The sequence below is a fragment of the Arachis hypogaea genome, chromosome 14 (genome assembly GCF_003086295.3).
Source record: "Arachis hypogaea cultivar Tifrunner chromosome 14, arahy.Tifrunner.gnm2.J5K5, whole genome shotgun sequence".
NCBI classification, from domain to species: Eukaryota; Viridiplantae; Streptophyta; class Magnoliopsida; order Fabales; family Fabaceae; genus Arachis; species Arachis hypogaea.
In genome coordinates this window covers 64,315,708-64,387,796 of record NC_092049.1, presented here as the reverse complement: position 1 = coordinate 64,387,796, position 72,089 = coordinate 64,315,708, and the positions used below count along the sequence as shown (strand labels likewise).

The 72,089-nt window shown below is 34.2% G+C and overlaps 1 protein-coding gene and 1 long non-coding RNA gene across 4 annotated transcripts; one reads left to right on the top strand and one right to left on the bottom strand.

The window, feature by feature from the left end:
- Positions 1-41,501: 41,501 nt before the first annotated feature.
- LOC140178848 (uncharacterized) lies at positions 41,502-43,246 on the bottom strand. Its single transcript, XR_011871802.1, has 3 exons — positions 43,209-43,246; positions 42,325-43,089; positions 41,502-42,180 (listed from the first exon to the last, which is right to left on the bottom strand). It is a non-coding gene; the product is annotated as an uncharacterized lncRNA (long non-coding RNA).
- Positions 43,247-56,921: 13,675 nt separating this feature from the next.
- On the top strand, positions 56,922-61,305 carry LOC112742075 (uncharacterized). Of its 3 annotated transcripts, none has more exons than XM_025791299.3 (8): positions 56,922-57,295; positions 59,311-59,391; positions 59,673-59,761; positions 59,847-59,921; positions 60,039-60,139; positions 60,230-60,373; positions 60,483-60,545; positions 60,834-61,305. In XM_025791299.3, the coding sequence occupies exons 1-8, from the start codon at positions 57,173-57,175 to the stop codon at positions 61,043-61,045; spliced, it is 888 nt and encodes a 295-aa protein (XP_025647084.1). In that variant the 5' UTR covers positions 56,922-57,172; the 3' UTR covers positions 61,046-61,305. The 3 variants fall into 3 exon arrangements, with proteins under 3 accessions (XP_025647084.1, XP_025647083.1, XP_025647085.1); XM_025791298.3 differs by having other exon boundaries at positions 60,831-61,305; XM_025791300.3 differs by having other exon boundaries at positions 56,957-57,569; positions 60,831-61,305.
- Positions 61,306-72,089: the final 10,784 nt, after the last annotated feature.

The following is a 72,089-nucleotide window of genomic DNA, read 5'->3' as shown; positions in this document are numbered from 1 at the left end:
CCAATTTCTGGTACGTCATGATCATACTAAAAACTGAGCACTACCAACTTGTCTACCTAATTATTATCTATTATTTATTATATGAGCCTGATTCGTTGTTAAAAGCGTAGTTATTTTACGAGGTACTTTTTTTTTAAAAACGTTTGGATTAACAAACAGTATCATTCATAATCAATTCACAACTGATAATATATAAAACAATTATAAACAACCACACATAAATACATCACAAGCAATTGACAATATTCGGTGATCCAACCTTTATTAGAGTATAGACTTTTAGTTAGAACACCACTAGACATAGCTAGATAATAACTATATACATATATATACATACAACATCCCAGGTCCTGACCTGTTCAAGAAGTCCCTAAGCTGGCGCCCAGGCTAGCCTAGACTCTATACTCACCTAGTCCCTCTAAACTACTAAAGCGAGGGAAAGTACGTTCTAGGTCTTCAAAACTCATGTCAGGTGGATCGTCATCAAAAGGTGGAAGGTCGTCTACTAATCCTCTGCACGTTCATATGTCATCAAAGAGCGTCTCTCAAGTACTTCATCGAGTGGCCACATAACAGCAACATCGTACGGAGGACTTAGGCTAAAGTTTGTAGATAAGCAAGGTGCAGACGTTGGCTAGCCTCACAGTATATACATATAAACAGGTGACGAAGTTCACTCTAGACTCAGAAGACTACCTAGAGCGGAATTCTCTTTGCAGAACAATCATTAGTAAACTTCGGAAGGGTACTCATGCTCCCATCTGAAGGGGGAAGGGAAAGAGAAGGGGTAAGAACTGGGGAGTTCTTAGTAGGGCCGGGGTTATTAGTTATGTTCACTAATTCTATATTGTTTCACAGACAAATAGCAGAATACAGTGATGTAGTAAACAAAAGATGCAGATAAATAGAGAAATTAGAGAAAACAGAAAGCAGAACACAAACAAAAGAATACAAGAAAATAAAACACAGACACAGATTATAGAATACAAACAAGAAAGCATACACTCATACAACAATCATAACAGAGGAAATGCACAACTAAGTATGATGCATGTCTAGCCCTACTGCAGGTAATGAGCTCATCTATCGGTTACTAACCCGCTCCCAACGTTATCCAGCAACCTCTGTCTGGATAAGGCTTTCCTGTTGGCAATATCCACTGCAAGCAACCTTTGTCTTGCAGGGTAACCACTGCAAGCAACCTTTGTCTTGCAAGGCGGCACTTATTAGCCGATATACGCCCAACACACTCACTGTAAGCAACCTTTGTCTTACAGGAGCAACAACACACTCACTGCAAGCAACCTCTGTCTTACAGGAGCACACTCATCTCGATACCTCTGTAAGCAACCTCTATCTTACAGTAAAGCATTATAGCAAGGTATCCCAGGAAAGCGTTCTCAGTGGTCGTACCACCATCTATCTAACAGCCTCTCTGTAGCAGATTCTTACATAATCATTCTCATTATCATCATTCATTAACATTCTCATTATTCATCATCACTTTCACATTCTTATGCAGTACCTCTTTCTTTCTCTGTTCAATCATGCTATACAAACTCTACAGCTTTTACTTTTACAACATCTTAACTCAAACCATTTCTCTTTATCATATTACTCTTTTCTCTTTGTCTTTTTACTTTGCTCTGATTACTCTTTTCTCTGTATCCCTTTATTGTTCTCTGGTTACTCGGTTCTCTGTGTTTCTTTACTCTGCTTTGATTTCTATGCTTAACATAAGTATTTAAAGCTTATGTAAATGTCGGTATGAATAGTTAGTCTGTTCCAAGTATAGGTTCATTAAGTCTATACTGAAACAGTTTAACTTTTCATATTATACCTAACCCTAGTCGAAACTTAAGAACTAAATATGTTGTCCTAGTTCGTTCACTAATCTCTGTCTGTTTTTCTGTCATTAAAACTTTACAGACTTTTTCTTCGACTTTTATCTTTTCTTCAACTTTTTATCTTTCTTTTATCTTTGCCTCACTAACATGTTATTACCACTCCCTAAGTGTTTTATGAAGGTAATTATGAGATTCTGCACTTAAAGTTGTCTTTCTAAAGCGTTTACAGAAAACTGCCTTTTCCGTATTATTTTATTATTTTTATTAAAATAATATTTTTAATTAAATATTATTATTTAATATTTTATTATTATTTATTATTTTATCATTAAATTTTTGAAAATTACCCCACTTTAACTTTTAACCTTTAAAATTCACTTTTTACCACTTGTAACTTTTAATATTTCTACTTTAACCACCCTAACTTTTAGAAATTACAAAATAACCACCCAAACACCAAATTAATTACTTCCTTGCCCTTTTATGAATAAAAAAGGTGTTCTTCATTGTTCTTCACAACACTCAAAGTGTTCTTCGTGTTCTTCATAAATTCTTCAGATTCTTTCTCTGTTTTTACCTGTTTTTCAGTCTTTTCAGCAACCGATTTTTACCATAATTCATAATAAATTAGCAGCCACTAAAACCCCATCTTTTCTACATAATTTTAACACAAATTGAACCCCAATTTAAGGGTTAGGGTTTCATTTTTCAGCAGCCACAAGAACACAAGTTCATAGCTTGAATTTCATCAAATATTATCAAATTTTCACCAAATTTTCAACAAGAATCACTCATATAAGCAATCAATTTCAAGCATAATCAAACCATATCATAATCACACATCTCAAACACAATCAATCAAGATTAAATTCGTCAAACCCTACCTAGTTTTGCTGCTCCTAATTCGGTTAGACTTTCAGGTGGTCCTTAAGCACTTTTTCCTCCTAAATCACATCAAGAACAACTTTAAATCCAAAAACCCTCAACTAATCAAATCTCACTCAGCATGTTAGGAAGTGATTTATAACCTTATACTTGCTGTAAATTGACATTTCTTGGCCCTCAAGTCAAGTTAAGCATGATTCCTAAGGAAAAACATCAAGAAAACACATGTTTTGCATGGTTTTCCTTGAAAACCAAATTGAAGAGGGAGGGAGACAGCCATCTCACCTTATTTCCAGCCTTGATATGTTATATGGTTATGTAGAGGAAGAAGAGAGGATCATTTTGGTGAAATCAGAATTTTGATTTGAGTTTTAGTTCAGAAGAAATTAAGCTTTGAAGATTAAGTGTTCATGAAAGTTTCTTTCTTTTCTCTCTTGTTATTGTCGGCCAAAATGAAGAAATGCGACAGCCTTGGAGTGTCTTGGGGGTGTAGGGTGAGTTTTGATTGGTTGGCTTGAAGGTGGATTAAAATAATATTAAAATATCTCAGGTGTATAACTACTAAAACTAGGTGTATCAGAACACACGTAAAAACACCTCTAAAAATTCTTTTCTGAGCTACTAGCATAAAAGACACTAGTAACATATTTAATATGATAATAAAACATGTATAATGAGGCCTTAGCATTGCTAAAGTCATCAAAGAGTGCCGGTGCTAAGCTGCACCAGTAAACTGTAAACCCGGTTAAACCGATTTCCTGTTTTTAACTAAAACAGACTAGGTAACCTTATAATATCATTCAAGAAGCTTCTAATACTAATATAATGATAATATTATCCTATTATCTCTCTTCTCTCATGACTCGAGTCCGGTTCATCAAACTGAGACTATTTACGAAAAACAGAATCAAAACTCTTAACCGATACGGTTCAAAAATTGGGTTTTTCGTGACTACGTTATCGAGTGTGCCTCAGAAAAGGTTCTATCTTAAAGATGACATAATGACAATGAGGATTGAGATACTTGATGATATATTAGAGGTTCTCCCCTTACTGATCTTCCGGAGGATTCCGTGCCTTCGAAAAAGATCTTGCATACTCGAAAATCAGGGTTGTTACAACCACCGGATACATAAATGCCACAGGCACATAACTGGGTGAACCTTTTTAGATTGTGACTCAGCTTTGCTAAAGTCCCCAATTAGAGGTGTCCAGGGTTCTTAAGCACACTCTTTTTTTTTTTTTTGCTTTGGACCTCGATTTTAACCGCTCAGTCTCAAGCTTTTCACTTGACACCTTCATGCCCCAAACACATGGTTAGGGACAGCTTGGTTTAGCCACTTAGGCCAGAATTTTTTTTCCTTTGGGCCCTCCTATCCACTGATGCTCAAAGCCTTGGATCCTTTTTACCCTTGTCTTTTGGTTTAAAGGATTATTGGCTTTTTTTGCTTGCTTTTTCTTTTTCTTTCTTTTTTTCTTTTATTTTTGCCATTTGTCTCTTTTTTTTTCGCAAGCTTTTGTTCTTTCACTACTTTTTCTTACTTCACGAATCAATTTTATGATTTTTCAGATCATCAATAACATTTCTCCTTTTTCATTATTCTTTCAAGAGCCAACAATTTTAACATTCATAAACAACAAATTCAAAAAAAAAATATACACTGTTCAATCATTCATTCAGAAAACAAAAAGTATTGTCACCATATCAAAATAATTAAACTAATTTCAAGGATGAATTCGAAATCATGTACTTCTTGTTCTTTTGTTTTTAGAACATTTTTCATTTAAGAGAGGTGATGGATTCATAGGACATTCATAGCTTTAAGGCATAGACACTTAGACACTAGTGATCATGTAATAAGACATAAACATAAATAAAGCATAAGGCATAAGAAACGAAAAACAGAAAAATAAGGAACAAGGAAATTAAGGAACGGGTCCACCTTAGTGATGGCAGCTAGTTCTTCCTCTTGAAGATCTTATGGAGTGCTTGAGCTCCTCAATGTCTCTTCCTTGCCTTTGTTGCTCCTCCCTCATGGCTCTTTGGTCTTCTCTGATTTCATGAAGGAGGATGGAATGCTCTTGGTGCTCCACCCTTAGTTGTCCCATGTTGGAACTCAATTCTCCTAGGGAGGTGTTGATTTTCTCCCAATAGTTTTGTGGAGGAAAATGCATCCCTTGAGGCATCTCAGAGATTTCATGATGAGGAATTTCCTCATGCTCTTGTTGAGGTCCATGAGTGGGCTCTCTTGTTTGCTCCATCCTCTTTTTAGTGATGGGCTTGTGAGATGAATCTCTCCATCTCCCATGACTCGGAGGTGGAAGCAATTGTCTTTCCTTTCCTCTTTCTAGAGGTTTCTCTGGCCTTTGGTGTCATTAGTGGTCATGAAAAAACAAAAAAGCAATGCTTTTTCCACACCAAACTTAAAAGGTTTGCTCGTCCTCGAGCAAAGAAGAAAGAAAGTAGTAGAAGAAGAAGAAAATGGAGGAGATTGAGGGAGATATGTGGTTCAACCAAGGGGTAGAAGTAGTGGTTGTAATGTGTGAAAAGGAAGGAGTGATGAGGGGCTGATATAGGAGTGGAGTGGAGAGAGAATTCTTGTAATATGGGTTGGGTTTTGGGAGGGAGATGGATGTGATTGGTGGAGGTTATTTTGAGGAAGAGTGTTATGAAAATGTGTGAAGAGGGGAGAAGAAGAGGTGGGGTAGGTGGGGATCCTGTGGGGTCCACAAATCTTGAGGGGTCAAGGACTTATCATCCCTACTCCATTTATGCATGTAAATGCCCTTAGAGTGTAATCCTGGCGTTTAACGCCAGACTGCTACTTGTTTCTGGCGTTAAACGCCAGCTTTTCTCCCTTTCTTGGCATTTAACGCCAACTTGGTGCCTGTTTCTGGCGTTAAACGCCAGCTTGATGCTTCTTTCTGGCGTTAAACGCCAGTCTGATGCTTCTTACTGGCGTTTAAATACCAGTAAGCTTATCCTCCAGGGTGTGCTATTTTTAATGCTATTTTTCATTCTTTTTTTGATTTTTTAATTGTTTTTGTGACTTCACATGATCATCAACCTAAAAAAAACATAAAATAGCAATGGAAAATAAATAGATATGATTAAATAACATTGGCTTGCCTCCCAATAAGCATTTCTTTGATGTCAATAGCTTGACAGTGAGCTCTCATGGAGCCTCACAGATAATCAGAGCAGGGTTGGAGCCTCTCAACACCAAACTTAGAGTTTGGTTGTGGCTTCCGATGAGAGAACTTTTGCGTGGGCTAGAAATTTGCGGATAAATCCTCGTTGCAAGTATAGTTTCTAAACCTTCAAAAGTCCTTTCATACAAACGTTTTGGTTGTCACAAGTAACAAATCCCTTTAAAATTGATAACTGAGTATTTAAACCTCAAGTCGTCTTCTCAAGGAATTGCAGGGAGGTATGTTCTTATTATTGGTTATGAGTCTTGTAAATTAGGGGTTTTAGAAAGTAAGGAAGCAGTATGTTGAATGATAAGAAAAATAAAATAAATAAATAACTATAAAATAGACTCTTGGCAAGGTATTAGAAGTGGAAGTCCTATCCTGGTTATCCTTATCAATTATAATGAGAATTGGATTTTTCTCCCACTTTGTTAACCTCTAACTATGAAGGTAAGTCAAGTGGATGAATTAATTCTGATTCCTCAGGTCCTAGTCTTTCCTTGGGAAAGGCTAGAGTTATTGGAACTTGAATTAATGAAATGAAGAAATTCAATTTTCAATCAACAATGAGTTTGATAACTCAAGTGTCTCCAATGAGTCAACCAAAGCCAAAAGGGAAGAAAGTCTATTTGAATGAAAATAATTTGGATAAACAAAGAGCATTAATAAATTAAAGAGAGCAATCATAAGTCTGAAATACCTCAAATTATATTAATAAAAGCAATCCACTCTAACATGAAAGATTTATGAATCAAATGGGCAACATAAGTAATTAACAAAAAAAAGTATTAGAGTATCTAAAAGTAGAAGAGAAATATAAATTGAAGAACATTGAACCTGGGATTGAAAGTCACTCCTAAAACTAAGAGAAATCCTAAATCCTAATCCTAAGAGAGAGGAGAGAACCTCTCTCTCTAAAAACTACATCTAAAACTATGAAAAGTGAATTATGAAAGCTTATTATTATGAATGGATGCATTCCCCTACTTTATAGCCTCTAATCTGTGTGTTCTGGGCTAAAAACTGGGTCAAAAACAGCCCAGAAATCGCTGGAGAAGAAATCTGCACGCTGGTTTTTCGCCACTGCGATACATCCGCGTGGATCACGCGACTGCGTTGCCTAGCATCAGAGCAACTATGGCATATTATATATCAAATCGAAGCCCCGGACGTTAGCTTTCCAACGCAACTAAAACCGCGTCGTTTGGACTTCTGTAGCTAAAGTTATAGCTGTTTGAGTTCGAAGAGGTCAGGCTGGACAGCTTAGCAATTTCTCCAACTTCTTGTATTCCTTCCACTTTTGCATGCTTTCTTTCCATCCTCTGAGCCATTCCTGCCCTGTAATCTCTAAAATCACTTAACACACATATCAAGTCATCTAATGGTAATAAGAGAGGTTTTAAACATAGGGAAGTTAAGGCCAAAGAAGCATGTTTTCAATCAAAGCACATAATTAGGAAGGCAAATGTAAAACCATGCAAATAGTATGAATAAGTGGGTAAAGAGTTGATAAAATTCACTCAATTGAGCACAAGATAAACCATAAAATAGTGGTTTATCAACCTCCCCACACTTAAACATTAGCATGTCCTCATGCTAAGCTCAAGATAAACTATAAAGGTGAAGAGGAGTAGTAGAATGTATGAAATGCAACCTATGTATATGAATGCAACTACATGCAAAATGATTCTACCTGCTTAGTTAAAAGTAAATAAGTTCTCCAAGACAAATATGAATTAAATTCCACTAATTCAAATTTATACAATTAAAGACAAGTAAACTTGTAAGAAGATAGCTCATGAAAGCAGGGAACATAGAATTAAGCACTGAACCCTTACTAGTAGTGTATATCACTCTAATCTCTCAAGTCTAGGGTTAATCACTCTACTCTTCTCTTGTCATGCTTTTTAAACTTTGTTCTTCATCTAACCAATCAACAAATATTTAATGTACCAATGCAAACATCATGAGGTCTTTTTAAGGTTGTAATGGGGCTGAGGTAAAGGTAAGGATATATGTATGGCCAAGTGAGCTTTATAAAGTGAATCCTTGATTAGTCTAAGATCTCACCTAACATATACATACTTTATAATTCAAAGGTTTCTTTACCTATTTACCCAATTTTTCCCACTTTTTATGTTACATGCTCATGCCTTAATTTTAATTTTTATCCCATGTGCATTGCTTTTTTTTTCCTTTTTTTTTTTTTGCATTTGGGGAATTATTTTGTATCCCTTTATTTGATTACTTTATAATTTTTTTTCAATTCACATGGTAATTTAATTGCTTTGATTTCACATGAGCATGCTTCCCAAAATTTTATTTTGAAACATTTTTATTCTTTTTTAACTTTCTATCTTTGTTTCTATCATCCATGTTCCCATAAGGTTCCCTACACTTAAACAATTACACAATTTCTATCTTAAACTAACCAAGGATTTAACTTGGGATTTTTATTTTGTTTTTCTGCTTGAGGCTAGTAATGTGGTTTATAGAACATGAGGGGTTTTAAAAGCTCAAAGGGGGCTAACAAGGGTGATGTAAAAGGTAGGCTAATTTGGGATAAGTGAGCTAGAATCAAATAATGGCCTCAATCATATGCAAGCATGTAAATACACTAAATAATGGACATATAGAATGGAACAAAGCAAAGATTGTAATTATAGAGAAGAAAACACACAAGAATAAAAATTTATGGTTAAATAATGTAACCATATAAATAAGCTCAAAATCTCACAGGTTGTGTGTTCTTAGCTCAAAAACCATGTTCCAAATACAATTTCAAACAAGTTTTAACATAAAAAAAAAATTTCAATTTAAATTAGTGAAATACTATAAAATTTCTTGAAAAAGAAAATATTACTTCAACCAAGTAGTAACTAAATGCATAAAATCAAACAAACATGCAAATGCAACAACTAACTACAAAGAAAATTTAAACATTGGTGTTGAGACAAGAAAGTACTAACCCATGGAGATCGGTATCGACCTCCCCACACTTAAAGATTGCACCGTCCTCGGTGCATGCTAAGATGTGCAAGTAGACGGGTTGCTTCAACTGACGCTTTTCTCATCAAGGAATGTGCAGATGAACTTGTCTGTCTCCCTTTTTAGAAGTTTCTCCCTTTTTTCGTCTTTGGTGGCCAGCCTGAAAGAAGAGAAAAAGAACTGCAGTAACCCAGAGGTAAAGATAAGAAAAATAAATGAAGTATGGGTGGGTTAATGCCAACTGATAAGGGTCTCATTTACATGGAAGCTTCAACATGTACGTGAGAAAATAATAGAAGCCATGGCATACCAGTGGTGCAAAATTTGCAACAATGGGGAAGAGAGTGGGTAATGAAAGACAATGTAAGTTCATGTCAATGTAAAAGGAATATCAGCAATATAAAAATTAGCATTGATTTAAATAATATTACCCAATCAGAATAAAACAAGTCATGAAGCACCAAAATAATACCAGAAAAGATATAACAGTTGAATAAGAACATTTGAACACCAATGGTAAAATAATAAATTTAGAAAAGAAAAATAAAAATATGCAATGAATGAAAGTATGCAAATAAATTAAAGAAAATAAAATAAAATGAAAGAAAAGAAGAATGAGAAGGGAAAGAAAGAAAGAAGAAGTAAGTAAGAAAGGAGGGAGGAGAAATTAGGATTGGGGAAGAAAAGATAAGATAAGTGGCAAATCAGGAAAGCTGTGCGGTGCAATCGACGCGGTCGCGTAGGGCACGCGGTCGCGCGACTTGCGTTTAAACTGATTGACGCGGTCGCGTCGGTCACACAGTCGCGTGACCCGTTTTATGCCACTGGCGCGAGGGCAGCCTCGCACTCGCACAACTCTCTGTTCAAAATCATTAATTGCCAAATATTGGGTGACGCGATCGCGTGGGGCATGCGATCGCGTGAGTGGCCATTATAAGCATATGACGCGGACGCGTGAGCCATGCGTCCGCGTGAGAAGGATTGTGCGTTCAGCACCAATCCAACACCACTCTATCACAACTTTCGGTCGTGCACCTTTTTCACGTCGAATTCCGAGGCACGCGGCCGCGTGAGTGACGCGGTCGCGTGGGAGTCCAGTATTCCCACTCGACGCAGACGCGTCGGCGACGTGGTCGCGTGGGGCGATTTGTGCCAAAGGCACGCCTCTAGCCACGCTCTCGCATGACTTTCTGTTCGCTTTCTTTTCTTCCCAATGCACTGGTGACGCGGACGCGTCAACGACGCTACCGCGTCGCGTGCGTGATTTTTTTTTTTGTAATGCAGTATGTAGAATGCAATGCTAATATGAATGTTATGCAAAACTACAGGTTCAATACAATAAAATAAAACAAAACTCGAAAACAAATAAAACTAAATAAAAAATGAAAAAGGAACGATCATACCATGGTGGGTTGTCTCCCACCTAGCACTTTTAGTTAAAGTCCTTAAGTTGGACATTTGATGAGCTTCCTGTTATGGTGGCTTGTGCTTGAACTCATCCAGGAATCTCCACCAATGTTTGTGATTCCAATATCCTCCGGGATCCCAAACTAGGCCTGTAAAGCCCTTGAGCAGTTTTAAACAGGTTCTCAGGCTTCCAGTATGTTGAATGTCAGAACAGACTCCAGGATCCCAAACTTTGCTTTTACACCCGTCTTTGTGTTGATCATCATGATTCCATCCAGGTGGCAAGCAATCTGAATTCTCACTAAAGCGGCCAACCAACTTTCTAGACCCATTCAGTTGAGCTTTACACCAACCTTTGCATTTAAACTTTGAGTATGCAACCATATTGAACCTTGCTTGACAACTCCAACTACTAACCATCTTCCTCTTACTCTTAATACCACAAAGAGCTCTAAGTTGACCATCCGTCTCCAGTAGCCCATATTCAAGTGGAATTAGAAAGCTAAGGGATATGAATTTTACCCACTTGAATGTTGTGAAGGATGATGGTGACTTAGGTGGAGGTATTTCTAACGAATTTGCAGGCTCCACTTCCTTGTGCTCTTCTCTGACAACTTCCACCTCTTTGCAAGTTTCTTCAATATCAACCTCTTTCTCTTGGTAGCTTTTTTCCAGTTCAATCTCTTCTTCATTGCTCACCAAGGGCATGGGAGGTTGTGCTTTTTTTTCTTGAATCTCCATCTCTTGATCGACCTCTTCCAAGTCCTTAACCATGACATGCCTTGGAGGTTGTATACCCTCCTCAACATCAAATGCAACCGTCTTGGAAGGAGGCTCTATGTCTTGAGTTTCCCATAGAGGTACAGCATCTCTTAAGTCTGCAACCACTTCTTCCTTTTTAATAATTGCTGCTTTGTCCAGTTGTTTAAGTATAAAATCGTACTCATCCTCGATGATTTTCTTTCCATGACAACTCCTTTCAACTACTCTTTCATCTTTAAGGGTCTCTCCTACCTTTACCCGTAGGGCCTCCTCTAGCTCTTTATGAAGTATGGATTCACGAAGATGATTCCTTCTTTCCTGTTCAATATCAATAGCATAATTGGGATCATCTTGCTCTTGGATTGATGGATGTGGATGCTCTTCCATGGGGGGTGGTGATGGGATGAAAAGATCATTATGTGGTTGAAAAGGAAGTGCACTAGAGTTTGAGGGTTGAATATTGGAGGTAGAGGGTTGGTTCATGCGGGATATAAGATTTTGGAGTGTAGAGGTGAGACCAATGATGTTAGAGATGAGTGTATTGTTGTCCAATGGAGGTTGGGGTGGATCTATGTATGGCTCATTTGGTTCATAGGGTGGTTGGTATGGTGGATGTGGGTTAGGGTCATATGGAGGTGAATAGGGAAAAGGGGCTTGTGAGTATGGTGGTCCAAAGTCATGTTGGAGAGAGGGTTTATAGGCATATGGTGGTGGTTGTTGATAGTCCATTGGAGGTGGTTGTTGCCATAAGGGTTTATCAAATCTTTGTGACTCCTCCCATCTTTGATTGTTCCAACCTTGATGCCTGTTCTCATTGTAATTTCCTCTTCCTGCAATATAACTGTAACCAGACTCATAGCCAAAGGGGTGAGAGTTCATAGTAGCAAATAAAAATTAAAAATAAAAATAAATTTAAATTAAAAGGTTATTTAAATTTTGAAATTGAAAATTAAATTTTTGAAATTTGAAATTTGAAATTTGAAATTTTTTAAATTGAATTTTGAAAATTTTTAATTTTGAATTTTGAAATTTGATATTTTTTGAAATAAGATAAGATAACTAAATTTTTGAAAAATTTTTGGAAAAAAAAATTTTTTTTAATAACCAAATAAAAACCAATAACCTCTTAATTTATGAAAAAAAAGTAAAAATAAAAATAAAAATAAAAACAAATAAACAAGTAAAAAGTAAATATTTACAATAACCAATAATAAGGCACACGTTTGCAATTTCCCGGCAACGGCGCCATTTTGATGAGAGAACTTTTACGTGGTCTAGAAATTTGCGGATAAATTCTCATTGCAAGTATAGTTTCTAAACCTTCAAAAGTCCTTTTATACAAACGTTTTGGTTGTCACAAGTAACAAACCCCTTTAAAATTGATAACCGAGTATTTAAACCTCGGGTCGTCTTCTCAAGGAATTGCAGGGAGGTATGTTCTTATTATTGGTTATGAGTCTTGTAAATTAGGGGTTTTAGAAAGTAAGGAAGCAGTATGTTGAATGATAAGAAAAATAAAATAAATAAATAACTATAAAATAGACTCTTGGCAAGGTATTAGAAGTGGAAGTCCTATCCTGGTTATCCTTATCAATTGTAATGAGAATTGGATTTTTCTCCCACTTTGTTAACCTCTAACTATGAAGGTAAGTCAAGTGGATGAATTAATTCTGATTCCTCAGGTCCTAGTCTTTCCTTGGGAAAGGCTAGAGTTATTGGAACTTGAATTAATGAAATGAAGAAATTCAATTTTCAATCAACAATGAGTTTGATAACTCAAGTGTCTCCAATGAGTCAACCAAAGCCAAAAGGGAAGAAAGTCTATTTGAATGAAAATAATTTGGATAAACAAAGAGCATTAATAAATTAAAGAGAGCAATCATAAGTCTGAAATACCTCAAATTATATTAATAAAAGCAATCCACTCTAACATGAAAGATTTATGAATCAAATGGGCAACATAAGTAATTAACAAATAAAAGTTTTAGAGTATCTAAAAGTAGAAGAGAAATATAAATTGAAGAACATTGAACCTGGGATTGAAAGTCACTCCTAAAACTAAGAGAAATCCTAAATCCTAATCCTAAGAGAGAGGAGAGAACCTCTCTCTCTAAAAACTACATCTAAAACTATGAAAAGTGAATTATGAAAGCTTATTATTATGAATGGATGCATTCTCCTACTTTATAGCCTCTAATCTGTGTGTTCTGGGCTGAAAACTGGGTCAAAAACAGCCCAGAAATCGCTGGAGAAGAAATCTGTCACGCTGGTTTTTCGCCACTGCGATACATCCGCGTGGATCATGCGACCGCATTGCCTAGAGTCAGAGCAACAATGGCATATTATATATCAAATCGAAGCCCCAGACGTTAGCTTTCCAACGCAACTGAAACCGCGTCGTTTGGACTTCTGTAGCTAAAGTTATAGATGTTTGAGTTCGAAGAGGTCAGGCTGGACAGCTTAGCAATTTCTCCAACTTCTTGTATTCCTTCCACTTTTGCATGCTTCCTTTCCATCCTCTAAGCCATTCCTGCCCTGTAATCTCTGAAATCACTTAACACACATATCAAGTCATCTAATGGTAATAAGAGAGGATTTAAACATAGGGAAGTTAAGGCCAAAGAAGCATGTTTTCAATCAAAGCACATAATTAGGAAGGCAAATGTAAAACCATGCAAATAGTATGAATAAGTGGGTAAAGAGTTGATAAAATTCACTCAATTGAGCACAAGATAAACCATAAAATAGTGGTTTATCAACTTCCCCACACTTAAATATTAGCATGTCCTCATGCTAAGCTCGAGAGAAACTATAAAGGTGAAGAGGAGTAGTAGAATGTATGAAATGCAACCTATCTATATGAATGCAACTACATGAAAAATGATTCTACCTGCTTAGTTAAAAGTAAATAAGTTCTCCAAGACAAATATGAATTAAATTCCACTAATTCAAATTTATACAATGAAAGACAAGTAAACTTGTAAGAAGATAGCTCATGAAAGCAGGGAACATAAAATTAAGCACTGAACCCTTACTAGTAGTGTATATCACTCTAATCTCTCAAGTGTCTAGGGTTAATCACTCTACTCTTCTCTTGTCATGCTTTTTAAACTTTGTTCTTCATCTAACCAATCAACAAATATTTAATGTACCAATGCAAACATCATGAGGTCTTTTTAAGGTTGTAATGGGGCTGAGGTAAAGGTAAGGATATATGTATGGCCAAGTGAGCTTTATAAAGTGAATCCTTGATTAGTCTAAGATCTCACCTAACATATACATACTTTATAATTCAAAGGTTTCTTTACCTATTTACCCAATTTTTCCCACTTTTTATGTTACATGCTCATGCCTTAATTTTAATTTTTATCCCATGTGCATTGCTTTTTTTTTCTTTTTTTTTTTTTTTTTTGCATTTGGGGAATTATTTTGTATCCCTTTATTTGATTACTTTATATTTTTTTTTTCAATTCACATGGTAATTTAATTGCTTTGATTTCACATGAGCATGCTTCCCAAAATTTTATTTTGAAACATTTTTATTCTTTTTTAACTTTCTACCTTTGTTTCTATCATCCATGTTCCCATAAGGTTCCCCACACTTAAACAATTACACAATTTCTATCTTAAGCTAACCAAGGATTTAACTTGGGATTTTTATTTTGCTTTTCTGCTTAAGGCTAGTAATGTGGTTTATAGAACATAAGGGGTTTTAAAAGCTCAAGGGGGGCTAACAATGGTGATGTAAAAGGTAGGCTAATTTAGGATAAGTGAGCTAGAATCAAATAATGACCTCAATCATATGCAAGCATGTAAATACACTAAATAATGGACATATAGAATGGAACAAAGCAAAGATTGTAATTATAGAGAAGAAAACACACAAGAATAAAAATTTATGGTTAAATAATGTAACCATATAAATAAGCTCAAAATCTCACAGGTTGTGTGTTCTTAGCTCAAAAACCATGTTCCAAATACAATTTCAAACAAGTTTTAACATAAAAAAAAAATTTTCAATTTAAATTAGTGAAATACTATAAAATTTCTTGAAAAAGAAAATATTACTTCAACCAAGTAGTAACTAAATGCATAAAATCAAACAAACATGCAAATGCAACAACTAACTACAAAGAAAATTTAAACATTGGTGTTGAGACAAGAAAGTACTAACCCATGGAGATCGGTATCGACCTCCTCACACTTAAAGATTGCACCATCCTCGGTGCATGCTAAGATGTGCAAGTGGACGGGTTGCTTCAACTGACGCTTTTCTCATCAAGGAATGTGCAGATGAACTTCTCTGTCTCCCTTTTTAGAAGTTTCTCCCTTTTTCCGTCTTTGGTGGCCAGCCTGAAAGAAGAGAAAAAGAATAGCAGTAACCCAGAGGTAAAGATAAGAAAAATAAATGAAGTATGGGTGGGTTAATGCCAACTGATAAGGGTCTCATTTACATGGAAGCTTCAACATGTACGTGAGAAAACAATAGAAGCCATGGCATACCAGTGGTGCAAAATTTGCAACAATAGGGAAGAGAGTGGGTAATGAAAGACAATGTAAGTTCATGTCAATGCAAAAGGAATATCAGTAATATAAAAATTAGCATTGTTTTAAATAATATTACCCAATCAGAAAAAAACAAGTCATGAAGCACCAAAATAATACCAGAAATGATATAACAGTTGAATAAGAACATTTGAACACCAATGGTAAAATAATAAATTTAGAAAAGAAAAATAAAAATATGCAATGAATGAAAGTATGCAAATAAATTAAAGAAAATAAAATAAAATGAAAGATAAGAAGAATGAGAAGGGAAAGAAAGAAAGAAGAAGTAAGTAAGAAAGGAGGAAGGAGAAATTAGGATTGGGGAAGAAAAGATAAGATAAGTGGCAAATCAGGAAAGCTGTGCGGTGCAATCGACGCGGTCGCGTAGGGCACGCAGTCGCGCGACTTGCGCTTATACTGATTGACGCGGTCGCGTCGGTCACACGGTCGCGTGACCCGTTTTATGCCACTGGCGCAAGGGCAGCCTCGCACTCGCACAACTCTCTGTTCAAAATCATTAATTGCCAAATATTGGGTGACGCGATCGCGTGGGGCATGCGATCGCGTCAGTGGCCATTACAAGCATATGACGCGGACGCGTGAGCCATGCATCCGTGTGGGAAAGATTGTGCGTTCAGCACCAATCCAACACCACTCTATCACAACTTTCGGTCGTGCACCTTTTTCACGTCGAATTCCGAGGCACGCGGCCGCGTGAGTGACGCGGTCGCGTGGGAGTTCAGTATTCCCACTCGACGCGGACGCGTCGGCGACGTGGTCGCGTGGGGCGATTTGTGCCAAAGGCACGCCTCCAGCCACGCTCTCGTGTGACTTTCTTTTCGCTTTCTTTTCTTCTCAATGCACTGGTGACGCGGACACATCAACGACGCTACCGCCTCACGTGCGTGTTTTTTTTTTGTAATGCAGTATGCATAATGCAATGCTAATATGAATGTTATGCAAAACTACAGGTTCAATACAATAAAATAAAATAAAACTTGAAAACAAATAAAACTAAATAAAAAATAAAAAAGGAACGATCATACCATGGTGGGTTGTCTCCCACCTAGCACTTTTAGTTAAAGTCCTTAAGTTGGACATTTGATGAGCTTCCTGTTATGGTGGCTTGTGCTTGAACTCATCCAGAAATCTCCACCAATGTTTGTGATTCCAATATCCTCCGGGATCCCAAACTAGGCATGTAAAGCCCTTGAGCAGTTTTAAACAGGTTCTCAGGCTTCCAGTATGTTGAATGTCAGAACAGACTCCAGGATCCCAAACTTTGCTTTTACACCCGTCTTTGTGTTGATCATCATGATTCCATCCAGGTGGCAAGCAATCTGAATTCTCACTAAAGCGGCCAACCAACTTTCTAGACCCATTCAATTGAGCTTTACACCAACCTTTGCATTTAAACTTTGAGTATGCAACCATATTGAACCTTGCTTGACAACTCCAACTACTAACCATCTTCCTCTTACTCTTAATGCCACAAAGAGCTCTAAGTTGACCATCCGTCTCCAGTAGCCCATATTCAAGTGGAATTAGAAAGCTAAGGGATATGAATTTTACCCACTTGAATGTTGTGAAGGATGATGGTGACTTAGGTGGAGGTATTTCTAACGAATTTGCAGGCTCCACTTCCTTGTGCTCTTCTCTGACAACTTCCACCTCTTTGCAAGTTTCTTCAATATCAACCTCTTTCTCTTGGTAGCTTTTTTCCAGTTCAATCTCTTCTTCATTGCTCACCAAGGGCATGGGAGGTTGTGCTTTTTTTTCTTGAATCTCCATCTCTTGATTGACCTCTTCCAAGTCCTTAACCATGACATGCCTTGGAGGTTGTACACCCTCCTCAACATCAAATGCAACCGTCTTGGAAGGAGGCTCTATGTCTTGACTTTCCCATAGAGGTACAGCATCTCTTAAGTCTGCAACCATTTCTTCCTTTTTAATAATTGCTGCTTTGTCCAGTTGTTTAAGTATAAAATCGTACTCATCCTCGATGATTTTCTTTCCATGACAACTCCTTTCAACTACTCTTTCATCTTTAAGGGTCTCTCCTACCTTTACCCATAGGGCCTCCTCTAGCTCTTTATGAAGTATGGATTCACGAAGATGATTCCTTCTTTCCTGTTCAATATCAATAGCATAATTGGGATCATCTTGCTCTTGGATTGATGGATGTGGATGCTCTTCCATGGGGGGTGGTGATGGGATGAAAAGATCATTATGTGGTTGAAAAGGAAGTGCACTAGAGCTTGAGGGTTGAATATTGGAGGTAGAGGGTTGGTTCATGCGGGATATAAGATTTTGGAGTGTAGAGGTGAGACCAATGATGTTAGAGATGAGTGTATTGTTGTCCAATGGATGTTGGGGTGGATCTATGTATGGCTCATTTGGTTCAAAGGGTGGTTGGTATGGTGGATGTGGGTTAGGGTCATATGGAGGTGAATGGTGAAAAGGGGCTTGTGAGTATGGTGGTCCAAAGTCATGTTGGGGAGAGGGTTTATAGGCATATGGTGGTGGTTGTTGATAGTCCATTGGAGGTGGTTGTTCCCATAAGGGTTGATCAAATCTTTGTGGCTCCTCCCATCTTTGATTGTTCCAACCTTGATGCCTGTTCTCATTGTAATTTCCTCTTCCTGCAATATAATTATACCCAGACTCATAGCCAAAGGGGTGAGAGTTCATAGTAGCAAATAAAAATTAAAAATAAAAAAAAATTTAAATTAAAAGGTTATTTAAATTTTGAAATTTGAATTCTGAAATTTGAATTTTAAATTTTTTTGAAATTTGAAATTTGAAATTTGAAATTTTTTAAATTGAATTTTGAAAATTTTTAATTTTGAATTTTGAAATTTGATTTTTTTTTAAATAAGATAAGATAACTAAATTTTTGAAAAATTTTTGGAAAAAAAAAATTTTTAATAACCAAATGAAAACCAATAACCTCTTAATTTATAAAAAAAAAAGCAAAAATAAAAATAAAAATAAAAACAAATAAACAAGTAAAAAGTAAATATTTACAATAACCAATAATAAGGCACACATTTGTAATTTCCCGGCAACGGCGCCATTTTGATGAGAGAACTTTTACGTGGTCTAGAAATTTGCGGATAAATTCTCATTGCAAGTATAGTTTCTAAACCTTCAAAAGTCCTTTTATACAAATGTTTTGGTTGTCACAAGTAACAAACCCCTTTAAAATTGATAACCGAGTATTTAAACCTCGGGTCGTCTTCTCAAGGAATTGCAAGGAGGTATGTTCTTATTATTGGTTATGAGTCTTGTAAATTAGGGGTTTTAGAAAGTAAGGAAGCAGTATGTTGAATGATAAGAAAAATAAAATAGATAAATAACTATAAAATAGACTCTTGGCAAGGTATTAGAAGTGGAAGTCCTATCCTAGTTATCCTTATCAATTGTAATGAGAATTGGATTTTTCTCCCACTTTGTTAACCTCTAACTATGAAGGTAAGTCAAGTGGATGAATTAATTCTGATTCCTCAGGTCCTAGTCTTTCTTTGGGAAAGGCTAGAGTTATTGGAACTTGAATTAATGAAATGAAGAAATTCAATTTTCAATCAACAATGAGTTTGATAACTCAAGTGTCTCCAATGAGTCAACCAAAGCCAAGAGAGAAGAAAGTCTATTTGAATGAAAATAATTTGGATAAACAAAGAGCATTAATAAATTAAACAGAGCAATCATAAGTCTGAAATACCTCAAATTATATTAATAAAAGCAATCCACTCTAACATGAAAGATTTATGAATCAAATGGGCAACATAAGTAATTAACAAATAAAAGTATTAGAGTATCTAAAAGTAGAAGAGAAATATAAATTGAAGAACATTGAACCTGGGATTGAAAGTCACTCCTAAAACTAAGAGAAATCCTAAATCCTAATCCTAAGAGAGAGGAGAGAACCTCTCTCTCTAAAAACTACATCTAAAACTATGAAAAGTGAATTATGAAAGCTTCTTATTATGAATGGATACATTCTCCCACTTTATAGCCTCTAATCTGTGTGTTTTGGGCTGAAAACTGGGTCAAAAACAGCCCAGAAATCGCTGGAGAAGAAATCTGCCATGCTGGTTTTTTGCCACTGCGACGCATCCGCGTGGATCATGCGACCGCGTTGCCTAGCTTCAGGGCAACTATAGCATATTATATATCAAATCGAAGCGCCAGACATTAGCTTTCTAACGCAACTGGAACCGCGTCGTTTGGACCTCTGTAGCTAAAGTTATAGCCGTTTGAGTGCGAAGAGGTCAGGCTAGACAACTTAGCAATTTCTCCAACTTCTTGTATTCCTTCCACTTTTGCATGCTTCCTTTCCATCCTCTGAGCCATTCCTGCCCTGTAATCTCTGAAATCACTTAACACACATATCAAGTCATCTAATGGTAATAAGAGAGGATTTAAACATAGGGAAGTTAAGGCCAAAGAAGCATGTTTTCAATCAAAGCACATAATTAGGAAGGCAAATGTAAAACCATGCAAATAGTATGAATAAGTGGGTAAAGAGTTGATAAAATCCACTCAATTGAGTACAAGATAAACCATAAAATAGTAGTTTATCAGCTTCTCAACACCAAACTTAGAGTTTGGTTGTACCCTCCCAACACCAAACTTAGAGTTTGAATGTGGGGGTTTTATTTGACTCTGTATTGAGAGAAGCTTTTCGTGCTTCCTCTCCATGGTTACAGAAGGAGAACCTTGAGTCTTGAATACAAGGTAGTCTTCATTCAACTTGAGGACCAACTCTCCTCTGTCAACATCAATCACAGCTTTTGTTGTGGCTAGGAAGGGTCTGCCAAAGATGATGGATTCATCCTCATCCTTCCCAGTGTCTAGGATTATGAAATTAGCAGGGATGCAAAGGCCTTCAACCTTCACTATCACGTCCTCTACTAGTCCATAAGCCTGTTTCATTGATTTGTCTGCCATCTCTAGTGAGATTCTTGCAGCTTGTACCTCAAAGATTTCCAGTTTCTCCATTACAGAGAGTGGCATGAGGTTTATCCCTGACCCCAGGTCACACAAAGCCTTCTCAAAGGTCATGGTGCCTATGGTACAAGGTATGAAGAATTTTCCGGGATTCGGTTTCTTCTGAGGTAATGTCTGCCTCATTAATGCACTCAGTTCATTGGTGAACAAGGGGGTTCATCCTCTTAAGTCTCATTACCAAATAACTTGGCATTCATCTTCGTGATTGCTCCTAGATACTTAGCAACTTGCTCTTCAGTGATGTCTTCATCCTCTTCAGAGAAAGAATATTCATCAGAGCTCATGAATGGCAGAAGGAAGTTCAATGGAATCTCTATGGTCTCTGTATGAGCCTCAGATTCCTTTGGTTCCTCAAAGGGAAACTCCTTTCTGTCCAGAGGACGTCCCATGAGGCTTTTCTCACTGGGACTCACGTCCTCCTCACTCTCTCCAGGTTCGGCCATATTGGTCATGGTTATGGCCTTGCACTCTCTCTTGGGATTTTCTTCTGTATTGCTTGGGAGAGTACTGGGAGGAGTTTCAGTAATCTTCTTACTCAGCTGACCCACCTGTGCCTCCAAATTTCTAATGGAGGACCTTGTTTCATTCATGAAACTTAGTACGGTCTTGGATAGATCAGAGACTATGGTTTCCAGGCCAGAATGGTTCTGTTCAGAATTCTCTATCTGTTGCTGAGAAGATGATGGAAAAGGCTTGCTATTACTAAACCTATTTCTTCCACCATTATTATTGAAGCCTTGTTGAGGCTTCTATTGGTCATTCCATGAGAAATTTGGATGATTTCTCCATGAAGGATTATAGGTATTTCCATAGAATTCTCCCATGTAATTCACCTCTGCCATTGCAGGGTTCTCAGGATGAATGGATTGCAAGCTGCATCCAACAGTACTAAAGAAGCATCTTCTGAAGAAGAAGCTTCTTTAGTACTGTTGGATGCAGCTTGCAATCCATTCAGACTCTGAGAGATCATATTGACTTGCTGAGTCAATAATTAGTTATGAGCCAATATGGCATTCAGAGTATCAATTTCAAGAACTCCCTTCTTCTGAGGCGTCCCATTGTTCACAGGACTCCTCTCAGAGGTGTACATGAACTGGTTATTTGCAACCATTTCAATGAGTTCTTGAGCTTCTGCAGGGGTTTTTAGATGCAGAGATCCTCCTGCAGAATGGTCCAATGACATTTTTGACAACTCAGACAGACCATCATAGAATATACATATGATACTCCATTCTGGAAGCATGTCAGTAGGACACCTTTTGATCAGTTGCTTATATCTTTTCCAAGCTTCATAGAGGGATTCTCCTTCCTTCTGTCTGAAGGTTTGGATTTCCACTCTAAGCTTGCTCATCTTTTGAGGTGGAAAGAATTTGGCCAGGAAAGCACTGACCAGCTTATCCCAAGAGTTCAGAATTTCCTTAGGTTGTGAATCCAACCATGTTCTAGCTCTATCTCTTACAGCAAAAGGAAAAAGCATAAGCCTGTAGACCTCGGGATCAACTTCATTGGTCTTGAAAGTGTCACAGATTTGCAAGAATTCAGCTAAAAACTGATGAGGATCTTCCATTGGAAGTCCATGAAACTTGCAATTCTGTTGCATTAGAGAAACTAATTGAGGCTTAAGCTCAAAGTTGTTTGCTCCAATTGCAGGAATTGAGATGCTTCTTCCATAGAAGTTAGAAGAGGGTGCAATAAAGTCATCAAGCATCTTCCTTGCATCTCCACCATTGTTATTAGGTTCGGCCATGTCTTCCTCTTTTTCGAAAATTTTTGTCAGGTTCTCTCCAGAGAGTTGTGCTTTAGCTTTCCTTAGCTTCCTCTTTAGAGTCCTTTTAGGTTCAGGATCAGCTTCATCAAGAATATTCTTATCCTTATTCCTGCTCATATGAAAAAGAAGAGAATAGAAAAGAAAATATGGAATCCTCTATGTCACAGTATAGAGATTCCTTATGTGAGTATAAGAAGAGAAAAATAGAAGAAGGAGAAGAGAAAAATTCGAACACAGAGAAGAAGATGGGGTTCGAATTTTGGGTGGGAGAGAAGTGTTAGTCGATAAATAAATAGAAGGAGATGTTAGAGGAGGAGAGAATTCGAATTTAATTTAAAATAAAAGGAAAATATTTTTGTTTTTATTTCAAATATTAGTTAGAATTCGAAAATTAAAAAGAGAAATAAAATTAAAATTAAAATTTGAAACAATTAGTTAATTAAAAAGAATTTTGAAAAAAGGGTGAGGAGTTTTCGAAAATTGGAGAGAGAAAATTAGTTAGGTAGTTCTGAAAAAGATAAGAATCAAATAAAAAGATGAGATTAATTGAAAAATATTTGAAAATCAATTTTGAAAAGATAAGAAGTTAGAAAAGATTTTGAAGTTGATTTTGAAAAAGATGTGATTTGAAATTTATTTTGAAAAAAAGATTTGAAAAGGAAATTAAAAAGATTTGATTTTTGAAAAATTAAAGTTGATTACTTGACTAACAAGAAACTAAAAGATATGATTCTAAAATTTAAAGATTGAACCTTTCTTAATAGGCAAGTAACAAACTTTAAAATTTTTGAATCAATCACATTAATTGTTATTAAAGAATTTGAAATTATGAAATGAAATTAAGAAAAAGATTTTGAAAATCATTTTTTTAAAAAAATTTCGAAAATATTAATAAAAAAAAGATGAGAAAGATTTGATTTTTGAAAAGGTTTTGAAAAGATAAGATTTTTAAATTGAAAATTTGACTTGACTCATAAGAAACAACTAAATTTTAAAATTTTTTTACTAAGTCAACTCAATTTTTCGAAATTTATGAGTGAAAAAAGGGAAAGATATTTTTTTATTTTTGAATTTTTAATAAGGAGAGAGAAAAACATAAAAATGATGCAAAACATGAAAATTTAAGATCGAAATAAAAAATGCATGCAAGAACACTTTGAATGTCAAGATGAACACCAAGAACACCTTGAATGTCAAGATGAACACCAAGAACTTATTTTTAAAAATTTTTAAGAGAAGAAAGACATGCAAGACACCAAACTTAGAAATTTTCAATGTTTACACACTAACAAATTGAAAATGCATATGAAAAACAAGGAAAGACACAAAACATGAAAATGCAAAGATCTAATAAAGACAATCATCAAGAACAACTTGAAGATCATGAAGAACATCATGCATGGGTTTTCGAAAATTTAAAGAAAAGTTACAAAGATGCAATTAACACCAAACTTACAATTTGACACTAGACTCAAACAATAAACATAAAATTTTTTTTTTTGGTTTTTATGATTTTATTAAATTTTTTTTTTGGATTTTTCGAAAATTATTTGGAAAAAGAAAAATAAGGATTTCAAAATTTTTAATGAGAATTCCAGGAATCATGCAATGTTAGTCTAAAGCTCCAGTCCAGGAATTAGACATGGCTTACTAGCCAGCCAAGCTTTCAGTGAAAGCTCCGGTCCGAAATACTAGACATGGCCAATGGCCAGCCAAGCTTTAGCAGATCATTATATACGACAGCCAATTTGCTGAGAAAGACAAAGAAGCTCTTCTATGGATAGTTGAAACCTCAGTCCAAAAGATTAGACATGGCTTAACAGCCAGCCATGATTCAACATATCTCATGAAACTCTAGAATTCATTTTAAAAATTTTGAAGGACATAGAATAATTTATTTTTTTTATTGAAAAAATTTTTTTTTCAAAAATAAGAATAATAAAAACAAAAAGCTTAAAATTAAAATAAAATTACCTAATCTGAGCAACAAGATGAACCGTCAGTTGTCCAAACTCGAACAATCCCCAGCAATGGTGCCAAAAACTTGGTACACAAAATTGTGATCTCAACTGCGCCAACAACTTGGTACGCACGATTGTAATCTAAAATTATTCTTCACAACTCCGCACAACTAACCAGCAAGTGCACTGGGTCGTCCAAGTAATAAATCTTACGTGAGTAAGGGTCGATCCCACGGAGATTGTCAGCTCGAAGCAAGCTATGGTCATCTTGTAAATCTCAGTCAGGCAGATTCAAATGGTTATGAGGTTTTGATAATTAAAAGATAACTAAAATATATAAAATAAGATAGAGAGACATATGTAATTCATTGGTGAGAATTTCAGATAAGCGTATGGAGATGCTTTGCTCCTTCTGAATCTCTGCTTTCCTACTGCCTTCATTCAATCATTCATACTCCTTTGCATGGCAAGCTTTATGTTGGGGATCACCGTTGTCAATGGCTACCGTCCGTCCTCTCAGTGAAAATGGTCCAAAATGCGCTGTCACCGCACGGCTAATCATCTGTCAGTTCTCGATCATGTTGGAATAGGATCCATTGATCCTTTTGCGTCTGTCACTACGCCCAACACTCGCGAGTTTGAAGCTCGTCAAAGTCATCCCATCCCAGATCCTACTCGGAATACCACAGACAAGATTTAGACTTTTCGGATCTCAAGAATGGCCGCCAAATATTCTAGCCTATACAAGAAAGACTCTGATCGTGAATCAGGAGGCTAAGAGATATGCATTCAAGCTTGTTTTCATGTAGAACGGAAGTGGTTGTCAGGCACGCGTTCATAAGTGAGAATGGTGATGAGTGTCACATAATCATCACATTCATCATGTTCTTGGGTGCGAATGAATATCTTAGAATAAGAAGAAGCTTGAATTGAATAGAAAAATAATAGTATTTTGCATTAATTCATGAGGAACAGCAGAGCTCCACACCTTAATCTATGGGGTGTAGAAACTCCACCGTTGAAAAATACATAAGTGATGAAGGTCCAGGCATGGCCGAATGGCCAGCCCCCTAAATGTGATCAATGATCAAAAGTGATACAAAGATAGTCTCAAAAATGATCCAAAGATGTGAAATAAATCACTAAAAGAAGTTTTTATACTAGACTAGTAACTAGGGTTACAGAAAATAAGTAAATGATGCAGAAATCCACTTCCGGGCCCACTTGGTGTGTGCTTGGGCTGAACATTGAGCTTTCATGTGTAGAGACTCTTTTCGGAGTTAAACGCCAGGTTGTAGCCTGTTTCTAGCGTTTAACTCTTATTTGCAACCTGTTTCTAGTATTTAACTCCAGAATAGGGCAGGAAGTTGGCGTTTGAAAGCCAGTTTGCGTTGTCAAAACTCGGGTAAAGTATGTACTATTATATATTGCTGGAGAGCCCTGGATGTCTATTTTCCAACGCAATTGAGAGCGCGCCAATTGGGTTTCTGTAGCTCCAGAAAAAATCCATTTCGAGTGCAGGGAGGTCAGAATCCAATAGCATCTACAGTCCTTTTTCAGCCTCTGAATCAGATTTTTGCTCAGGTCCTTCAATTTCAGCCAGAAAATACCTAAAATCACAGAAAAACACATAAACTCATAGTAAAGTCCAGAAATGTGATTTTTGAATAAAAACTAATAAAAATATACTAAAAACTAACTAAATTATGCTAAAAACTACTTAAAAACAATGCCAAAAAGCGTATAAATTATCCACTCATCAGCTATTCAGGTTACAACCAAATTACAGTAGATCCTCAGGACTAAGAGAAAATAGCATTCACATGTCCTTCTGGAGTATTTGCCTACAGAAGAATACCATTTGGTCTGTGCAATGCACCTGCAACCTTTCAGAGGTGCATGCTCTCTATCTTCTCTTATATGGTAGAGAAATTTCTGGAAGTCTCCATGGATGACTTCTCAGTATTTGGAGACTCATTCAGCTCCTGTCTTGACCATCTAGCACTTGTTCTGAAGAGGTGGATCAAGCAAAAATAGAGGTAATTGAAAAATTACCACTACCTGCCAATGTTAAGCCAATTAGAAGCTTTCTGGGGCATGCAGAATTCTATAGGAGGTTTATAAAGGATTTTTCAAAAATTACAAAACCTCTGAGCAATCTGCTAGCTGCTGACATGCCATTTATCTTTGACACAGTGTCTACAGGCGTTTGAGACTCTGAAAGCCAAGCTGGTCACAGCACCAGTCATTTCTGCACCAGACTGGACATTACCATTCGAACTAATGTGTGATGCCAGTGACCACGCCATTGGTACAGTATTTGGACAGAGACATAACAAGCTTCTACATGTCATTTATTATGCTAGCCGTGTTTTAAATGACGCGCAGAAGAATTACACAACCACAGAAAAGGAGTTGCTTGCAGTGGTTTATGCCGTTGACAAGTTCAGATCTTATTTAGTAGGATCAAAAGTAATTGTGTATACTGACCATGCTGCTCTAAAATATCTCCTTACAAAGTAGGATTCAAAACCCAGACTCATAAGATGGGTGTTGCTTCTGCAAGAGTTTGATATAGAAATAAGAGACAGAAAAGGGACAGAGAATCAAGTAGCAGATCACCTGTCCCGGATAGAACCAGTAGCAGGAGCGTCCCTTCCTCCTACTGAGATCTCTGAAACCTTTTCGGATGAGCAACTCTTTGCCATTCAGGAAGTACCATGGTTTGCAGACATTGCAAACTATAAAGCTGTGAGATTCATACCCAAAGAGTACAGTAAGCAACAAATTAAAAAATGATTTCTGATGCAAAGTACTACTTGTAGGATGAACCATATCTCTTTAAGAGGTGTGCATACTGAGTAATCCGCAGATTCGTGCCTAGAGAAGAGGCACAGAAGATCCTATGGCATTGCCATAGATCACAATATGGAGGACACTTTGGAGGTGAGCGAACAGCCACAAAGGTTCTCCAATGTGGTTTCTACTGGCCTACTCTCTATAGAGACTCCCGAGAGTTTGTACGTAACTGTGACAGTTGCCAGAGAGCTGGTAATCTGCCTCACGGCTATGCCATGCCTCAGCAAGGGATCCTAGAGATTGAGTTGTTTGATGTATGGGGTATTGACTTCATGGGGCCTTTCCTACCATCATATTCAAACACTTATATTCTGGTGGAAGTAGACTATGTATCTAAATGGGTAGAGACAATTGCAACACCCACTAATGATACTAAGACAATGATGAAATTCCTCCAGAAGTATATCTTCAGTAGGTTCGATGTTCCTAGGATACTGATCAGTGATGGAGGCACTCATTTCTGTAATAAATAGCTTGACTCTGCTCTGGTCCGATATGGAATTAACCATAAAGTGACAACTCTATATCATCCACAAACAAATGGGCAGGCTGAAGTCTCGAATAGAGAACTAAAACGAATCCTGGAACGGACCGTAAGTACCCGTAGATGGGATTGGGCAAGAAGTCTGGATGATGCTCTGTGGGCATACAGAATAGCATTCAAGACTCCTATAGGGACCTCTCGATACCAGCTTGTGTATGGAAAAGCCTGTCATCTGCCAGTGGAACTGGAACACAAGGCCTACTGGGCAACCAGGTTCCTAAACCTTGATACAAAGTTAGCTGGAGAAAAGAGATTACTCCAATTGAATGAGCTGGAAGAGTTCAGACTCAATGCTTTTGAAAATGCTAAAATTTACAAGGAGAAAGTAAAAAGGTGGCATGACAGAAAGCTGTCATCTAGAGTCTTTGAGACAAGACAAAAGGTTCTGCTATTTAACTCTAGGCTTAGATTGTTCCCTGGAAAATTAAAATCCCGGTGGAAGGGACCATATGTGATTACAAGCGTATTACCATATGGATATGTAGAGCTTCAGGATATGGACTCTGACAAAAGGTTCATTGTCAATGGACAGAGAGTCAAACATTATCTTGAAGGCAATGTTGAGCAAGATTGCTCAAAACTGAGACTAAATTAGAAGCTCAGCAAAAGTCCAGCTAAAGACAGTAAAGAAGCGCTTGCTAGGAGGCAACCCAGCCATTATAAAAAATTAGATGTTTATAACAATTATATAAGTCTATTTAATTTTGTTGCTCATGATTAGTTAATACATTTCAGTGAATAAATCAAGAAAATGGAGGTTCAGAACATAAAGCAGAAGAATCACAGAGAAAAAGAGCTCACAGACATTAAAACGCTAGTAAAGAGGCAATTTGGGCGTTAAACGCCAGAATGGCTACCATTCTAGGCGTTTAACACCAGTAAAGGTATCATTCTGGGCATTAAACGCTAGAATGGGCAGCATTCTGGGAGTTTAACGCCAGAAAGGGCAGCATTCTGGGCATTCAGAAAAATGCTCAGTAAAGAAGGATTTCTGGCGTTTAACGCCAGCCAGGGTACCTGGCTGGGTGTTTAACGCCAGAACAGCAAAGGGGGAGGTAATTTCGTTTCCAATTCAAATTTTTTCAAATTTTCATATTTTAATTCATAATTTTCTGCATAAAAATGTTACAAATATTCATCTTTCAATTTCCAATTTAAAAAATTAATAATCTTATAAACTCTTTTCAATCCTTTTTTTAAATATTCTTAAAAGGAAAAAAAAACTCATTTACCTTTCCAATTTCTTTCCAAATCTTTTTAATTCATCCATCTTATCTTTTTTTTTCTTAGGTGCATTCACAAAAATTCAGATTTAACTCCCTCATATCTTTTTTAAATCTCTCATATTTTACAAATTGTATCTTTTATCAATCATATCTTTCTATCTTACATTTTTTAAAAATAATTTGAAACCCATTCCCTCCCTCCCTTTTAAATACACATTCGGCTAGCCCTTCTTTATCCATCATTCGAATCCTTCTCTCCATGTATTCATCTTCTTTCTTTTTATTTTGCTTGAAGGCAAGCAAATCTCTAAGTTTGGTGTGATTTCTGTGATCTCTGAGCTAAAACAAACTAATCTCATGGCACCCAAAGGAAGACAAACCGCTTTAAGAGACAAGAAAGAAAGTAATCCAAAACCACGTTGGATGCATGAAAATTTCTGCACCAAAGAACATGCAGACCATTATTTTAAAATTGTGTGCAGAAGATCAGTGATCCCGGAAGTTAGGTTCAATCTGAAAGAAGATGAATATCCGGAGATCTAAGAGCTGATTCAAAACAGGGCTGGGAAGTCCTGGCTAATCCTGAGATATATGTTGGAAGAAACATGGTCCAGGAAGTTTATGCAAATCTGTGGATGACAGAAAAGCAAAGATTAGAGGGAACTGCTTTCTACTCCTTTCGGACTATGGTCAGAGGGAAGATTATTTACTTCCATTTTGACAAAGTGAGAGAAGTTCTCAAACTTTCTCAACTACAAAATGATCCAGAGTCCTTTAATAGGAGAATGGCCAAGGATAAAAGGCTAGATCAAGTTCTAGAGGACATATGCCTCCCTGGAACCAAGTGGATTACTAATTCGAAAGGTGTCCCAAACCAGCTAAAGAGAGGAGATCTCAAACCAGTTGCTAGAAGTTGGCTGGATTTCATTGGGCATTCTATACTCCCAACCATCAACCGATCTGAAGTCACTATCAAGAGGACAGTGATGATTTACTGTATTATGCTGGGGAAGGAGGTAGAGATTCATCAGCTGATCCCTGTTGAAATTTACATGTTTGCAAACAAGGAATCCACTGAGGTCAAACTGGCCTACCCAAGCTTGATTAGTCTGTTATGTAAAGATGCGGGGGTACAGATGGGTGTGGATGAATATATCCCAGTTGAACGCCCAATCACCAAAAAAGTGATGGATGGACCTCAAATTCAAGATAACCTCATCAAAAGGGGGGGCGCATGAGCTCCTTCCAGAAATTTCTCAATTTGACTATTGAGCTCGCTTAGAAGCATCTGTCACCAAGCTGCAAGAAGCTGTGAATCAACTCAAAAAAAGAGCAGCAGAATCAAAATAGCATGCTCTGCAAACTGCTCATAGAACAAGAGAAACAAGGGCGCGAGATACAGGAGCTAAAGCGCCAGAAGCTGTCCCTTGAAGAGCCAGACGTCCCACAAATTGAAGGAGCACTTACCTCTCAAAATAAAGGTTCTTGAGTCCTAACTCTGTGATAACTTTTATTATTATAAACCTATTTTAAGAGTTACATAAGCATTAGTATTAGAGTCATTTATTTTTATGTCTTTAATTTCCTTTCTTTTATTATTTGTCTGCTTTTATGTTTATTTTATGCCTTATTTTTATTACATGATCATTAAAGTTTAGAGTCTATGTCTTAAAGCTATGAATGATTCCATGAATCCCTCACCTTTCTTAAATGAAAAATGTTTTTAATTGAAAAAGAACAAGAAGTGCATAGTTTCGAAATTTATCTTGAAATTAGCTTAATTATTTTGATGTGGTGGCAATACTTTTTGTTTTCTGAATGAATGCTTGAACAGTGCATATTTTTTATAGTGAAGTTTATGAATGTTAAAATTGTTGGCTCTTGAAAGAATAATGAAAAAGAGAAATGTTATTGATAATTTGAAAAATCATAAAATTGATTCTTGAAGCAAGAAAAAGCAGTGAAAAACACAAAGCTTACGAAAAAAATGGCAAAAAATAAAGGAAAAAAGAAAAAACAAGAAGAAAAAGCCAATAACCCTTTAAACCAAAAGGCAAGGGTAAAAAGGATCCAAGGATTTGAGCATTAATGGATAGGAGGGCCCAAAAGAATGAAATCCTGGCCTAAGCGGCTAAATCAAGTTATCCCTAACCATGTGCTTGTGGCGTGAAGGTGTCAAGTGAAAAGCTTGAGACTGAGTGGTTAAAGTCGTGGTCCAAAGCAAAAAGAGTGTGCTTAAGAGCTCTGGACACCTCTAACTGGGGACTCTAGCAAAGCTGAGTCACAATCTGAAAAGGTTCACCAATTATGTGTCTGTGGCATTTATGTATCCGGTGGTAATACTGAAAAACAAAATGCTTAGGGTCATGGCCAAGACTCATAAAGTAGCTGTATTCAAGAATCAACATACTAAACTAGAAGAATCAATAACACTATCTGAATTCTGAGTTCCTATGGATGCCAATCATTCTGAACTTCAAAAGATAAAGGGAGATGCCAAAACTGTTCAGAAGCAAAAAGCTACTAGTCTCGCTCATCTAATTGAAACTAATTTTCATTGATATTTTTGAAATTTATTGTATATTCTCTTCTTTTTATCCTATTTTGTTTTTAGTTGCTTGGGGACAAGCAACAATTTAAGTTTGGTGTTGTGATGAGTGGATAATTTATACCCTTTTTGGCATTGTTTTTACATAGTTTTTAGTATGTTTTATTTACTTTTTATTATATTTTGATTAGTTTTCATGCAAAAATCACATTTCTGGACTTTACTATGAGTTTGTGTATTTTTCTGTAATTTCAAATATTTTCTGGCTGAAATTGAGGGACCTGAGCAAAAATCTGATTCAGAGGCTGAGAAAGGACTGCAGATGCTGTTGGATTCTGACCCTCCTGCACTCAAAGTGAATTTTCTGGAGCTACCGAAGCCCAATTCGTGATCTCTCAATTGCGTTGGAAAGTAGACATCTTGGGCTTTCCAGAAATATATAATAGTCCATTCTTTTTTCGAGATTTGATGGCCCAAACTGGCGTTAAACGCCAGCCAGAGACCCTTTTTTGAAGTAAAACGCCAGAACTGGCACATTTCTTGGCGTTAAACGCCCATTTTGACACCCAGGGTGGCGTTTAACTCCAACTTGAGGCATATGCACGTGAAAGCTTGAAAGCTCAGCCCAAACACTCACCAAGTGGGTCCCAGAAGTGGATTTTCTGCACTGTTTGCACTTAGTTACTCATTTTCTGTAAACCTAAGTTACTAGTCTAGTATAAAAACTACTTTTACAGATTTATTTTGCAACTCATGACATTTTACACTTCATATTGCATCTTCTACGGCATGAGTCTCTAAACCCCATAGGTGGGGGTGAGGAGCTCTGCTGTGTTTCAATGGATTAATGCAATTACTACTGTTTTCTATTCAATCACGCTTGATTTTATTCTAAGATACTCACTCGTACTTCAATATAAGGAATGTGATGATCCGTGACCATCATCATTATTCTCAATTCTATGAACGCGTGCCTGACAACCACTCCCGTTCTATCTGAGCTCAACGTAATCATTGGGCGACAGCTTGAGTGCGTATCTCTTGGGTTTCTGATCCACGGACCAAGTCCGTGAGATCAAAACCTTCGTGGTAGAGGCTAGAACTAATTGGTAGCATTCCTGGGATCCGAAAAGTCTAAACATTGTCTGTAGTATTCCGAGTAGGATCTGGGAAGGAATGACTGTGATGAACTTCAAACTCACGAATGTTGGGCGCAGTGACAGTGTGCAAAAGGATAGAGAGATCCTATTCCGACGCTAGTGAGAACCGACAGATGATTAGCCGTACGGTAGCTGTACCTGGTATTTTTCATCCGAGACAAGAAATCCGACAGTTAATTAGCCGTGTAGAAACCGTACCTGGTATTTTTCATCCGAGAGGACATACAGCTTGCCATTGAAGGAAGCCATGCGTGTTTGGAGAAGAAGACAGTAGGAAAGCAGAGATTCAGATGACAGAGCATCTCCGGAACCCCAACCTGTTCTTCAGTACTGAATCACAAGTACCATTTATTTCATGTTATTTACTTTTCATAAACAAAAATCATTTTTATCATTAATCTCCTGACTAAGAATTACAAGATAACCATAGCTTGCTTCAAGCCGATAATCTCCGTGGGATCGACCCTTACTCACGTAAGGTATTACTTGGACGATCCAGTGCACTTGCTGGTTAGTTGTGCAGAGTTATGAAAAGTGTAATCACAATTTCGTGCACCAGCTTCCTCTGGGTGTGAGAGAAATTGGAGTCTTTTTTATAGATTCATACAAAAGGAAGAAATAAATTGGAGCATGATAGACTAAATGATATTGTTTATGTTACTTATAATTTGTGTCTCAAATTCAGGTAATATATGTTTCATGTAATATCATATTATTTCATATGTAATCTTTATGATAATAAATTAATAAATTATTAATTTTTCATATGTTGTTTTTAATTTTTTAGGAAGGAAAAAGAAATAAGAAACTAAATGATACAATATGATTCAATTGATTATGAAAGCATCATTTTAGTTGACTTTTGAGTGATGGAAGAGGTTGTAGAGAAAGAGTCTGATCTTCCTAGTAATGTGGATGACTTATTGCATGAGTATTATAGTTTATTTTCTGATGGTTTATTAGAATGTTATTAGTTCTTAATGATAACATGTGTATTTTATTAGGTGATATTGATGCTAATATATACCAAAGTGGCGGTAGTAGTAATGGTCTTTTATGCTGCATCTCTTGATTCTTCTGCTCAAGAAGGTGAAAATGAAGGTGAAGATGATCCCACCGAAGCAAATTTGTAACAAATTCATGCGAATTTTGATGATTGATGACAAATTTTCATGTTAGCATTTAATATTTAGATATTTCCTTTTATTATTTAACTTTTGAGTTTGTATTTTGATAAGATCATATGAATTTGGTTGATAATATTTCATGTAATGTTTTAAATTTGAAAGATATTTTAAGATTTATATTATATTATAATTATATTTTAGGATATTTATTTATAATTTATTTATTATTTTATTCTAAAATGATTTTTTTTGGTTGAACCTTGGTTAGACCGGTTAGACCAATAAACCAGTGACTGATAACCGGTTTGGTTCTCAGAACCTTATTTTGAATATAAGCACTTTTGAATATTTTGTGCAACTATAGCACTTGGTTGGTTGCTGGTGTGGTGTTAAAGGGTATATAACCCCCTGCAAGAAGTCACATGACACGTAAAATATAATACCAGTTAAATTTAATTCCAACTAGCAGGAGGACCCGTGCAAACTACATGGGATTACAATTTTACGAACACACATGAAAAATAAACTATTCAATAATTATCTCCCCAAATCAAAATCATATGCAAGTTAAAACAGTATTAAAAGACTCAGAATCAAAAGACAAACACAGTCATATTTAAAGAGAAAAACTATTAATTAAATAACTTCTTCTGTTCAATTAGATATCCAATCAATCAAACATAGCCATATTCAAAGGTGACAATGTTCTAAAGAGAAATAGAATAGATGATCAAGCTAAATAAAATTAGTTTAAAAAAGTTAATGATCATACCAGAATTAAATAGTTAGAAAAGTTTAGAACAATGCAAAATGTCAACCAATCAAGCACTTTTTATTAGGAGAAAAGTTGAAGAGAACATCAACTTTTAATATTATTAAACAAAAATTACATCTAAACATAGCAACCTGCCAGATATAATATCATTATATCAATACTAATTAGGATCTAACACATTCATAATAATGATATAAAAAAAGAAACATCTGATTGCAAGAAGTATAAAATTAACTGGGAGAGTGAGATAACCAAATAGCATATTAATTTGATTGTTTACATCTCATATCAAAAAGTACTTAGGTTAACCAAGAAGTTCATATCCCATACATATTTTGAATTTTAGATGATGAAAAATCAAGGGTACAAAATAGAATAAATATCCCAAAACTAACAAAAGAAAGTCTCGAAGAAGCTGAAAAATTAGTTTCTAACTTCAGAAACCTGAATCAAATGATTTTCTTTCGAAACACTGCTAAATACATATAAATATCCAGGCCTAAGTTTATGCATCCTGACAAAATCTTTCCATTTAGGTCCTATTTTGTACTCTCGATTCCTGCCCTTACTTTTCAAGACATGCATTGCAAAGGTTTTAGCAATCTTTGAGTCTTTAACAGTAAATTTCCAATCTTCCAATCCTCCACTCTTAAGTAGTAACCTAGCAAACTCGCAGGGAATATACTGTTTAAAAAAAAAGTTAGAAATACCTCATAAAAAATAAATTCACCAATAAGTATGAAACAATAGTTACACAAACTTACAAATCGATCAGCCTTCATATCATACTTAGTCAACCTCTTGCTGTGATGTCCAGCAACACATCTATATATTTCAATTTTAATTTATAGGAAAAATATAAGGAAACTAAACATGATAACAATGAAAGATATAAGATAAGCCTATACAAAATATTGTGAAATGGAAATTGATTCTTGAAATCAATACACGTTGAATGTAACAAACTTATCAACCAATCAGATTATATCAAGAGTAACAAAATCAGCAACACATGTAACACCAATGTAATATTAAACCAGAAAAAATTAACATACCTTCTTTTTTTGTTATTGACATCTTCTTGACAGTAGTTTCATTGGAAATGTTCTTCCGATTCCTTTGCACATCAGAACTTCAAGTGTAATTAACAAAAAAAATAAATTAAAAAATAATGAAAAAACAAATAGACAATAGAAGAAGCAAATAATAACATTATATCACACAATGGATTATAGATATATATATTGAAATAAATATGTTTATAAATACAGTAATTAAAATATAAGATGTATAAAACTAAGAATAATTAAGAATTAAAAAAAAAGAAAAACTATAAACTCTAACCTTTTCATATTTCCATGCATCCTATTATCTTTTATACCATATGCAACATCATCCAATCCATCAAAGTAGTTCAAACCCAACTCATCTTGAATTACTTTTAACAAAGATATATCAATAATATCTTTAACATAATGAAATGCATAAAAATCCATATAAATTGGATTATTTCGCCTATCCACAGGAGCCACAAAAAATATGCCACTTGTGACATACATTAAACTGATCTTGACCATGCTCTTGAACTTATAGAAAGCAAATAACTTATCTATTTCATCGGAAGGTATCCAGATTTTATTTCCCTGGTTTTTTAATTTAAGCTTGATACAATTGTCATAAAGATCAATCAGGACATTTCATGTTTTAGCTCGACCCCATATCTAGCAACTATTATCTCTGGAACCAAAACATCATCCTAAAAAGAAGAGACTTATCACATACATTTAATTTTTTATCATTAATTTTATTAATTCAGATATATATGATTTATGCGTTGATCACGTGGCCATAAAAAAACAGAAATTATATATTAATCTAAATATGTACCCGTCTTCTGTATGCACGAAATATAATTCTTTCTTCTTTATCATTTCGTCAATGCTCTCTTGTGCCAAAGAAACGCCTAAATTAACTCAACTCAGTATCTTTACAGCATACATAACAAGAAATTCTTAATAGAAAAGAAAAAGACTATAATCTCGACCTTTTGCGATCATTTCTACGTGCGACAAGACTCATCGTAGGAAAATAATGCGCAAAAAACCTGTTTCAACTATTTGAAAAGAGACAGACAAAAAAAAAAGAATAAAAGTATTGCATGAAAATATATAATCCTCCAGACTGGGAAAAACCAGAACAGGGAAAAAAAATAACGATGCATGGTAACAAAAAGAGTAACCAAGTATAAATATTAAGATATTTCATAATCCTTAGTTACAAAGTTTTGAATAATAAGGTGCCTAATAGTTTCAAATTAGCAACTTTCTCCTATCTTTAGGATGATTTTTTTTTAGTGTTAAAAATGTATTAAATTATTTGTTCAATATTTTTTCTTATTGGATACAACATAGTAATACCAAATTAGTGAATTTGACACAGCCAATACAACCTTAATGAAACAGAATCAAATAACTGGTAAAAAAAATTAATAAAAAAAAGTTTTCTGTTATTATCATTTGAACTTCTCTCATGTTATTATGTAATATTTTAGTATGTTACCTTAAATATGGCTTAATAAACAGGATGATCACCAAAATTAGCTCCTATCCAGATCTCAAAACCTGGTAACAAAAAGCATAAAAAAAAAGAAGTTAATAAGAATAAGATGTTGCATTCAACCAAGTATGAAACATGCCTTGTTTTGAAATCAAATATTTATTTTTTTTTCTTTTTAAAGTGAGAACCAAGGTTTCCTTGAATAATACATGCATATCCAAATATATGATAATATCTTATATTGGTTCATATTAATATCCAGTAACATGTCAGACAAACAAAAATGTTACTTTTAGGAAGAAAATAATCATAAAGGATATTTGAACTCAGCACATTCACATAAACGTATTAACTCGATATTTTTAGAAGCAAAAACTTTAGTTGATTAAATTACAGAAAGGCAAGCTACCAAAATATGAGAAGAAGAGCAAAAGAAAAAATAGTGAACAGAAGAACGTGTTGAGAGTGAATGCAAACATACTATTGTACGATCTGATATTTTTTTTAAAATGCAAAGACTTATTATCACGACCATCTATGAGGTTACACAATAATTCTGGAGGCCTTTGCAAATAGGATAATTGAACTTTTCCTTTCGAGCAACAAAGTGTAAATACTGGTTGATTTACTGTTGAATATTTTTCAACACGCTCTAACAACCAAAAGTTTGCCTCACAAAATGAACAAGTGTAATCGACATCACCAATATCAAGACAGCCTATACAAATTTCAAACAAAAAAGAAAAGATCAATGCAATCACCTTACACCACAAACACATTGAAAACGAATCACAACTATCTATAAAAATTTTGCTTACAGAAACACAATGAACCAAAATGATGTAAAAAAATCATTCAAAGATTATCATATTTAACACCAAAATTTTTATTATCTATCATCACCTATATTTGAATTTCCTTTGTATTTATAAATTTATATTTATATATAGATAAATGCATTTAATATGCATCACACCTTCACATTTATAATCGAAAAAATCAAACAGATAATAATAAATATGCGAGAAAAATTAGTATCAATAAATTAAATGAATTAATGCATACAAATTAAATCGAACGATAAAAAGAAATATTATCATTGAACAAAACCAAAATTTATAAAAAAAAAATACCTTGGAGCTCACTTTGCAAGAAAAGAGGATGATCAATCAGAGAACCAAATGGATTACACGAATTTATGGAAGGATCATATATAACTGATTCATCTGTTTTTTTGGGGAAAAAATGATCATGGAGTAAGAATAATTAATATTTGATATTTTAAACACATATTACACACATATCATTTACAATACAAAATAAAAAAGAACTCCCCAGAAGATAAAAATAAAATTAACCATAGGATACTAAACAAAAAAAAAAATAAAAGAAACTAATATTCAAGATATATTAAATTAAACATCACTACAATCACCACGACTACTACTGTTGTTGTTGTTATTATTATTATTATTATTGTTGTTGTTGTTGTTGTTGTTGTTGTTGGTATGAAATTAAATCTTATAAAACGTACATAAATACACGAAATATAAGACTATGTTATACATAATTAAAATAGAACTCAAACATACAATAATACATGAAGCTAATAAATTTTGTGTTAGACCGCTAGCATCTCGATCAACACCTACATCGTCCAATATTTAAAATAAATCAAAAGAACATTCAAATAAACAAAGAAACAAGATAATAGTAAAAAAAATTATAAAAAACAAGAAAACTAAAAAAGAAAGCCCATATATAAAAAAATTCATAGTAACAACAACAAATATAATAGGTGAAAAGGAATGAAAATCTACAATATTTAACCATTAGCTAAAAAAGAAAAAGAACCTATAATATTTGTGGACGTAATGCTACGTAATGCGCCAACAATATTTCCTACAAAATATCACAAACAACAATGAGCACACCAAAATATACACCATATCTAACATTTAGTTGAGAAATATGTCAAAAAATTTACCCGAAGCATGTGAGTGTTGAGATCTTTGACTTCGTTTTCTTTTTAAAAATTCTTTTATATATAATCTTGCAGAAGCATATAACTGAGACATTTAAACTTGACTTCTCCCACAAAAAATAATAGAAGATAAATACACCACCATGGATTAAGGAATCTTCAAGATGGCACTTGAGTCATTTTTTTGTATGAAAGGATACTAACAAATCACTTCAACAAACAAAACTATACACATATATATAAACACACACATATATACATATCTATAAATTAAAGCTACAATAGGAATGAGAGGAACAATCTAAAACCTAAATGTCTAATATTAATGTGATCCTAATCTAACAAAAACATATAGAAAAAGGTGAGTCACAATCCATAGCATCTCAGCTATAGCTAACAACACATTATACCTAGTACATAGCTATCTAAAAGAATAACATATAACTCACAATTCCTTGTTTGACAGTGGCAGTAATGGTACACGTTTATCTTGTAAAATTATTATTATTATTATTATTATTATTATTATTATTATTATTATTATTATTATTATTATTATTATTATTATTATCTTCGAGCTGCAACACTTTGAAATTTGAAAAGAAAACTATCTTGGTAGGATACTGTGAACAACTACAAAAAAACGTTTAACGAAATTAAAAGTATACAATATATGCTAATATATACTAATAAATACAAATGCTGCTGGATTTCATTTAGTGTTGTACCTAGAAAGTACATACATATATATAAATAAACTGCATAGGTGCAAATTTTAAAATAACCTAGAATCCAAAACCTGCCCATATCACATCATTTACATAGGACACTGTGTACAATCCCTAGCAAAGTACAAAAAAACAAAACGATACTACGAAACCATGCTAGTCTTTGGACACAGCTCAAAAAAATGGATGGGACACAGACAGCATCTTCACATCTGATTGAAACATTGGATTCAGTGCATATAAGTTAACTACTTCTTAGATTAATAAACTATTTTACAACAACACCGGCAGCTCTATTAACATCTCAAACATCATGGTTCTTGAGAACCTTGGAAGTTGGGCCAAGTTCCTCACCGGCAACATCATCAAAAGATTTTTTCAGATTTCTCTTAACTTTTCTACCCCTGGGAGGATTGGAAGCAGTCTCTTTCTTGATCACATGAACAGGGGATCCATCAAGAACAGCAGAAAGTACACCCTACAATGCAAAAGAATAGAATGGCTGAATAAATGTAAACAGCAGAGAACACAAAACCATATAGATTGACAAATCATGTTAGTTTTCCAGCCAAATTAAATTAATTATTCTCCATAATTCATGGAAAAGAATAGGTAATTTAACCAAGCAACACATTCTTATTTAATTCAATTCCAATAAACAAATTACCGTAGTTTTCACGGGAGGAGAATTCAAAAAGCCCTCAATTTCCAGACTGCACTCCCTATCAACAAGTACACCATCATCAACATTTTTCCCTGCCTCTTTTACAATATCAATTTCAGTACTTATATCATCCAATCCAGGAACTTCAGCACCCTTTTCACCAAGAAAATCAATCAAAGGCCAGCAGTTTGTCTTCATATTTGAACAATTTCCATCAGCAATGATACCCTCATCCAGCACCTCACAGGGCTCTCTCTTGTCAACAATATGTTCATCCTCACTTGAAGGGATCTTTCCCAACTTACCATCCTAAACACAATTTATTAAAAAAAAGAATAAATAAATAAAAGAAAATCAATTGGAAAAAAACAATAAGAAACAATAAAAAATACTAAAGAAAATAAAAAACACGAGTTTGTAGATGCAACCTTCAATGGAGTACGCTCATCATCCGCATCATAGTTAGGCAACTAAAACATGGAAATAATAGCAGCATCATCACAAACTCTTCTCACACGGAAAGTTCCAAAATACTTGTCTGCACCAACACTCTTGGTATCTATCTTAAGGAGCAATTTTTTCCCCAACAATTGCTGGAACATCACAGGATAACTATCTCCACAAACAACCTATGAAATAATTTGAAAAACATGGTTCTTAGAAGAATCAAGGACGAAATACACACTCAAACACACTCAACAAACAATTATACATGGCAGAAACAGATCTCAGTCACTATTAAACTCAACAACAGATCAGCACATGATTTTTCCATTATCATCCTCAACAGCTATTTTGATCCTATATCTGACCATCAAAGAATTACCCAATAAAAAATTTAATAAAACAAAAACAAAAAACAACAAAAAAAACTGTAATTAGGAAAATGAAACAAGGAGAATAAACAACAGCAGGAAAAAGAAAGAAAAAAGAAAAGAATATTACACATAAAGGAATAAACACAACGTACCTAGGAGTCACATTGGTAACATAGTGCTGACAAAAATCACAATAATATGCACCATCTTGAGGCTGAATTGACTTCCCACAAACACAAGCTGAATACCACCAAGGTCCCTCATCCACAATAGATCTCACAAAACCAAAAATCACAAAAGGATAATATAAAAAATAAATATTGAGATATGAATGGAAAACATAAACTTCGTATAAATTTTTCATGAAAGGACATCTAAGTCAAAATTGACCAAAGACATGGAAAAAACCCAATAAACCTCGTTGTTATCATGAAGTTCGTCAATAGTGCATCTTCTAGTAAGTCGCATAAAATCATCTTTCAATGAAACACCCTTGCCCTCATTAGCAATAAACAATGGCTATGTTCCATTGATACCTTGGCCAATCATACTAATCATCATAGAAGAATTAAAGGAAAAAAGGAAAAATCAATTTAAAAAAAAGAAACAGTATCAACAAAACTTAAAACACAAATAAAGAGAATAAACTGAAATTACATTAACCAAGTTAAAACTATAAACAAAAACATCAATCAACTAAACAATTCATCTAATAAGATACTATCCAATAACCTGTTTTTGAAATCAACTACTTCAGACAAATCTGGATTAAAGAACAGCCGAGTAGCATGCATAACATTTTGAAGATCAACTTGTCCTACAAAACACCCAGCTAAATAAATAATAGATAAATAAATAAAGAAATAAATAAATAAATAAGTAGTTAAAAATAGGAAACTAAACATAAAGCAAAGAAATTTCAGAAGAAATTGGAAAGCCTAAACATTATAATATTGACTACCCCTAAAGAATTTAACTTTGGCAAGTTAGATCACAACAACTGGTTGCTCCATATAGCTAGAACATAAGAAATGATGCACTTCATCCACGTACTCCCCAAACAAAGCACAGCGTATTGTCAACCTGAAAAAAAATATTTATTAAAAAACTTAGATCCATTAACAATTCAACATAAAACACCAATAAAAACTAAAAGACCAGTGCTTAACATAAATAATAGTTAATCAATACAAAATACAATCAACATCAGGCAGAAAAAAAAATAACTCTTTTGAAGATAACTCAAGAATGATCATCTTCATCACTTTTGCATCTTTCACATACTCTTTCTCTTCACCAACAGAAGTTAGCAAACCAATAACATGTATCCAAAAAAATAAACATCAATAAAATCACAGTTCAAAAGTGCACACTCCCATAAAAAATCAGCTAAGAAAAAAGGCAATAAACTGAAACAAAAAAAAATGAAGGGCATAAAGAAGATTTAAAATCACCTACCAACTAAGTAAACATAATCTTCCGTCATTTTCAAGAGCTCATCAAACGGACAGAAACTGAAACATGTCTTTGGGATATCATCGACAGGTACAGGAATAATAGTTGTACGGTTAAGAAAAACCAACTTAAACTCATGTTCTGCTGCTCTATAATTGCCTTGGTTTGGAACAACACTAAAATATGACATTCGGTATGTTTGACCCTCAATAATACTCTCTTTAAACCTATTTATGAGCTGCTTCTTAACAGTTGCTTGTATTTTATTAGACTGCACAAGAAAACAACAACAAATTTAAAAAACAAAAAACAGTTACAACGAAAACAACAAAAGATGAAAGAAAACCGTAGATAAAATCAACCTAAGACCAACATTGAACAGCCACTCACATCTCCATCAACAAGAACAATTTTCATTGAATTTGCAACATCATGATTTCCAAAAGAAGGAACAATCCAAGTTCTTAGTACCCTAACTTTGAGTCTCCATGCCTCCCTTGGAGGGTGGATCTTAGAGATAGAATCAAATGGAGGAGGCATTGGCTCAACCACCAAACAAAATAGAGAAAACTAAAAAGATAAATAGAAACCAAAAACAAGGGATTTCAGAGAAGGAATGAGGTGCATTGAACTATATAACCAAGGAGTCTTTTTTATAGACAAGCTAACAAATTACCAAAATATTTGAATTTAAATTTGAATACCTCAAAGAAAGGGTGGGAAAACATGTATCACATAGCATACATCATCTATTACCTATCACACACATATCCAGCTACCACAATCAAGAACACTTATGCTATCCTCCCTGCGCAACAATTAAATAAGAAAGGACACATTCCAACAAATCTCATTGAATCATAATAATTATAAAGTAATAGAATAGTATACCCTAAAACCCACTAACATCTAATCTATTTGAACATATGTGCATATGCATATGAGGCACACCCAAAAACACCTACAATGTAGTCATTGGGAACAAACTAAATAGGAAAAGACATCTATTAGCATATCTCACCTGACTAAATCCCAGAATTTCAGATGCATGGAAAGAAAAAATTAAAAAAAAAATAAACAAAACATAAATATATCAATCAACAAATCAATTAGAGTAATCAATCACAAATAGAATGGAAATAAAAAGAGCAGCAATATCAAAAGAACATTAAAATATTCTCAAATAAATCAATTAAACATTCAACCTAAATATATAACAATCAATAGAAAATAGTTAGAATATCATTGTTAACTTATAAATCAAATCCAATATAATTTCTTAGATAATGTAGTTCTAGTATAGATAGTAACAGTATATCTATATATATATATTATATTAATTTAATATTAATATATCAAGTAAATTATAGTTCATTGGCTTAGTGATTAGATAGATGCAATCTATACATAGAATCTAAAAAAATCCAAAACAAGAGAAAATCACAATCTGCCCCCAACTTCTTAGACCAAAAAAGTTGATTTGACATATATAGCACCTAGTAATAACACATAAAAAACAAATTTTACTTGGAAATAACAACTGCCCTCTCAATCACGTCAGTCATCACATCAACCATCACAACAAACAACCAAGACATATGAAAAGCAATCAACACATGATCCATGATGTAGGGTGAGAAAAACCTAACATAAATAAGTTATCCCATTTTTTAACTAATATTTTATTTAACAAAAAGTATTTCTTAAAATTAAATAACAAGAGAGAGGTATTTTAAAATTTCAAATAGAATAAACTTAAAAATTTTAACAGCTCTATCAAATAAAGCACAAAGTTCTCATTTTGATATTATTGTGACATTCTCCACTAATTTTCAAGTCATGAATGAATGAAGAGAACAGAGTTACATGGACTCCAACTCAATTTTTTTCATTTTTTTTTATTTTCTCCACTAAACCATACAGTAAGAAATTTTGTTTTCCACTCATTCTGTCTTGTTACACTTTTTTCTACCTCATATTCCTCCAAAACAAACAATGTGCATAAACAATGAGTAGAATAAATTAAAAAAATAATAACTATATTAAATTAAATTCATATTGAGAGAGAAAACACATTGAATCACCATTTAGTCCTACCTCAATTGAAAAAAGCGACGATTCAACAAATTTAATACTAATATAGAGTGATAAATCTAAAAGAACACAAAAGAATGAAAAGTCACAAGTTGCCCCCAACTTCCTACACCAAAAAAATTGACTTGACATATATAGCACCTAGTAATAACACATAAAAAGCAAATTATACTTGGAAATAACAACTGCCATCTCAATCACGTCAGTCATCACATCAACCATCACAACAAACAACCAAAACCTATAGAAAGCAGTCAACACACGTGAATTATGTAGGGTGAGAAAAACCTAAAATAAATAAGTTACTCCATTTTTTAACTAATATTTTATCTAACAAAGTATTTCTTAAAATTAAATAACAAGAGAGATGTATTTTAAAATTTCAAATAGAATAAACTTAAAAATTTTAACAGCTCTGTCAAATAAAGCACAAAGTTCTCATCTTGATATTGTTGTGACATTTTTTACCTATTTTCAAGTCATGAATGAATGAAGATAAAAGAGTTACATGGACTCCAACTCATTTTGTTTTCCTTTTTTTTATTTCCTCCCCTAAACCAAACAATAAGAAATTTTATTTTCCACCCATTCTGTCTTGTTACACTTTCTTCTACCTCATATTCCTCCAAAGCAAACAATGTGCAAAAACAATAAGTAGAATAAATTAAATAAATAATAAAAATATTAAATTAAATTCATATTGAGAGAGAAAACATATTGAGTCACCATTTAGTCCTACCTCAATTGAAAAAAGAGACATTTCAACAAATCTCATACTAATATACAGTGATAAATTACCCTACAGCCCACCCATAGCAAACTGAATCCTTTTACCTCATAATAGACCTCCCACATATAGACTATTAACTTCTACCAAATCCATATAACAAGAGTACACAAGTCAATATAGGTATATAGAGTTATTGCATACCAAACAGCACACTCAACTGAACCTAAGAATTAGATTCTAGAATTATTTAAAATATAAATTTACATATATAAGAGTTAGAAAACAAAAAGAAGAGAGATCACTTATAAAAAATAAACAAAGACATCACTTAGCATGAAAAATAAAATAAAAAAAAATAAAACAGACAAAACAAAATAAGTATACTGTTATACTTTGGGAAAATCATTTTCTTGAAAAAATTGGAAGACATTATAAACAAACCAAATCTCATAAAGCAGTAAACCATAATCACATGAGCATATCAAAAAGAAGAAAATAAAGAATTATACAAAATATACAAAGAGACAAGAAAAATCCTCTGATCTTAAAGTAACTAAATAAACTTTTCATTCATGTATTAGACCAAAGAGTAATATTAGACCCACTAACCACAAGAAACAAAAAAAAAAGAAAAAAAACATAGTATTAGTAATACAAAGCAACAGTTCAAATAATTAGAAAAAAAAAACTAAAATCAACATACAATTAATCATACTGATTGTGGAAAAAAAAGTAACATGAACATTCGAAATTGTATACCACTCAAATCAAGAACACATAAAATTGGAACTAAAAGAAAACTCAATTCTTCACATATTCATTTGAATCAAGAGCATATATAAAATTAGCACAGTTACACAGTAGCAGATTTACAATAAAATTCAACCAAAATGAAACATAGTCAATTTTTTCCAACTACGCAAAATAGTGGAGAACAGAAAAAGAAAAAAAAACAACCACAAGAAAAAAAAACATCACAATCAAAAAATTTTTAAAGTAGAAAAAAGGCATGAACTTCATACTAATAATAACACCAAAAACACAAATAAGAAAATCAATTGAAACTAAAATACAAACAAAGTCTGGAAACTCCAACAATCATCAAGACACAATGTGTTTGAATAGTAAGCAAGAATAACATAAGATTCTTTCATTGTATCAAAGTTTGAACAATTTTCCTAAAAATAAATACGAAGAAAAATTATTTAACTTAAGGTGGTGCTAGAAAATATTTTTCTCCGAACCCAGCAGCTAATGGATGTCCACCCAATACTTACCACCAATAGAGATTTTGAGGACCCATTCAAAATGAAGTTCCTCAGTAACCCACGTAAGCAATACACAATTTCTATAACCAACAACTATAAATATCAATTTTCTACTCAAAAATATCAGTAATCTACCCAAAATTATCAAAGAATATATGGAAAATACATCACCTTAACCATTTGAGATAGCACTACAACCACAACAATTTGGACCAAAGCAGATGACACAGACACGAGAGAGAGTATAACAGCCAAAAGAGAGATTCTCTGAAAAGGTGAGCAAGGTTGCAGGTAGTGCAGCGAATCTGTTCGTCCACAAATAACTCAGTCACAACCAAAAAGAAAGACACCAAAATATATACATTAGCATAAAAACACCATACATGATGAACAATGGTAGGCTAACACCATTGACCTTCAAATAATTTTTCTTATCATATCCTTGGTCAACCTCCCAATCTACCAATCAAAGTATTAAAAGATATAAAACATTTAACTGATATAAAATAATAAATAGTAAAAAACAAACTGACGAAAATTCCGAAGTAAAGTAAACACAATTACACAGTAATAAATTCAAAATAAAATTCAAATAATTCCTTGCAAGACCCATTCTTCCAGCTACCCAAAACTATCCAAGCGGAAAGAACCAAATACCCACAAAAAAAAAATAAAAACCACAATCCTAAAAAAAGCAAACCACAGGAGTAACAATTAATGGTCATCTTCATAATCAACAATATAATCAATATAAACATTGAAAAATCAGCCAACTCAAAACAAGAACTTGTAAACCTCTAAACAAGTGGATGCAACACAATATCTTCCCAACGGCCATAACTAACACACACAAAAAGAAACACACAAACAAATAAAAAATCAAGACAAAAATCGCAGCTCTCAAATAAAATCAAAATATCGAAAAAGACATAAACCTGATACTCATAGTAACACCAAAAACCACACATAATAAACCCTCTCAAATTAGAATACATACGACAAATGGAAGATCAAACAACCACCAAGAAAAAAAGATAACATCTACAATTAAAAATAAACGGACTTAATATTAAGCTAAAAAGAACAAACAGCCAATAAATAAAACACCTGAAAACTCTAAAACCCAGGATTCTTTAAAATCATCTGCATCAAAGAGGCGTTCGTTTGGAAAAATAAAGTAATACTTCTTTGACTTCCTAAAGAGTTCTGCACGTTGGTCTCAACCTCGTAAAAATGGAACAAAAAAAAAAAACACACACACACACACACTATTAGCGATACAAAGCAACAGTTCAAACCATTAGAAAAAAAATCAAAATCAACACACAATTAACCACAGTGACTATGAAAATAAAAAATAACATGCACCTTCGAACTTATTTAACACTCAGATCAAGAACATATATAGAATTAGCACTAAAAGAAAACCCACTTCTTCACATATTCACTTAAATCAAGAGCATATACAAAATTAGCACAATTACACAATAGCAGATTTAAAGTAAAGTTCAACCAATATGACACATAGACAATTTTTTTTAACCACGGGAAATAGTCGAGAGAAAAAAAAACAATCACAAGAAAACCAAGACAAAAACCACAATCACAACAGAAATCGAAAATCATAAAAAGGCATGAACTTCATACTAATAGTAACACCAAAAAACACGAATATGTAAATTAATTGAAATTAAAATACAAACAAAATGTGTAAACTCCAACAATCATCAAGACACAATGTGTTTGAATAGTGACTAAGAATAATACGATATTGTTTCATTGTATCAAAGTTTGAACAATTTTCCTAAAAATAGATATGAAAAAAATGATTTAACTTAACTTGCTGCTAGAAACTATTTTTCTCGGAACCCAGCAGCTAATCAGTGTCCACCCAATACTTAGCAACCAATAGAGATGTTGAAGACCCATTCGAGATGAAGTTCCTCAGTAAGCTACGTAAGCAATACACAACCTCTGTAACCAACAACAGTAAATATCAATTTTCTACCCAAAAATATCAGTAATCTACCCAAAATTATCAAAGAACACATGGAAAACAAAGACATCAAAATATATACATTAGCATAACAACACTATACGTGATAATAGTGGCAAGCCAACAACATTGACCTTTATATGTTTTTTCTTATCCTATCCATGTTCAACCTCCCAATCGACCAATCAAAATAATAAAGGATACAAAACATTTAACTGATATAAAATAATAAATAATAAAAAATAGACCGACAAAAATTCAGAGGAGATAAACTAAACACAATTACACAGTACTAAATTCAAAATAAAATTCAAATAATTTCTTGCAAAACACATTTTTCCAGCCATCAAAAATTATCAACGCGGAAAGAACCAAATAAACAATAAAAAAAATAAAGCCACAATTGTAAAAAATCCAAACCGCAGGAGTAACAATTAATGTTCATCTTCATAATCAACGTCATACACGATATAAACATCGAAAATCAGCCAAAGCAAAACAAGAACTTATAAACGTCTAAACAAATGGATGCAACAAAATTTTTCCGTAATGGCACTAACTAACAGACACAAAAAGAAACAGATACCCAGATAAAAATCAAGACAAAACCCCCAACTCTAAAAAAATCCAAAGACCAAAGAAGACATAAGCTTGATGCTTACAATAACACCAAAAACCAGACACAATAAACCCGTTCAAATTAAGATACATACCAAAAATAGAAGATCAAACAACCATCTTGGAAAAAAGATAAAGTCTAAAGTTAAATTGAGAATGATTTAATATTAATCTAAAAGGAACAAACAGCTAATAAACCAACCACATTTACAACCAACACATAAATTGTCACACACAAATTGAGCTAAAAAGAAAATCTAGTCACAAATACCTCAATAACACAACAAAAAACTTTCCCAAGAGTTCTGCACTCTGCACTCTGGTCTCAACCTAACAACAATGAAACAAACTATTAAAAAACTACGCAGGAAATTATAAAACTCAAAATTAACCAAAATAAAAAACTCCAACAATTTCCAAACAGAAAAAATAAAATAGAATTTATCATAAAACACAGAGAATCAAAATAGTGGAACCCAGCAGCTAATAAGTGTCCACCCAAAACTTAGCCACCAATAGAGATGTTGAAGACCCATTCAACATGAAATTGCTCAGTAAGCTAGGTAAGCAATAACCCAAATCAGTAGCAAATTAACAAACAGTAGTATTGACATGTACAATATCAAATCAGTAGCAAATAGTCCAAATCATTCAATTGCACAGTAATTCAAAAATGATGGCACAATTGAGCTAAAAAGAAAATTTAATCACAAATACCTCAATAACACAATAAAAAACTCCCCCAAGAGTTCTGCACTCTGCACTCTGGTCTCAACCTAATAACAATGAAACAAACTATTAAAAAACTACGCAGGAAATTATAAAACTCAAAATTTACCAAAATAAAAAACTCCAATAATTTCCAAACACAAAAAATAAAATAGAATTTATCATAAAACACAGAGAATCAAAATAATGATTTAAAATAACAACCCTCTTCCAAATAAACTTTTAATTGAATAAACTCAACACTATCACACTGATCATAGCCAATCTCAAATATCAAACCAAACTACACCAAGAAGAAATGATAATTAGATGAAGGGCAAAAATATCACAATAAAAACCCCTCCACAAACTTAAAAATCATAAAACAAACCAAAATCACAGAAAGTCACAAACATTGGGAAAAAAGGGAAACAAACTCTTGTGCAACCTGTAGTTCCTGTGCAACCTGAAAAAAGACCAGAATCAGTTGAAGGGCAAAAATAAGACAACAACAACCCCTCCACAAACTTAAAAAACAAACGAACTATAGAATAAATCAAAATCACAGAAAGTCACAAACATCGGGAAAAAAAGGGAAATGACCTCTTGTGCGACCTGTACTTCCTGTGCAACCTGAAAAAAGACTAGAACCACCTCGCCGATCGGCTCCCGTTAACAGCCGTTGAATAAGCTAGGTAAGCAATAGTCCAAATCAGTAGCAAATTAACAAACAGCAGTATTGACATGTACAATATCAAATCAGTAGCAAATAGTCCAAATCATACAGTTGCACAGTAATTCAAAAATGATGGCACAATTGAGCTAAAAAAAAATTTAGTCACAAATACCTCAATAACACAACAAAAAACTTCCCAAGAGTTCTGCACTCTGCACTCTGGTCTCAACCTAATAACAATGAAACAAACTATTAAAAAACTACACAGAAAATTATAAAACTCAAAATTAACCAAAATAAAAAAACTCCAACGATTTCCAAACACAAAAAATAAAATAAAATTTATCATAGAACACAGAGAATCAAAATAGTGATTTAAAATAAAAACCCTCTTCCAAATAAACTTTTAATTGAATAAACTCAACACTATCACACTGATCATAGACAATCTCAAATATCAAACCAAACTACACCAAGAAGAAATGATAATCAGATGAAGGGCAAAAATAACACAACAAAACCCCTCCACAAACTTAAAAATCATAAAACAAACCAAAATCACAGAAAGCCACAAACATTGGAAAAAAAGGGAAACGAACTCTTGTGCGACCTGTAGTTCCTGTGCGCCTGAAAAAGGACCAAAATCAGATGAAGGGCAAAAATAAGACAACAAAAACCCCTCCACAAACTTAAAAAACAAACGAACTATAGAACAAATCAAAATCACAGAAAGTGACAAACATCGGAAAAAAAGAGAAATGACCTCTTGTGCGACATGTAGTTCCTGTGCGACCTGAAAAAAGACCAGAACCACCTCGCCGATCGGCTCCCGTTAACAGCCGCTGAATCTCTCATGCCGTCGAGATCGGAATCGACCCCAAAGAACTTCCATCTTGAGCGGAGACACGGAATGGCCAAGAAGCGCGAGCGGTCGAAGGAGGACTCAAACTCTATGAGGTTGTGGATATGTTTCTTCCACTATACCAAAACCACCTCGCGGATCGGCTCCCGTTAACAGCCATTGAATCTCTCGCACCGTCAAGATCGGAATCGATGCCAAAAAACGTCCATCTTTAGCGGAGATACGGAATCCCCAAGGAGCGCGACCGGCCGAGCAAGGACTCACGCTCTGTGAGGTTGTGGACACCACCGACAGTAGAGACGTCGCCGGTGACGGAGAAACCATCGAAGAACAGAGAAGAGGAAGAATAAGGAAAAAATGAAAGAAAGGGCAGAAGAACAAGAGCAGGCAAAAGATGGCAGAGGTGGATAGACTGATCCCAAAGAAAAGAGAAAGAAGACGCAAAGAGATGAATCTGGGAAAAGTGGAAGAGGTGAATGGGGTTTCAATGAGAGAGAAGAAGAAGATATCGAAGAGGCAACATTCAGGATAATAATAGAAGAGAGAGATGACAACCTAGTATGAGCTTTAAGTGGGACCCTGAGGTGATAATTTTCAATTTAAAAAAAATTCAAAATTCCCAGAAAATGCCATGTAGGATATGTTTCTTCCACTATACCATTGTTATATAGATAACTAATAGTTATTAATTACAAACATTTATTGCTATCCTTGTATTTATCACTAACATTATTTATTATTTAGTTATTTAATTTATTTTTTATCTGGGCCCACCTTGCTAAAACAAAGTAAATCGTGATTCTCAAATTCTACGAATTTCAGTCACAGATTACCCGAAAATTATTTTACTACAAAATGGAATTCTTACACACAACATCAACAGGACCATGGATACTTATTGCAAAACTTCTAGATTGAAAATAGTGAAAATATATCTATTGTTTTCTCTAAAGGGATAGCGACTATCATGAGAAAGAAGTTTTGTAATATTGCTGATTATAGAGAACAGAGAGAGTTGGGCAGATATCTAGAGGCCATTGTCACCAATGCTAGAAGAGGGAAAAGATAAGTTTAAAGATGTAATTAGAAGAGTCCAAAACAAGCTCAATGGTTGGAAATCCAAGTGTTTATCACTAGCAAGGAGACTAACTCTAGTTACATCAGTCCTAAATCTAACTTTATAAATATCAAATACAACATTAAAGAGTGCCTAAAGGGATATACAACAATGTGTAAAAATTACAGTAAAGCTTTATTTGAAAGGATGAATTTGACCATAAGAGAATGCACCTTCTAAGTTGAAAAACTTTATGTCTCCCAAAACATGAAGGGAAATAGGGTTTAGAAGGTTGGCTTGCTACAAATGATGCATTTTTCCTTAAAATTCTATAGAATATCATAGAGAATCCAAACCTTATTTGGGTTAAGGTTCTTGTGTGTGAATACTACGAGTTTGAATTCCATTCTATGGAAGGAGCTCTTAAAGCTTTTATCGGTGCTTTAAGATAATGTAATCCAATTTATTGGAAATGGCTATACAACTAAGTTCTGGAATGACAATTGGGTTAAAAATGTAGGGGACATCAAACACCTCACTCTAGATCAGATATTGACACCAATTGCTTAGTTTGGGAGTAGACTTATGATAAAGGTAACTAGAATATTAAGAAACTCAAAGAAATTTACCTGCAATCATAATTCAAAAAAATAACTACAATGCTCCCTCTTAAACAATATGAGAAAGACAATATGAAAGATGAAAATACATTGATGGTGGAAAATTTTCAGTAACCTCTACCTATAAAGTTTTGAATCCTTGATTCAAACCTACAAGGTCTATTTGAACACATTTGTTGAATTGGAAATGGTCCCAGAGATCTAAATGTTTCCTTTTGTACATTAATGCATGGTAAAACTCTAACTAACCAAGGAAGAGCTTGATATTTTAGAGGAGATGTTAATCACATTTTAAGGATTAGTTCTAAAGCTTTGACTACTTGAGTGCATCTCCTAAATTCTACAGAAATCCTATTTTTTTCAATTGGAGTGGGAAGAATAGCTAGAGGCGAATCTCAAAAAATAATTTGGAAAAAATCATTATGATAGTTGGAAGGACTATTTCATCACTACGGTAGCATTTGATGGAGAGATAAAGACGGAAAGACTGAGACTGAGAGACAGAGACTAAGAGACAGAGATTGAAATAAATCTCAATATTTTGTTTGGTGCAATGTGGGAGACAGAAATTGAAACAAAAATGAAATTTTAATTTAATTTGTACAAAGGATAAAATTGAAATTAATTAATTGAAATGAAAGTATTTTAGATATAAAATGTTATTAAAGTTTCAGTCTCCATCTCTAAAAATTTTAGTCCCCTGTTTTTCTACTTTTTGGAGGTACTGAAATACTGAAATTTTGGGTACAGAGACAGAAATTTTAGTATCAGTCTTTGAACCAACACACATGATATTGAGTTTCAGTCTCCCAGTCTCTGTCTCAGTATCTCAAAACAAATGCTACCTATATGTTGGTGTCTGTGATACTAGAGGAATAGAGAGTTACATGAAGATAACTATAGAAGGGTTGGTGAAAGAGTTTAATGTTTTAGTGGAATTCAAAATAGGAGAAACAAAAATAGAAAAGAAACTAGAAAGCAGAAGAGATTCAAATTGCATTAATTAGAGGAAGAGATAAGAAAAAAAAAGCAATGTAATAATCAATGTTGGAGAAAAACATGGAAGCAACACGTCGATGTTACATGATTAGATTATATAATATTAATATAGATATTATAGATTTATTTGATGAATTTTTCAAGTTGTCTCAAAATTACTATAATAAGAGCAACTCTAATGAGATTTTTTTGGATATCAATTTTGACTTTACAGTAACTAAACTGATTTGAAATTGAAACTTGCATTAGGTACAATGATACTAGTATCAATAAAGAAAAACTATATCATTTTAAAGAAAGACTAGTAAAAGGATACTATTTGTATATCCGTTAAATCCATTAAATGAACATTATAATTTTGTTATGTAATATTGTTAAATTGAAATAAAATTAAGCATTGGATCGGAGTAACGAATTTCACATTGAGTTTTAAATTAATTTTTATGATATATGATCCCACAAATACTTATGTGGTATTGTGTGGATCCCAAAATAAAATGAAATCAAAATAAAAGTTTAGAGATGCTCTAAGTGTTATCTCTTGGTTGTTATCAACTGATGAGGCATTAATGTGGCACGTTAGACATTTACTTAATAGTGTCACACATACATGGATATTGACTAATTAAAATCGCATAGACCTTGAATGTTTAAAAAGTTTAAGAGTAAACTATCATTTATACCTATAAAGTTAAAAATGCTGACATATCTACTCATAGAAGATGAAAATTACCATTTGTACCCATGAAAGATTGGCTTTTGCAAGAAAAATTACCTAAATCCTAAATAATTAAATAAAATTTCCAAATTACCCTCTAATCTCACAACTACACTAGCGCTTACCTTGCATTCACCACCACTGCCTTCTTTTTCATAGTCACCATCGCCACTACCAACACCTCAAAATTTTTTATTTTAAATTCAATTACATCAAAATCTTCAAATTCAACAACAACCACAAAAGATTCAGATTATTTTGAAAACAAAAGGAATAAAACATTCATCAAATTTAGGGACAAAGAGATGAGCGAGATACAGAAAGAAACAGAGGCAGTAAGGTCCATGTTTCGCCACTATAATCGCTGAAGAAGGTTGTCTCCTTGAGAGGCACTACTATTACTAGACCCAATGACCCTTCTTGTTCTCTTTCACAATAAAGACAGAGTTATGACAGAACATGGAGAAGGTGGTTGCAGTAGTAGTGACGTAGGGAGGGGAGTAGCTCGGTGGTAGCCTCCTTCAGTTGCGACGGAAACCACTGTGGGAGCATCTCTATTGTTGCCATCTCCTCGTGATCTTCAGCCCGCAAAGTCATGCCAGAGCATGGAGAAGGTGGTTGCAGCAGCAGCGATATAGGGAGGAGAGCAGCTCGGCGATGGCCTCTTTCAGCCGCGACGAAAACCACTGCGGGAGTACCTCTGTCATTGCCATCTCCTCGCAATCTTCAACCCCTTTCGCATTCTCTCTCTCTCTCTCTCTCTCTCTCAAATTCAACACCTCTGCCTCAATTTCTCGTCAACCCGTGACGACGACAATGGCGGCAGTGATTTTTCGCGCCTTTACCTTTTCCCTTTCCTCTCCTCTTTTAATTTTTCTCCTTTCTCCAAGTGAATGATTGGAAAACAAATTGGAGTAAAATGTTTTAACTTTGGGTGAGTTGTGACATAAGAAGAGAGCTATAGATGAAGAATTGAAAAGAATGAGACTCACCAAAAATAGTTTAAAAAATTTATTTAATTATTTAGAATTTGGGTAATTTTGTTTGCAAAAGCCAATCTTTCATAAATACAAATAGTAATTTTCATCTTTTATGAGTAAATATGTCAACATCTTCAACTTTTATGGATAAAAAAGATAATTTACTCAAAATTTAATTTCCAATACAAACTCAAATTTTAAAATTGTGTATTCTGAACTTAATAGTGTCACACGTATATAGATATTGACTAAAAATCGCATAGACCTTAAATGTCTAAAAATTAAAAAACTTAATTTCCAATAAAAACTCAAATTCTTCCAAAATTATGTATTCCAAACTTTGACTCGCACACTTAATGCTCACAAAGCATTATGATAGAAGGTTGTTATATATATATATATATATATACTTTGTTTTTAAGCTCACGTGAAAATTGAAATTTTTGATGACCATTAATTCTATTTCTTTAATTTCTTAGCTCATTTTATAAAATTTTCAAACATTAAAATAGTCATTTATTTTTTTTATCTTTTTATTTATTTTTATTCTCTAAGATATTTTTTAATCCAATAAGATAAAAATTAATTCATTGTAGATTAATAGACCATTTAAAAAATTACAACTAATAATAAATTATTACAAACACAAAATAAATTCAAATTTTCACTACTTATTTAATATCACCTGAAAACATAAAAATAAAGCCTATCTAACTACTATCTCATAAAAAAAAAAAGCCGAAATACATAAAAATAAAAAAGAAAAATTAGAGAAACGAATTAAAGGGATACGTGTAGAGCACGTTCAAACCAGAGGAGAGTTACTAAGAACTCTCTACAAAGCCCAAATCCAAATCCAAATCCAAATCTAAAGCTGAGAACTGCGGTTTCACACTCCCACACTCATTCCCCTGCTATGTCCTCTTTATCACTTCTCTTTTTCCTAGGGTTTTAGGGTTAGGGTTTCATTTACCAATCTCTTTCTCTTCTCTTTTTCTCTCTCCCCTTCTTTCCCTTCCCAAATAGCCATGGATAGGTACCAAAAGGTTGAAAAACCGAAGCCTGAATCCCCCATCAATGAGAATGAGATCCGAATCACCACACAAGGCGCCATCAGAAACTACATCACCTATGCTTCCTCTCTTCTTCAGGTCCCCTGCATTCTCCTCGATTTCATGCATGTTCCGTTCTTCCCTGCATTCTGGCTTCAATTCGATGAATCGACGATTTTTCTAATTCAAAACGCATCTGTGTTATTTTTGCTATTTATTTGTTTATCTGTGTATTTACTTCGTTATTTCTGTGTTGTTTATGAGTTGTGGTTTTGGAGTGTTCTAAGTCGTTGGGCGTTCGCCAAGGTGATTGTGAACTTGACTTTCAGTTGACGAGGTTTATGTTGGGACTGGTCTCTATTCCGTGATTAAGGTCATTCTGCAATATCTGTTTGGTATTTTAACCCTTGATTGCAATGACGTGGATAAAGGTTCCCTTTATTATTGTTTAAGATTTCATCAGACTAAGTGCAGAGAAAAAGCTTCTGCGTATTGAGTTGATCATAGTATCAAAAACGTGGGCATTATTACCATTGTTTGGATGAGTCAATGGAGGAATGATTAAGTGGAAGAAAATTTCATCTTGAAGTTATTTTGTATTGTTTGATGGATTGGCTGTGTCGATCGGGTGGTACATTGTTCAAATGTGGTATCGTTGAAATATATATTTTGGTTAATGTCTTTATTTTTATATTTTAGAAGATTTTTCATTATTTTAGAATTCCCTATTTTGTTGCTTCTATGCTGTTTTCCTGCATCCTGATTAAAAAGTGGCAGCTAGTGGAATTCTAGAATCCTGGGGAAATTGCGTGGTGTCTGAATTTTGTATTTTCTTAAAGTAGAAACATAGTCAGGCTTTGGGAAGCCCACAAAACCTCCACTTGGGATGGGGAAGGGGCGGAGTGCAGAATTGAGGCTTTGAACCACACACTCTCCTTTCATGTCCTACTGATATTGTGGGAGGGGGAAGAAACCACTAGGAGGTCCTGATGCAAAATTCAATTATGGATTAGTTAATGTCTTAGTTGTATTTTTGAGAGGATAAAATACTAAATAATTGAACATTATTTGTTAATGGGAATATTTACTAGAGTTAAGATACAGAGGTCATTTTAAATGATTGTGATTCTCTAGATGTCACATTTCTAACTGAGTTAAAACATAAATGAAAAAGAGTTACACACCTAGATGATCCTTAAACATGGCAGGGAATTATTCGAAGCTTCAAATTAGGAATTTGTCTTGTAGAATTAGCTAAAATCAAAAGAATCCAATATATTAAGAAATATACCAAATGAGAAGTGAAATTGTCATAATTTAGTAAGTCTCCAAATCGTCTGATTTTGTCCTTTTATGTTGTGATTCTGTAGTTTTTCTTGTATTAGTCAAACATGCACAACGATTTTTTTTATATTTTTAATGCAATTCATAAATGCACACAACTTTTACGTTAAATTCTCTTCTTAAACATAAAATACAGCTTCATTTTTTAACTTTTTTTAGGTGGGCTTACCAGTTTGTGTTTGTAAACTTAGCAGACCTGATATTGTTTTCTTTAGTTAACCTACTTATTCTAGCAAATTTTGAACTGACTACAATAATCATATATTATCCTGCTGTGTGGGATTGACTATGTCGAATAATGTTGCTCTTGAACTGTATTAAAAGCCACATTTTTAATCCTTTCATCTGTAAAGTTAATTTGATCTTTATTGAACATTTTATTTGGACTGTATTATTTATCGCATTCTTGCGCCGAGGCTTCTATTGGTCTTCTTCTCACCTGGGCATAGCCTCCTTAGACGTGTGTTCTTACCATTTGGTGCTAGTTGATGCTTACTATCTCACTGTCTTCTGTTTCTTTAGTAAATGCCATTGCAAGATTGTAATATTATCAACTGATTCTTCAAGTGACTGTTTGTGGTTGAATTATGACTGACTTCTTTGCTGCAAGTTTTTCAATATGACATGTACTTTGTATTGTTCTTGTGCTTGTGACTACAAATGATTTGCAATATTCATAACTTGTTTTTATCTAATTCTACTAGAAAGTAGTTGTGATTTGTTTTATGACTCCCGTTTTTCTTTGTTTCCATATGTTGTAACTCGTACAGGAAAAACATGCAAGAGAGATTGTCTTGAAGGCTATGGGACAAGCAATCAGCAAGACAGTTGCCATTGCAGAGATTTTAAAGGTCAAATTTCTTTGCAAGATATTTCTTTTGCTCTTGGCGAATGTACCCTGACAATTATGGGAATGAAAATCTAGTATATCTTTCCAATAAAAGAGTTGAAGATATCAAAGTGTTGCAAGTAACTCTATAGTTACTTTTAATTGATGAAAGAACATTCACGAAGCTCCCAGACCAGTATATAAATGGTTGCCACAAGTTACAGAAAAGAGTTAAATTATTAGAAGTGTAATACTTTGGGGCTACATTTTATTATTCCCTAATTGAATTACCTTATTAAACAGAAGAGGATTTCTCAGCTGCACCAAGATACTGCCATCAGCTCGGTCAGCATAACAGATGTGTGGGAACCGATTGAAGAGGGTCTTGTACCGTAAGTTAAAAGTTTTAACCTTTTCTGCAAATGCATCTTTTTATGTATGGGTGGTAGAGTTTCTGAACATCAACATTCAATGCAGTGTTGAAATGACTCGTCATGTCTCTATGATCTCAATCACCTTATCAACTAGAGAATTAAACAAAAACTCTCCAGGGTAAGTTGTTAAAGAACTAGGAGAATTTTATTTCCAATCTTCTCATTGAGTTGAATTACTCCTCTTATAATGGATTGCAAGGAACAAATTTTAAGCTAGATATGATTTTGTTTATAGGTATCAAGCTCCACTTAATGTGGAACAACCAAAACCACAATTCAATTATCAACAGCAACTGGTAAAGCAAGCACCTGCTCCGTATAATGCTGTAAATGAAGGTAATCCCTTATGTATATAATGAAACACTAATGTGTTATCTATGCTATAAATTGAAGTCTTTATTCATCTAGTCTAATTTGTTCCTCTAGACTCTTATGGCCGTGGTCGAGGTCGAGGACGGGGACGGGGGAGAGGCAGAGGAAGGAATTGGGGGAGGGGTGGTTATGGTTATCAAGGTGGTTATGGAAATTATCAAGGTGGATATGGTTATTACCAGGGTGGGTATTATCAAGGTATGAACTTCAACTAGGATATTCTGTTGGTTAATGTTTTGATGCTAAAACTCTCATTTTAATTATTCCCCCTCCCCTCTTCTTTTTGATTGTGTTCATATCTTTTCAGATAATGGTGGGTATACAAATCGAGGCCGAGGAGGTGGGCGAGGCAGAGGTTGGGGGTATCGTAGTAAGTTTACTCGATTCGATTCTTAGATCATTGCTTGTGCTGGTGATTAATTTAATATGAGGACTTATTCATTTTGGATTGTTTGAAGGACTGATTTGCTGAGTTTCATTCTGGTGCTTGTTATGGGACTAAGTCTCTTTTGTTGTTAATAGCTTCTCTTTGTGGCTCTTCTTTTTTCTTCTTTTTGATGTATGCTACTTAGTTTTATATTCTTTTTAGTTTATGCTAATGCTTGGGATCAATATCATTGTTTACTGATCGGTTTCAACATTTGCAATAATATAGCAGGTTATGATGGTGGTAGAGGTGGAGGTGCAGGTTATGAAGGGGGAAGAGGCGGAGGTGCAGGGTATGAGGGTGGAAGAGGCGGAGGTGCAGGTTATGATGGAGTCAGAGCTGGTGGTTATGAAAGGGGCAGAGGTGGAAATAGGGGTTATGGCCGTGGTAGGGGACGTATTGGAGGACGTACAAGGGGTGGTGGTGGCGGCAACCAGGTGTGATAGCAATGGATAATTTATGTCGTTCTTGCTAAATGCTTGCCTTGACCATTGAGGAGAATTATTAAGCAGTATTTTATGTTTTTATATCATGAAACTGGAATGGGCAAGGTTTTGTTCATCTTTTTACATTTAGCCGGAAAGCATTTTGGTTTTATATGATTGCTGTAATTCATTTCAACTTTTTACGGTTGCTAACACCATATTTTTATCTGTATCTAGTTTCCATGTGATTTTAAATTGATCAAGGTAGTTTTTTGTTATAGCCTTGCAAATATATCTGAGCAGATACATACCTCATTTAAAGAAAAATTAATTGTTCAGCAACTGATCAGTGTGCTGACTGCTACATGTTAAGGGAACACCTATTTTATTTTACTATATATTTCTTACGTGAAATATAATTAACGTTATTTCGTATATGTTAGACTAGGACGGATGGGTTGTGCACTCATTTAATAGTACTTTCCGCTGCATGTTTGGTTCTAAAATACAAAAACAAATATATATTTAGATTGAAACTCAAATATGTTACTATTTGTAACTTATAATTTGGAAGAAAGACAGACTGGGAATAGAGATGTTTTGGTAATGTGTTTGGTGTAAGAAATATAAGATTAAATTATGTCTTAATATTATGTCTAATATTATGTCTGATTTAAGATAAAATTAAAAATTTAAATAAGTAGAATTTCTAAAATATTCATACTAACTAAAAAACTCAAAATAAAATCCTAACCTATTTAGCCATTTCCTTAACCCTGTCCCTTTCCCACTTTCCCCTTCTCTCTGTTTTCTCGTTCTCTCTCTCATCTTTGTACTCCTTTCTCTGGCAAACCAGTGGCAACGGTGGCTTCTTTCCACGACAACGACTGTCCTTCATCGAACCATCCTCGATGGCTTCAACCAGAGCAGCGTTTCTCCACTCCTCCACGATTGCGTCTTTCCCTTCTTGAATCGCTGCAAGGCTGTTCAGCACTACCATAGCCTTCTTCGCTATGTCGAACCCCTGTTCTGCCACAAGCTCTACTAGTGCCCTCACTGCGCCTACGTTCATTACTCGCTCCTTTCCATTCCTTGTTTGGCGGCAGCAACTCCTCTCTCTGCTGCCGTCGTCTCCTCCTCCTTCCTTTCTCTTTTCTACTGCCCTCTGTTCTGTCTTCTGTAGCGTGTTCTTCTCTTTTATTTTCTGATTCTAAAATCTTTTTGTTTATGAGATAATTGAATCTGATTTTGAAATGTTTATGAAATTGTTATTGTTTTTGGTATTATTGTTGTTTTTGGCGGCGGATTGGTGATAGCGGAGCTATGGTCTGTGTTTACTGTTTAGGATTGACAAATGTGAAATAGGTGTTGGCAGCGGGAAAATGTAAAGGATAAACTTAAAATATGAAATTTTAAAAGGTATTTTAGAAAAAAAAAATATTAATAAATTTCAGTTTCTGTCATTTAAAATTTTTGGAATTTTTTTAAATAAATAATTTAATTATTTTAATTACTGAAATATGTAATTTATAGCATATTTATTAATTTACATCACATTGATTTATTTCGTTTATCGTATAAATTAGATATATTCATAATTATCTCATTTCAAATAATAGAAAAGATAGGAAGTTTCAAATAAGTGAATAACAGAAAAGATGAACGGTTTCAAAATAAAATTACTCGTTTAAAATAAATAGATTATTTTTTTATAAACTAACCCATTTAAACTAATAGTAAAAAAATTTAGTGTTAATTTACTTCGTTTTTAAGTATGTTTTATTAAAAAAATATACATTAAAATTTAGCTCCTAAATTACTTACAGAATATTTGTATATATTTATACATATAATAATTAAATTGTCATAATAGAATAAAAGAAATTGTAATAAATAAATAATCTAAATTGCTTACAATAATATAATAATTTTTTTATGAAATATTAAATATATTTTTCTACAGAATCAGTAGTATTTGGTTTTATTATTGGCATTGCAACGTATTATTATGAAATTGATTTTGTTTTATTATGAAAAAAAATAAGCATGACGAAGGTGTTGCGTTAAAAGAGGGAGATGTGGTGAAGTGGTTGAGTTAAATCAGTTACAAACTTATAATAAAATAGTAAAGAAACTTTAGAAATTTGGATATGTGGCCTAAAAATTTGATCTTTTTTATGTATTTTTTTTATTAGTTTAAATAGGTTAGTTTTAAAAAAAATAATGAGTTAATTTTAAATGGATAATTTTAAACTACCTGAATTAGTTAGTTAAAATTTAAAAGTACCTTTTTTTCCTATTATTTTGAAATTGTCCATCTTTCTTATTTTTTAAAACATTCTATTTTTAAGAGTTTAGTTTAATTTAAATTATTAATATTTTTTATTATTTTTAAAATTATATTTCATATTTGTAAATACACATATCTCGTTTATACTATAAACGAGATAATTATGAATGTATTTTGTTTACACCGTAGACGAGATATGTGTATGTTTTTATATTTTATATATCTCGTTTACAGTATAAACGAGATACATTCATAATTATCTCAGTAAACGAGATAAATCAATGCCATATAAATTAATAAATACGCTACAAATTATATATTTTGGTAACTAAAATAATTTAATTATTTATTTTAAAAAAAATTCTCTAAAATTTCCTCTTCTGTATTTTTATTTTTTGTAAGTATTAGAAAGACTGAAATTTTGTATCTCTAAAATAATATTTTAGTTTCAGTCTCTAACTATCAAATATAATACTAATCTCAATCTTAGTACCCAAAAAAACGTAATCTTAGGAATTTAACCTTTATATCTACATAACGGGTGTACAAAAAAAATTATAATTTTTTTCATTTTGAACCATTTAATTTAAAAATTTTTCACATATTTAATATGCCATCTACAAGTACTTCAGGTTTTCCCTACAAACTTTGTTTCTGTGAAGCCAATGCAATACTAGTCTCCTGATTATTAGAGTTTTTGCTGGTCATATGAAAAATATAATCAAACTTAATATATCCTAATAAATAATTTTGTAATAAATATAGACATTAAAAGAAAATATTAACTAATCTAAGTAAATGAAAAAAAGTTAGCAAAATTTCATATGACATATTTTTTGGATCATTACTGAAATTTTAGGTAAAATATTACAAATTCAATATTATATTATGAAATAAAATTTTCATTTTATTAGGTAACAAGCAAGCAAACATAAAATAAACATGACATATCACATTGCCTCCACAAGAAGGAATTATATTAGAAGACAACTTTTGATTATGCTAACCGAGGATAAAAGAAACTAAAACAGTAATAATATTACACTATCACAAAAAATCTGATTGGATGTTATATGCAATTAGATAAGGAATTCAATCTTGAACCAAAACAAATTGCATAAAGAACAAATCAAGTTTGGTAGAAAACATTATTTTCTTTTAAAAAAGAAGAAATGACAAAGATTTTGCCAAACCATGCCATTATTCTCTCATAAGTAACAAATGCACACAGAAATCAAACAACATGAAAGACTAACATTGAAAAATATCGGGCCCAAGCATACATAATTAATTTTCTAATATACTTGACCGAAGCATGCTCACATCGTTTGTAACTACTATTACCAAGTTCAGGACACTTCATATTGTTAAGAAAATGGGGACATTGTTTCTCTTGTTCTTGAACCATCATTTGCACGACCTTGTCATTGCTCTTCAACTGAAGAAGACTATTCCATACACCCACAATTTCCTTGATAACTTTTACTGCATTAGGTAAAACCCTGACAATGATCAAGTAAGTGTTTCAAGTGGTTCCAAGTTTGCAGAGCTGGTTGCTCTTCTATCAAAAAATTTTTTCCTAAAAAGAGGCTAGATAATAAAATATTAGTAGAAATAACTTGAGAAGTAATAGGAAGATTGCGAACAATAGTAGGAATCATAGGGTTTATCCATTCTAGAGGATTAGTACCATTAACAACAGGGGAGACAGCTGTTGTTGGATAAGCTTCACTAATAGGGATTTTCATGAACCCATATCACAGGATCATAAGCATAAACAACATAATCAATGATGCAATTAGCACTCCTTCATACAATGTCTTCATTTGATGATGTTATGAATGAAGCAACAACAATGAACCATCACATAATTAGTCATAAGTAAACCAAACAACTATTGACTTAATGATTGTCCTTTGCATAATTTCTTGTCTTAATAGTGAAGCCATCAAGGATTGAAGATAATTGATGCAAACACTGCAAGATCCGCCTTTTGGTTTCAGTCTACTACCTAACTAATATCAAGTACCAACCAACAAGCCTAGGATTGGAAGCATGTTCTAAAAGCTGCATATCAACCATGTAATTTACTTGGATAATGGTAAGATTAAGCTAGCATGCTGATTCTGCATTCAGAATAATAAGTAAACTAAACTCTGCCTGTACATATGGAAAGTTTCTTGTTTCCTTCGGTGGCTCATAAAGAGAAAGATTAGAAACTTCTTGAAAGAAACAATATAAAAACAAAAATTTCTCTAGGAATTTAACTTGTGTGTTCAATTCTTGTAGATGAAATGAAGGATTGAGCAATAGAAATCAATATTATTACTTTTAGAGAAACATCATTAATATGAGTAGAAAATTAGTAAACAAGAATCAGTATTATTACTTACTAAAGGAAGTTCCCTTCTTTTTATTTTTATCATTTTCATTTATTTTTATTTCTTTTATTTTTAGTTTAGTAAATTAAAATCTAGAATATGTAAAATAGACAATGATTCACTAATTGTAACCATATAACTATGTCATCAACCATCTCATTTTAGGCTAGATGATGCAGGGACGTCGTTTGAGGAAAATAAGCACACATCTTTTGTTCATATTCAAACCAACTTCAACTTCATTTCATAAACAAATGGTACATGAGTTACTTGTACTAATGAAAAAAAAAAATTTTCATAACTCAGATAATGTGAGACTAATACATAACACAAAATTCACTATTGTAAACAATATGAGACTTGTATTCTCTTATTATAATTAACTAATATAATTAACCTACTAACTCTATTTGCTCCCACGTTACTAAATCTTGTGACATGTAACAAAATTGTCATTATCACCTATCGTTAGTTATTTCCATTGTCATGCATGTTTGGGAACATCTATTAATATAGAGAACTTAGATAGTTTGGCCATTGAGACTATCCAAGTGTCAACTAATCCGATTTGGTTCCACTATTCATGTCATGTATGTTTACCAACTTTGTGTGCCGAACCTCATTGGTCTAACGTGTATACGTTGTTGGATGGCCATTACATATCAGCCATTAGTCTACTTGAACTTTTGGCAAATAGGTATGCAGTAAACGAAAGAGAGATAATTGTAAGGTATAAACCCATTGGAATGACAAGAAACTCTCATTTAAGCTCATCCTTAGAACCTATTTCTGCTATAACCTATGCAGTGGTTTCAAAAACTTTTGAATTGGTGGATAATTCAAAATAATGACGTCTCAAATAAGATAAAATTTCCCTCGCCTCCTGTGTTATATTATAGCAGGCTTCACATGCATATGAGAGAGAGAGAGAGAGAGAGAGAGAGAGAGAGAGAGAGAGAGAGAGAGAGAGAGAGAGAGAGAGAGAGAGAGAGAGAGAGAGAGAGAGAGAGAGAGAGAGAGAGAGAGAGAGAGGTCTTCATGCTTTTGTATGTGTATTGATTTCTTGAAACAAAAGGTGGAATTTGCACAATATGGCAGAAATGTGTGACTCGCTTGAAACTCTCTCAACCAAGAGATCTGATTGGGTCATCAAGGTATGAGTAGTCAGAATCTGGGGAGGCCAGGTCGAGGGAACAATTATGATGGTAGAGCTCTAGAGTTTGTCATGCACGATTGGAAGGTTAGTTAGCATCAAGTTGATTGATTTTCAATACTTACATTTTACATATTTGTTCTTTGTGGTCAATTGTTAAGTAGTTGTATTAATCATGTTTAAATAGGGCAATAGGATGCATTATACGGTTCGTAAATCTGTGGTAAGGGTTTTCAGGCTTGTTTTGCCAGAGGGACAAGAATATAGTATGTCTAATTTCATAGTGATTAAGAAAAAATTGTGAATGAAGAGCAGCTTGATGAAGTATAGGATCATTTTATTACAAAGAAGTTGAGTTGTGCATATTGCTCAACCGATGTTCCCATATCAGTACTTTATCATCAGGCATATTTAATCCATTTTTCATGTAGAAAAGCTCAACGATCATGTTTTGTTTGGTAAGTAAATTTAATAAGGTTATAAAATATTCTAAATAGTTAATAAAATAGGTCTTCATGTTCTGTTTGGATATTTTTTTGTTTTTTAGATGTCCTTGCTCAGGTAATTGGGAAGGAAGATCTCAAAGATTTAGTTACTAAACATGGGAAGGAGATCGAACTGTTGGTGGTTTAAATTAAGGATATTGAGTAAGTTGGTGATTTGAGATTTTTTACAAGTAGAACTCGATCAACTATACTTTATTTGGTGATTTGCTGGATGTTATATAACCCTTTCTTGATGCTGATATATGGGAACCTCTTTTAGTTATTATTTCAACTTTTAGAGCGAAGGAGTGAAATGGTACATGGATGGTAATGTGGTTTATGTGTCTGTTTGGTGTATATTCATGAACTAGTTTTTCACTAAATTATTTAACACGGACCCACTAAAACAGGGAAACTTAACATGCAGAGTAGTTTTGACACCTCCAATTCCTCATATTAAGGAGCGGAGTCTTTTAGGAACAAGTATGTATGGAAAATTATTTTAGCACTAATAAAAGAGAGAACAGAGCAGGATTAATGTTAAACTATGAATTTTACATTCTTTGGCAACATACAAGATGACAGCCAACTTTCATCACAAAGGATAAGTCATATCTCAACTCATTCATATAGGTTTGGCACAGAGGAACTTTGAGGAGGATTGTGCTCTATAGACACAATTGAGGATGTTTTGAATACAAGTGAGGTATGTGTACTAGAAGTCTCTGGTACGAGTTGTGAGATGGATCGGGAACTTGCGAGTTGAGGCAGTCGTCGGATTTTTTAACTAGAGCAATGGGGGTGGTACATGCAAAAACACTCCGATGCCCAAGTCAGAATGGATTTGAGAGATATAAGGTGTGAGAAATAAGTGACGTACTTGAGTGGGGCCTCTGGCTCCCCTCTATATAGCTGGTGGTAGTTATCTCATCTTATTTTGTCTAGCTAAGATAAGGGAGGTATTTGAATTCGAATGTCAGTTAGAGACTGTAAGGCCAATTTGGGCCGTCAGAAGGGGCCATCCTCAGGTAACCGGGTCGGAGGCCGTCCCGGTGTGGGACCTGGGAGTCGGGTTCGTAGCAGTTACCCCGAGCAAGAGAGAGAGTGTGCTCAGTCTCATCGCTAGGAGAACCTTTACTTGCCGTTGTGGCTTGGTAGGGAGCTTGTTTGTTTGAGTTACTCGGTTGAGGTCGGCGAATCAGAGATTTCTTGGTTGTTTCATGATCAGGCAAGGAACGCGCTGTACAGCATGGGATATCGTTTAAACCTTGGTTGGTTTGAGCGTCTTATCACACGCTCGTTTTTCTCGAAGGAAAGACTGTCAGTTGCATTTTTCAAAGCATCATAATGGCATTTAATGTGAGGGGACGTTTTAGTCTTTCCCTCCATTTTTGCCTTTTACATTTTTATTTTTAAAAAACACTTGGTTACCGCTTCTATTTCTTCTCTTTATTTTCTTCGCTTTCAGTTTTTTCCCTTCTTCTTTTTCTTTGCTTCACATTCTCCTTTCTACCGTTTCGCACTCTTCTCTCTGTCGCTTCAAATTTTCTGGTCCGTTCGTGCATTTCGTGTGTTCCTCCAGTGCTTTGAGTTGCTCCTTGATCTTCGTTTTACTTTAGTCTTTCATCAGGTTGGTATTTTTCTCCTTCTTTTGGCGCATGTTTTGACTATTTGTTTTTGCATTTTTCCTTTCGTCTAGTCTATGTTCTGCATTTCTTTATGTTGGGGTTATTTTCTGGGTAGGATTAGTGATTTATTAGAGGGAGTGAGCACCACTATTCTGGGCCAAGTTTCAGTTTGTGTTAGATAGATTTGGTGTTTGTGTGATTTTCTTCTATCTGGTTTTGGTGGGTTGATGGTGGTGCCCCTCTCCCTTTTTAGGTATGATCCGGCGGAGGAGTGAGGGCATTGGAGCTCCCGTGGTCCCGATCGGTGGTGTTCCTCGAACGTATTACTGGGTGACCTCTGATGTCTAGGGAACGCCATCTCGGGTGATGGAGGTAGATCTCCAGTGGCTCCGCAATCAAGGGGCAATCTGTGGAGGCAGCGATACGGAGCGTCAGTATGAGCTCGTGCTCCCAGGGGCCGACGAGAGGATTTGCTACATAAACCCCGACTCGCCCAAATTGCTGACTGGATGTGGGTATATGAGTGATCTTTACGCGGATGGGGGTGCATCTCCCATTTTCGAAGTTTGTCCAAGCGCTGTTGAATCATTACTCTGTGGCGCCCTCTCAGCTGCATCCTAATAGCTGGGCCGCCATTTGGACCTTCAAGTTAGTTTGTGAGTACTTGGAGCTTCCAGTGCGGAGTGATGTATTTTTCTTCTATTTTTTCTGTACCTTACCGACCAAGGAGGAGAAGCACAAAAAGGGGTACGTGTCATTTAGAGTCCAGCCTAACTGACATATATTTGGCTTGTTTGAAGATTCCTTTCACAGGTTCAAGAGGGAGTACTTCAAGGTGCGCAAGATAAAAACCATTCAATTGAGCACAAGATAAACCATAAAATAGTAGTTTATCAAACTCGCCACACTTAAACATCAGCATGTTCTCATGCTTAGCTCAAGGCGATTAAAAGACTAAATAAGGGGAAGTAAGACTCATGAGATGCAACCTATATATGAATGCAACTATATGCTAAGATAATTCTGTCTATCTGGTCGAAAACAAACAAGTTCTCCAAGACAAATATAAATCAAATTCCACTAATTCAAATCATACAGTAAAGACAAGTAAACTTGTAAGAAGGTGGCTTATGAAAGCAGGGAACACAGAATCAAGCATTGAATCCTCACTAATAGTGTATATGCACTCTAATCACTCAAGTATATAGGGTAATCACTCTACTCTTCTCTAGTCATGCTTTCTAAACTTTGTTCTTCACCTAACCAATTAACAAACATTTAATGTACCAATGCAAACATCATGAGGTCTTTTCAAGGTTGTAATGGGGCTAAGGCAAGGGTGAGAATATATGTATGGCTAAGTGAGCTATAAATTGAATCCTTGAATAGTCTAAGCTCTCACCTATACACACACACACACACTCTATATAACTTCTAAAATTATGCTTAGCTACCTAAAATTCCCACTTTTTCATCTCATACTCATGCATCAACTTTTCCTTTGATTTATATCACATATGCATTGATCTTTTATTAACTTAACATTGGGGTAATTTTGTCCCCTTATTCATTTATTTATTTATTTAATTGAATATTTTTGGATTGTTTTTAAATATAAAAGTAAATATAATATATCAATGCACATGGATTTTTAATTTTTCTGGTCTCACATTAGTAGGTACCCAAATTCCTAATATTTTATTAAAGTAGAAACATAATACATTCCCTATTAACCCATGTTCCCACAGTCTCCCCACACTTAGTTAATACACAATCTCTATCTTAAGCAAACCAAAGATTCAATTGGGGTATTTAATTGCTTTTTCGCTTAAGATTAGTGATGTGGTAAAATATAGAACAAATGGGGATTAAAAGGCTCAAAGTGGCTAACAAAGGTAATTGAGAGGGTAGGCTATTTGGGATAAGTGGGCTAATAACAAATGATGGCCTCAATCATATGCATGCATATAAATACACTAAACATTGGACATATAGAATGGAACAAAATATAGATTACAATCATGGAGAAGAAAACACACAAGAATAAAATATTATGGTTAAATAGTGTAACCATGTAATTAAGCTCAAATCTCATAGGTTATGTGTTCTTAGCTCAAAACCATGTTCCAATTTACAATCTTCAAACAAGTTTTAACACAAAAGTTTTTATTTAAATTAGTGAAATTTTTTCAAAAATAGGGTCTTAAAAAGAAACTTATTGTTTTTCAACCAAATAGAATATACATGTAAACACTTATTACTATGCAATCTATCCTATCCTAATAAAAGAAAAATAACCTATTGGTGTTAAAAGAGAGCAATTACCTCCGAAAGTCAGGTACTGACCGACCTCCCCACACTTAAAGCTTGGCACCGTCCTCGGTGCCATCAGTCAGGAACAAAGGGGGGTTGTTAGCAGCATCTCCACAATCGGGATTGTCATGGCTCCCTGTGCTAGTAGATGAAGTGGAGTCTGGAGTATCTGGGTCTTCTTCAGGTGGGTGATTGGTGCACGAAATTGTTATCTCAACTGCGCCAACAACTTGGTACGCACGATCATAATCTCAATTCTTTTTCACAACTCCACACAACTAACCAGCAAGTGCACTGGGTCGTCCAAGTAATAAACCTTACGTGAGTAAGGGTCGATCCCACGGAGATTGTCAGCTTGAAGCAAGCTACGGTCATCCTTGTAAATCCCAGTCAGGCGGATTCAAAAGTGTTATGAGGTTTTGATATAAAAAGATAAATAAAACAGAAAATAAGATAAAGTTACTTATGTAATTCATTGGTGGGAATTTCAGATAAGCGTATGGAGATGCTTTGTTGCTTCTGAACCTCTGCTTTCCTATTGCCTTCTTCCAACCATGCGTTACCTCCTTCCATGGCAAGCTGTATGATCCTCTCGGATGAAAACAAATCCATATGCGCTGTCACCGCACGGCTAATCATCTATCAGTTCCCGCTAGCGTCGGAATAGGACCATTGTCCTTTTTGCACACTGTCACTTGTGCCCCACATTCGCAGGTTTGAAGCTCGTCACAGTCATCCCTTCCCAGATCCTATTCGGAATACCACAGACAAGGTTTAGACTTTCTGGATCCCAGGAATGACTGCCAATAATT

Excerpts from the sequence above, each read along its gene's own strand:
- LOC112742075 (XM_025791298.3), top strand. The coding sequence starts at position 57,173 with ATGGATAGGTACCAAAAGGTTGAAAAACCGAAGCCTGAATCCCCCATC. Across the intron at positions 59,762-59,846 it reads ATTGAAGAGGGTCTTGTACC|TGTTGAAATGACTCGTCATG; the intron begins GTAAGTTAAAAG and ends CATTCAATGCAG. Across the intron at positions 60,374-60,482 it reads CCAGGGTGGGTATTATCAAG|ATAATGGTGGGTATACAAAT; the intron begins GTATGAACTTCA and ends ATATCTTTTCAG.